The 72,089-nt window shown below is 36.4% G+C and overlaps 4 protein-coding genes across 6 annotated transcripts in view; 1 reads left to right on the top strand and 3 right to left on the bottom strand.

Moving 5' to 3' along the window:
• Positions 1-17,294: 17,294 nt before the first annotated feature.
• LOC110027384 lies at positions 17,295-21,693 on the bottom strand. Of its 2 annotated transcripts, XR_002294336.1 has the most exons (6): positions 20,987-21,693; positions 19,498-19,965; positions 19,001-19,378; positions 18,858-18,925; positions 17,515-17,872; positions 17,295-17,423 (listed from the first exon to the last, which is right to left on the bottom strand). XR_002294336.1 is itself a non-coding variant. In XM_020728781.1 (5 exons), exons 1-5 carry the CDS (start codon positions 21,533-21,535, stop codon positions 17,662-17,664), a joined length of 1,674 nt encoding a protein of 557 aa, XP_020584440.1. In that variant the 5' UTR covers positions 21,536-21,693; the 3' UTR covers positions 17,295-17,661. The 2 variants fall into 2 exon arrangements, 1 of the variants encoding a protein (XP_020584440.1); XM_020728781.1 differs by having other exon boundaries at positions 17,295-17,872.
• A 4,405-nt stretch (positions 21,694-26,098) lies between these two features.
• On the top strand, positions 26,099-42,481 carry LOC110027385 (uncharacterized zinc finger protein At4g06634). The gene is made up of 6 exons (XM_020728782.1): positions 26,099-26,469; positions 26,554-26,612; positions 28,413-28,612; positions 36,489-36,578; positions 41,517-41,660; positions 41,827-42,481. The coding sequence occupies exons 1-6, from the start codon at positions 26,396-26,398 to the stop codon at positions 42,322-42,324; spliced, it is 1,065 nt and encodes a 354-aa protein (XP_020584441.1). The 5' UTR covers positions 26,099-26,395; the 3' UTR covers positions 42,325-42,481.
• Positions 42,482-43,885: 1,404 nt separating this feature from the next.
• LOC110027427 (probable NAD kinase 2, chloroplastic) lies at positions 43,886-60,092 on the bottom strand. Its single transcript, XM_020728872.1, has 8 exons — positions 59,691-60,092; positions 53,414-55,348; positions 51,456-51,577; positions 51,224-51,365; positions 50,919-51,140; positions 46,841-46,915; positions 44,990-45,091; positions 43,886-44,641 (listed from the first exon to the last, which is right to left on the bottom strand). Exons 1-8 carry the CDS (start codon positions 59,925-59,927, stop codon positions 44,438-44,440), a joined length of 3,039 nt encoding a protein of 1,012 aa, XP_020584531.1. The 5' UTR covers positions 59,928-60,092; the 3' UTR covers positions 43,886-44,437.
• A 7,542-nt stretch (positions 60,093-67,634) lies between these two features.
• The window catches only part of LOC110027568 (protein phosphatase methylesterase 1), a 72,559-nt gene continuing 68,104 nt past the window's right edge, over positions 67,635-72,089 (bottom strand). The window contains exon 13 of one of the 2 annotated variants that reach the window (XM_020729058.1): positions 67,635-67,971. In XM_020729058.1, the coding sequence (XP_020584717.1) occupies positions 67,789-67,971 (183 nt within the window). In that variant the 3' untranslated portion in view covers positions 67,635-67,788. The remainder of the gene's footprint in view (positions 67,972-72,089) is intronic. The other variant, XM_020729059.1, reaches the window with a different exon arrangement.

Below are 72,089 nucleotides of genomic sequence, written 5' to 3'. Positions count from 1 at the left end.
ATATTAAAGGATAAGTTGAGCGTGAAGTCCCCAACCCACCTTATAGGCTCAACCCCTGCTAAGTTAGGGGGTAATATGGTGTGCAAATAATTTGAGTACCACCTGACTTGAAGCAACACTACGCCGCCAGGGAATTTGAAATCGGGACCTGAGGGCACTTATAACCTTCAGAAAGGCGCTCAACCAACAGACAATGGAACACAAATTATATATATAAAAGAATAACGGGAGGTTATGATAAGAGCTCTCAACCGCTCTCATATGTCTAACCATTCGATCTTACGCTACAGGGCAGATAAATATTATATTATCTTTATAAATTTTATTCACGTGCACAAATTGCACGTACAATCAAACTCGTATAAATATAATAACATGACATACATTCATCTTATCATAACTCTCTCTCTCTCTCTGTATAAATATAAATATATATATATATATATAGTTTTTGATATAATTATTTGTGTGCGGACAGAGAAAAAATAGATATAAAATAAAAAAAAAGAAAATAACCATTAATGTCTATGAGAAATATTTGACTCATTTGTTTTGCTTGTCTGATTGCAATTCTAAGAAATTTTACATCTCTAAGTCCTGATAGACCCATATAATTGATTATTGATGGTGATGTCTTCTCCCAAGTTGGTGCCTTATCTCAAGAAGAATATGATGTTAGTTGTGATTTGTTAATTACATCTTATGAAATTAGAAAATCGATTATTCTTCGCTCGCATCCGAATACTCTGAAGTTGGGCGTCCTAGGGGGCGTTTGTTTCGACTTTTTCGACCAAATTTTTGAATTGTATCCTATCTTTGCGTGTTCGGGAGGCAGGAGGTTAAAACCGCGGAACAAATTTGTGTAATATTGCGACCATATATTTATGACAAGAAACCAATGAATCTTTATATATATATATATGACGTGTCATCAGCAAATTTTCAATATTTGACATGAATTTCGATGCATGACATAGATCTCGAGACGATTTTTTGAGCAAAAAATATTCAAATCTAGATAAAAAGTCGTCTAAAACTATGATTTCAGCAAATTTATAGTCAAACTGACCGGTTCGACGAGATAAACTCAATGATATCAAAATTAGTCTAATCCTAATTAAATCAAGCTCAGATCTAGTCATTAAATCACTCTTAAAAATTAGTCCTCAAATCCTAACATAAACCAAGTAATAAGGAATCATCGGAAGGGTTATGCAAAATTTATGCAAATTATATGTAATTTTAAGATATTTTATGCAGTTTTAGACAGCTATGAGTGATTTGACATCATTATAGTGAAATCCTAGAGTTTATTACTTAAGAATAGTTTTTCTCTCTTGGGTTTTTTCTCTTTTGCTCGTATTACTCTTAATATTTGACTAGGGCTCTCAAAACAGCTTGTTTTTCGCGAACAGTTTATGTTCGACTCCTTAAGAAGCTGGTGTTCAGCTTGTTCACTAAGTTAATTAGCCGAATATAAACAAATTTTATTTTTTGTTCGTGTTGGGCTCGTTTTGACTTGAATACTACTCATCAATATATATATATATATATTGATGACTAGTATTTTTAAAAATTTTAATTAACTACAAGGCTACAATTAGGGTTGTCAAAACGATTTTTTGTTCGTGAACAACTCGTGTTTGGCTCGCTAAGCAAACGAGCTGAACACGAACAGACTTTTAGAGCTCGAAATATAAATGAGCCGAACACGAGTTAAGCTCGAGCTCGCTCGTGTTCGGCTCGTTTACACCCCTACCACTGACCATTTTGAATTAAATATTAGGTATGATGAGACTCTTTGAAGTAACGTTCTAAACAATAGATACCATTATGAGTGCACGATATTTGGATAAAACAAAAGATAATAATTCAATTAAATTTATCTGGATATTTTGATTCAATCATGAAAGTATTGATTTAATAATTAGTTGCGGTTGACTTTATTAATAAGTGATTTATTTTTTTATTTTAGAAAAATCGATTAAACCATCAATCAAATTGTACCTCAAATATTAAATTAATAAAACTATAAATTATAAATAAATAAGTGATATTAATGGTCTGTATGGGGCAGATGCAATTATTTGAAGAAACAGTTTTGAAGTTGTTGTAGGAGAAACTGTTGTTAAAAAGTTACAGTGATTATTACAATTTATTTTTTGGGTCAAAAAGTCAGAACGTAACTTTCTAGCGGTCATCACACTTAGGGTCTGTCTGGGGTAGCTACAACTATTTGAAGAAGCAACCGTGAAGGAGCTGCAGAAGAAACTGTTTTTCAAAAAACTGTGGTGACAATTACAAATTTATTTTACTTTAAAAAAATCAGATCTTAATTTTCTGACCTCCACCACACTTTAACAACTTGGCTTAAAAAAACAAATTTTTATAACACAAACTCTAAAAAAAAATAGCAAGCAAACAATTCTCCAAACAGAACTGTGGTGGCGGTCTCAAAAGCAAAGCATGCAAAAAACTGTCCCAAACGGACCCTTGGTCTGGTCTAATTGAAAAACTCAACATTCACCAATAACTTTTTAAAAATGCAGTCAAAACACAATTTTGTCAAACACAAAAAAAAAAAAAAATTGCGATGCCCCACCACACCGCTGCCTCAAATGAACCCATAGATTGATATAAGTTTTAGGGTCCGTTTGGGGCAGCTTATAAATGCGGGAGGCGTTTTCAAAATGTTGCCGTATCGTTTGGTTCGCACGTTTCGCTAGCTTATCCGAAACTGTGTTTGGGTTTTTACACTAAACGCTGGCCGCTGGTCGACCCCTCCGCGTTTCAGAATAAACAGCTTAGCCTGAAACGCACAAGCTGCCCCCAAACGGAGACTTAGTGTAAGAAGCTTTTGATATAGCCTTTTTAATCAGCTAATCCATCCAATCGTGATTACAGAAATTCAGCATAAGGATGAGTTTGTCAACCAACGCCCACCATAGTCGCTGTCCGCCGTAACCCTTCTGCTGCAAGCTTGCATTTTTGGGCCAACGACTTCGTTGAAGAAATGTGAACGTTTGAAATTCAAATATATTCCAAAACTTTATATACATTTAAATTATTAACACGTATTAAGGAAACAACATGCTTCCTATTTTGAATATGTAAAAATTACTTATAATATGTCTAGCTTTGCTTATTAAGAAAGGTCAATTTAGTTGTGGATGGTCTAATTTATGCCTTAATAGTCTAATATTATCTAAGGTAGGGTCATTTATAAATTTTTAATAGCTTTATGAATGCACTATATGATGCCTTCATGCAAGTTAACATGTAAATGTTAATAATGTCCCGTTCCATTGAGATTCATGTTACCTGATATAAAGTTATATGATGGTTCTTTTAACCTTAATGAGTGTGTTAATCACGATACGACCATCATGCACATGCAACATAGCTCTATTAGGGTCCTATATAAGGTATTTTAGGGTACTCTTAAGGGATAACTAGCATTTAATTCTACAACCTCCCATATGAAACTATCAACGCATTTATTGAACTTGCTAGGATTTTCATGAAGCTATATATTTCAAATGAAAGCATCATAAAATACTTCCACTTCTCTACAATTCATTGAAAAAAATGAGCCCAGCAACACGGGATTGAGGGAGGAGTTTAGAAACTTAAAGGCTTTTAATATTAGTCATTTCCTCCCTCACTTTTTGTAAGTTCCTGTGATATTAGCCTAACATAGATTTCTACAGAGAAACTTAAAGGGCTTTAAATGGTCAAAAAGTGAGGGAGGAGTTTAGAAGACCACCAACACGAGGTCGAGGCTATTCTCTATCTCACAGAGCTGCTTCGTGCATGGACAAAAGGATTTGAGGGCTAGTATTACCTCTCCTTTAAGCTTCTCACCAAAATTTTTTAGCGTAAAGTTTTTAAGAGAATGGGTAAAGAAGGAACAAGTTTCTCTCAAAAAGCTCTTACACTCCAAAAGAAAGAGGAATAAGTTCTTGTGAGGTAAGAGTGAGAATAGGAAGAAGAGATAGATAGGAGGGAAAAAAAATTATTCTCTAAGATTTTTTTCAAATTTCATTAGTTTTTTTACTCCAAAAGTTGTTCTCCTCCCCATCAAAGACAGCCCAAAATAAACTCACAAGTCTCTCCCATATTTCCTACAAAAATTCACAAATAGTTCTTTAAATTCACTTATGACCAATCCTATTACTTTGCTTGGAGGTGGGGGATCACTCACCATTTCTATTTGACCATTTTTTACTTATTTTTTTTTACTAAAAGTGGATTGAAATGATTACAAAATGTAAAAAAGTAGCTTAAACTAGAAAATAGCTCAAATTGGGTTTAGGTACACATGTATGTGCATGCATATATGCACATGTGTGCACAATCGCGAATGTGGGCGTACTTGGAAAGCACGTGCATGTTTGTGTGACTTTGTGGGAGTAAGCGCACGCTCAGGGTGTAAACTAGTCGAGTTGATGCACCCTTGGCTTGAGCTTGAGTTTGCCAGGCTCAAGAGCCTACTTGTTCCTTATGAAAGGAAGAAAATAGTATTAAATTAAGCTAAGTGTTACAACAAAATGATTATTAAAATGAGCAATTACGGGACAGATAATAAGAAATTATTTGATATAAAATATAAATTATTATTAATATTAATTTTTTTTAATAATTTAAATATAAAGTTTTGAATTTACTTTAAGTATACTTTATATTAAAATTTTCATAAACAAATCGAGTCGGGATTGGTTTGAGTTGGTTTTTTAGCTCATCGAGCTCAGCATACAAGCCACTTATCAAGCTGAGTCCGAGCCAACTCACAAGTCGGCTTGGTTTTCTTACCGTACGTTAGTGCACTCACGTGTCGTATGGGCGAGTGTTGGAAGCACCAACGAGCGTGCGAGAAGCAACCTATGTGCGTGAGTGCATATATGAGAAGTGTATAAGTGCAAGCGAGGCGAGTTCAATGCACATTGATACGAGGAGGGTGAGTGCATATATGTGTGCGTGGCCGAGTTTGTACGTGGGCGTACTAATAAACTATTTTGCACGTGTGTATGCATGTTCATGTGAGTACACGTGGAAATGTGCGGGTGAGTTCTTGCATGCATGTTTACGCGCGAGTAAGTTCGAGTGAATATGCTCCAGCACTTGTATACAAACGAGTTTACATGAGTGTACGCACCAACATGCTAGTGAGCACATGTGTGTGCCAGCATGGGTGTGATTGTGTGGGCCAACATACATGCTAGTAGCATGCTCCAGCGGCTCGTGAATCACATAAAAGTGGAATATGATCCAAAATATTTAAATAGACAGCAACTCATATAAGCAAAATGGTGCCAACAGTCCATGTGTACAATAGCCATGAATTGCTTTTCCAAATGCAGTCGCAAGCTCCCTTGGCCTAACTTCACTAATTCCTTCATATATGGGACAAATTCCTCCTTCCATAATTAAAACTGGCTTCACAATTTAGCGCCTAAAATTAGTAGCATGTGCGAAATCACTCTTCATGCCTGCTTTACTTTGAATTATATATATGCACTGTGTGTAGATGAGTTGATCGGGCATCTGCTTGTCAGTTGTAAGTCCCCTCTGGTCTGGGGTCGACTCCCCCCGAGCATAGGGCGTGGCACTCAAATTTGTAGGCGCATTAAGAATAGTCAGAGTTCATATAATAGCATTCGACCATTCATTTTTTAATATATATACAATAAAAGACGGGATTTATGGAGTCTTACATACCAAAAATAAAAACAAATGGCAAGAGGATGAGTTTTCTTTTTTAAAGGAATGCACAAACCATCTTCATTAATTCATTTTATCCTTCAACTTCAGTAAATGGCTAGCCTATAGTTTTTTCTTTAAAAAAAATTAAATTTTTAAATCAATAATTTCGATTTTCAAATTTAAACTTGATGCGTGCTAGAAAATTCGCGGCAGTAGAGTAATGGTTTATCGTCTTAGCGTTGCACGAGGATTCAACACACACTCAGATGAAAGTGAAACAACCAGTTATGACACCAGAAGTTTTTACGTGGAAAACCCGTAAAGGGAAAAAAAATCATGGGGTCTGACCTAGTTATAAAAATCCAGTATATGTTGATGATTACAGCGGCCCATTGTCACACAGACAAGAAAGTGTTACTAGATTTTCATATAAGGAAAGTGTTACTAGATTTTCATATTACAGCGTCGTCTGACGGTGTCCGGTCGACGATGGTCGGAGATGATCGACGGTGGACGACAGTCAGCGGTGATCTGCGGTGGTCGATGATGGTCAGCGGTGATCGACGACGATCGGTGGTGGTCGACGACAGTCAATGATGGTCGGCGGTGATCGGTAGTAATTGACGGTGGCTGGCAGTGGTCGACAGAAGTCGGCGGTGGTCACCGACGATCGGTGGTGGTCGACGAAGTGGTAGGGATGATGTTGGACTTGAACTCTTTCTCAAAGCCTCAAGAAGTTCTCTCTCAAGCATCCCTCTCAAGCATCCCCCCTCATGTGAGGGATGGGGCTCTATTTATAGTGTTTTGGGTGCAGTTAATGCATGAGTATGAACCATTTTGATCGGACGGTATGGAGAACTTCTCGATCAGATGACATTTGATGGACACTTTGGTGCCTTAACGATGTTGGAATTGGGCAATCTTGAGCTTGTTGGATTCGTCTTGTCGAGACGCTTGATTCGACTATGAACTCGCTGAATTAGACATTCGTTTGATTTTTCAAATGTGTCCGGAAATCTTCCAAGAATGATTTAATCACTTGATCTGAGCTTCATTCGTTTGATCTTTCAAATGTGTTCGGAAATCTTCCAAGAATGATTTAATCACTTGATCTGAGCTTGATTTGACTCGGATTTGACTAACTTTGATATCATTATGTTTGTCTCATCGACTCGGTCAGTTTGATTATAACTTTGCTGAAATCAGAGCTCTGAATGACCTTTTATCAAGATTTAAATATTTCTTGCTCAAAATATAGTCTCGAGATTCGTACCGGATGATGAAAATTTGTTGGTAGCGTATCAGTTGTACTCTATTTTAGGACGAGTTCAATTTCATCGTCCGAAAATATTAAAATGCATAACACTTTATATTTATCATGATATTATTAATGTAATACTAAAAAATTTGAATGTTATGCCCGTTAATATATGAATTTTGGTGATAAAAAATATGTGAGAATTACGTGGCTAGTAGGTTAAGCTGTCAACTTTATACATATTAAAATGGAAAACCTCTTTCTGCTGAAAACTAGAGGAAAAGTCAGAAACCAGAGGATGCAGTGTCAACTATGACGGAAAGTGAATTGATCTTTTTTCGAAAAAAAATATTTCTTTCCGAATGATATGGTAGTGAAATTACCGATTTCAACTGATCGAGCATGTTCCTCACCTTTTGGGTATGTTAATATTTATGAGGTTATCTTGAGAGTTGGCCTACGATTTCCTCCGGCACCTGAGTTTATTGAAATTATGAAGGCGTACGGGGTTTGCGTTGCTCAGTTATCTTGTCGAGTGGAGACAGTCATTATTGGGTTAACAGTTTTCTTCAGGAGTCGCATGTTAAAGTTAACACCGACAATTTTGGCACGACTGTGTGGGTTCTTTACTGATACGCATGATCGTGTGTTGTTTAAGCATAAGATGTTGGATTTTCGTTTAAAGGAACCGATAAGACAGTGGTCCATAAAATTCTTCTTAGCAAAAAATGATTGGGGGTCCGCGAGAGGCGAGGAAGGTTTAAACAATTGTCTTTCTCTCTTCAGACTACCGAAGAAGAAATATTACAGATAGTGAGATTTCCTGACATGAAGGAGTTGTTGTTTGAAACACAGTATATTTACGAATTTGTGAGTGAGAAATCATTGTTCAAGGTCAAGCTTTTTTTCCACCCTGAACGGTCAACAACTGTAGCGCTAAAGAAATCTAAGAAGATGTCTTCCAAGTTAGCTCTCGCAGAATCCCCAAAACGGCTCCCAATGAGCAGTGAATGTGAGGTACTGCCTCAGAAACAAAAGAAGGTTGAAACATCACGGGAGCCTTTGTCAAACCCTTCAACTATTCACGTTCCTGAAAATATACTGTCTCATGAATGTACTGGGCTCATAGAAGCTGAAGGTTTTGTAAGTTTCTTTCACTTTCTGCTACTATATAATTATTTCATCTCTCTAACCCATATTTCTTTTCTTCTAGGTAGATAATATGGTGGAAAATCAGCAGGAGCTAGAACTTGCATTGAGAAATTGGAATTTCGAGTTTGTTAAGATCAGATATTTTCAACGTGAGTACAAGCATCGGTATGAATCTGGGGTTGAAAAAAATTACATCTCTGGAATCACAGTTGACAGAGTGTAGGACAAAACTTTCAACAATGACAACCTCCCTCTCGTTGCAGCTTCAGGATCTGAAGAAAACTCCGGAGGAGTTGGTGGAAGCATGAGCCAGCCTTCGTGAAAGTAATAAGAGAAAGTAATAAGAGCGTGAAAGCCCTTAAGTCGACAGTGTTAGCCCAAGAAGAAGAGATCCGACTTTTGAGCTCTGCAAAAGATATTGGTGTTTCAGAAGTTAAGCGCAAAGCAGTCGAAAACTTCATGAAATCGCTTAAGTTCAAAACTATCATTCAAGACCATGTCCAAGAAGCTCGTGATCGTGTACTTGATGTTAAGGTAAAGGAGCAACAGAAGTAGTTCACTAAGAAGGATTCATGATTCATCCCATCCGGGGTTTCTTGAAGGGGAGTCGAGCGACACAACTTCGAACCAGGATTGTTGTTGAGGGGCTCACTCCAAGCCAGGCTTCAAAGGACCCTTCCTCAGATTCTGATGGTGATGCATCGAGAGTGAACTGAATAAGATGTTCTTCAATGACAACGAAGAGGCGGAGGAGAATGTTGATGTCAATTAGTGTTTTACTCTTCCTTTTAATGTTTGTAGCATATTTGTTTTTGTCATGTTGCTCTAACTACACAGATGTTGCTACTCTTTTCAAACTCTGTCAAAATGATGTTGTATTAGTGATGCATGCTGATCATCTTATTTTGTTAATTTTTTTGCCCCCCGAGTAACTTTTTGGTGATAAGCTTGAAACTTGTTTTATTTCATGTCACGGTGGATACAATATATCATTTAGAACATCTAGTATATGAGAAGGTTATCGTGTGGATAAATCACCAACAACATTTGACTTGGCTGAGGTTATCTATCAGAGTTTTACACGATGTTAACTTGCATAGGAGGAGCCAACGGAAGTCCACCAAAGACTTATTAACTCATCCGAGGTTGTTTGTTGGAGCATTGCTCGCTTACAAACTTGTGTGGAAGGGGTCAGGTGTAGCCCACCAAGGACTATTAACCAATCAAGGGTTATTTACCGGAGTAAAAACTCGGCGTTGTTAACCCATATGGAAGATGTTAGATCGAATGTTAGATCGTGTTAGATCGAATCCCCCTGGGATTGATCGTGCTTTGACTAAGATACAACTAGAGTTATGTATTTCTCGGGTCAAGAGCATAAAGTGACTCATGAATGAGTCATTACACTTTCTAAAGATATTTTTTATGTATAGGAAAGTAAATGAATAATATTTGAGATACATTGATTGTGTATGAGTTGCAATGTAATAGCATATGTGGACTACATGACTGGGGTGTTACTAATAATATTTGCGAAGATTCTTTGCATTCTAAGTCTCGGGCAAGATTTTCTCATTTGAATCTTTGAGCTTAAAGGTTTCAGGCTTGATCATGACACAGAATCCTTAGCCACAATATATGGGCCTTCCTAAAGAGATGATAGTTTATTGCGTTGGGGACCATGGTCGGCGGCTTCAATACTACGCAAGACCAATGTCACTGAAGAAAATAGGTCGAGGCTTGACTCTCTGGTTGAAGTGGCGAGCAACTCTTTGGAGGTAGGAAGCAGCTCTAAGATGGGCCAAATCGTGTGTTTCTGGGAGGAAATCCAAATGCTGACGGAGTTTATCCTCGTTATCTTAGTCGAAAGTCTTAATTTGTGTGTTTGGAACTCTGATATCAACTGGGATAACAGCCTCAGTGTCGAAACACAAGTTATATGGAGTTTCTCCGATTGGAGTTCACGCGGTTGTGCGATAGGGCCAAAGGACGTTGTACAGCTCTTCTACCCATTGCCCCCAAGCCTTTTCAAGTTGAGTTTTCAATCCTTTGAGCACCGTACGATTCGTCACCTTTGTTTGTTCATTTGTTTGGGGATGCAACACGGCAGTGTGCACCAACTGAATGTGAAGATCCTTGCAGAATGATGTAAAGACCCTTCTAGTGAATTGAGTCTCATTATCAGTGATAGTCTTCGTAGAAAGCCCAAAGAGACAGTTGATATTTCTTCAGACAAACTGTTTGGCATTTTCCTCAGTGATTTTGGCAAGAGGCTCTGCTTCTACCCATTTGGTGAAGTAGTCGACAGCTAAGATGATTAATTTTCGTTGTCCAGTAGTTATCGAAAATGGCCTTATGATATCTACCCCCATTGGGCGAAAGACCAAGGACTTAGAAAAGATCTGAGTTCTAGTGACAGTGCATGTGTAAGATTGGAGTGTAGTTGGCAATTCTTGCATGTTTTGCACAAACTCTAATGCATCTTGCTTGATCATGAGCTTTTGTCTCATTATTTTAAAAGCAAGTATCATGCCACAAGGATACTCCCCACATATTCCGGAATGAACTTCTCGTAGAGCGTAATCAGCTTCAGATGGAGGAAGACACTTGAGATATGGACCTACAAATGCCTTCTTGTACAGTTCATCCCCTGTAAGGATGAAGTTGACAGTCATGCGTCAGATGCGAATTGATGTAGTAACATCATCTGGTAGTGTTTCGTCTCGGAGGAAAGAGATGATGGGATCCATCCAAGATGGCTCCCTTAGGTCATCTATAGACAGTATCACCCATGGGTCATGGATGCTAGGAAAATGTATCTCCTCAACATACCTTCTTTTATAGAGATCTCCAGTTGTTGAAGTTGCAAGCTTGGAGAGGGCATCAACTCTGGTGTTATGCTCTCAAAGTATGTGAATGAGCTGACATGTTTCAATTTGGGCGAGAAGTGTTCTTACCAGACTGAGATATTGCATCAGTTGAGAGTTATGAGCGTCAAATTCTTCCTCTACTTGGGATGTGATGAGTTGAGAATCAGTGTAGATAATCAAGTTTCATACTTCACAATCAATGACAAGTTTTAATTCGGCACAAGCGCTTCATATTTGACAACATTATTAGTGGTTGGATATTTCAAGCAAAGTCTGTACTCCAAAATGTCTTTCTTTGGGGAGATGAGTAGTATTCCTGCACCAGCTCCTGAGTTTCTGGATGCTCCATCTACGTATAATGTCCACTGAGGTGACAGTGGAAGAGAAGATGGTGGTTCATCAGAGGTAGGCACTGTACATTCTACCACAAAGTTGGCCAACACCTATGATTTGATGTTTGGTTGTGGTAAATAATGGATGTCAAATTCTTCCAATTCTACTGACCATTTAACTAATCTTCCGATGCTTCTGGTTTTTGTAGGATAGTCTTCAAAGGGAGTTGTGTGTAAACGCAGATAGTGTGAGCCTAGAAGTACGGACGAAGTCTTCTTGCTGAGAATACCAAAGCTAGCACAGTCTTGTCCGACATTGGATAGTGACTTTTTGTATCAGAGAGAATCTTGCTAATGTAGTATATTGGTTTCTCGACTGAGTTTTCCATTCTGACGAGCACGGAGCTTATTGCCTATTGTATGAGGTGAAATAGCCAAATAGATATATAACATCTCTCCTTGAACGGGCTTTGAGAGGAGAAGGAGTGGTGAAGTCAGATATGTCTTAAGTTGCTCGAAGGCGATCTGACAGTCATATGTCCATTGAAAACCAGTGTTCCGAGCACCTCTAAGTATCTTGAAGAATGACAAATACTTATCTTCAGAAAGAGCTAAGAAACGAGATAGAGCGGTTGTACGACCATTCAAGCGTTGCACCTCCTTGATGTTCTTTGGGGGCACCATATTTCTAAGTGCCTTGATTTTTTCTAGGTTTGCCTCAATTCCACGATGGGTAACCATGAATCCTAAAAACTTTCCTGATGTGACTCCAAAAGCACATTTAGCCTGGTTAAGTCGTAGATCGTATTGACTAAGGAGTTGAAAACACTCCTCTAGATGAGAAATGTGTTGAGATGCTTACAAACTTTTTACTAACATACTAACATGTCATCAACATAAACCTCTATTGTACGCCCGAGAAGGTTTTTGAAGACCTTGTTCATGAGTCGTTGATAAGTTGCACCAGCATTTTTTAACATGAATGACATAACCTGATAACAGTATAAGCCCTTATATGTTTGAAAAGAGGTGGCATCCTCATCTATTGGGTTCATATTTATTTGATTGTACCCTGAGTATGCATCCATATAAGCTAAGCATCTGATGTCTGGAAGTGGCATCAACAAGTTGATCTATGTGTGGGAGGGGAAAGCTATCTTTCGGACATGTTTTATTGAGATCTGTTGTATAGTCGAGTCGACACACTTTCTCCATGAACCACTAGTTTTTTTCACCATGACGACATTGGCTAGCCATGTAGGGTGGTGCACTTCCCGGATGAACTTTGCTTCGAGAAGCTTGTTGACTTCTTATTCAATAGCTTGTAAGCGATCTAGGGTAAAATTGCGCTTCTTCTGGATGACTGATTTAAAGGTCGGGTCTACCTTTAAAGAGTGCATGATTATTTATGTGTCAACTTCAGACATGTCGCCTGGAGTCCATGCAAAAATGCATTGGTTCCTTTGGAGAAGATCTACATACTCCGAACCTTGCTCATCAGAGAGTAGGGAACCAAGCTGCACTGTTCTCGAGGGATGTTTGTCAGAGAGTGGGATTTGAACTAAGTCTTTCAAGAGAGAAGCCCGTTGAGATACATCTTCATCTCGAAGATCAAAGTTCTCAATGCTAAGTGTCATTGACGGGTGTGGATGAGCTTGTCTAAGGCAGCATGATTGTGTTGTTTGTTGATCACTTTGCACGACGACGATCTCTGTTGGGGTTAGAAACTTGATCTTCAAGTGTGTTACAGAAGTCACGATGCCAAAGATTGATTGCAGTGGTCTCCCGAAGATGACATTATATGCTGATTCTGATTGACAACGATGAACTGGACTTAGTGGGTTATCTGTCGAGAAAAATCTCTCAAGACAACAGGGAGATTTATTGTTCTCTTGACCCTCACTGTTTGATTATCAAAACCATATAATGGTCTAGATGCAGGTTGAAGTCTTTCTCTTGTCAATCCCAAACTGAGGAAAGTTGAATAGAACAAGACATCGACAGAGCTGCCATTGTCGATCAGGATCCTCTTTACGTTATAGCAGGACTCGCCAGGATCTTAGTGGGGGACTCGAACTCCTTCCAAATCGGAATCATCAAAAGTGATAGGCACGAGGCGCAATTTCTTCTGCATTGGTTCATCAGGTGTAGTGATAAGGACTTGATCAATCAGCAATGAGCCTCCAGCAATTTTTTGAATTTTGCTTACGACTGGGTGACCCCCATGTTGTTGCCTTGGTGTAGGTTGCCCCCCAGTAGGAGCATTATCGGTATCAGCTGGTTTGTTTTGTATGAATCTACCAAGATATCTCTGTTTAATTAACCTTTCAATCTCTTCCTTGAGCTACTTACACGCTTCAGTGGAGCGGCCACGACTTCGATGAAAATGACAGTGTTGTTCTTGATTCACTGAGTTAGGTTTTAGGGGGTGAGGACGTGAGGCCACTCAACGGCTTGCTCATCTTTGATAGTCATTAAGACGTTAGCACGTGATGTGTTGAGGAGTGTATACTCTTTCTTAGTTCGATGCTCACTTCGCTGACCTGCAGTTTGAGAAAGGAGGTCGTGATTCCTCTGTTGTTCGGACTTTCTCTGTTGTGAAAATTGATTATTATCTACAGTGTTATTCTTGTGCTTTCCTCCAAATTTCTCAAACTGATTTTTATGTGTATTGATGGCCTCATCCGCAGTGATTTGGGTCTCAACACGGTAGACAAGGTCAGCATAAGAACGAACTGTCTCTCGCATCAGTGATGAGTAAAAAGGTCATGGGCGGAGCCCCCCAAGGAAGACCCACCTCAGTAACTCTGGATCCGCCCCCAAAATCTGACGGGCTTCAGCAGAAAACCTGCGGAAGTAGTCCTTGAGCGACTCCCTTGAGCGACTCTCCCCTCTCCTTCATTTTGACGCATTCCCCAGAGATGGGATGAATCCTTTATGATCCTTTGATTTGCGATGAACTCCTCCGTGAATAGTTTGACAAGCTAGTTAAAAGTGTTTGCAGTATCCCCTATCAAAGAGTAGAACCACGTTCGAGCTTATCCTTTAAGAGTGGCCAGAAACACTTGACACAGAAGCGCATCAGAGGCACGTTGAATGTGCATGATAGTTCGATAATGATCAATATGCTCGTAAGGGTCGGTTGTCCCTTCATATGTATCGATGTTCGGAAGCTTAAAGCCAATTGAGATGGGGTGTTGGAAGACCACATCCGCTAAAGGAGAAGATTCATGAATGTTACGGCGAATGTAGAAGCGATCTTTTTCTCGAGGGGGAACTTTTCCCGGACGAGGCGTCGTAGTTCGTTACGAATGACATTATTTGGAATGGCGGGAAGATGTGGCGATGCCAGGTGAGTTGCACGAGATGGATGAGTGGAACTTGCGGTTTCTAGGAGTTCAGCATCACGACCTAACAGGAGATGTGTTCCTTCTTGAAGAGGCGGACCGGTACGAGTTCCTCTGAGCGGTATGTTTCTCATACGTCGCAGAGTTAATGGTTAACGAATGTCATCCAATGGTGTAGGCAGCGGCTATTGAGCCCAGCGTAGGAGATGTAGGATCTCTAGTTGAGACTCCTCCATTCTATGCATTTGATTTTCTATTGAAGGACCCGAAACACCTTCGTTGGCGGGATAGCGTCTTCTAGGGCGGGAAGATGAAGAAGCATGTCACCCTTGGCTTCGTGACTGCTCCCTGGAACGATGGGTATTGGAGCGGGATGCTCCGTTGTCACGAACATTGTGTCTGGTGGTCATGTAGTAAACCGTGTAAATACTTTAATTGTAGGATTGAAACCTTCCCACAGACGCGTCAAACTAATGTGTGCTTGAAAATTTGCAGCGGCACAGTAATGAATTATCGTCTTAGCATTGCACGAGGATTCAACACACACTTTGATGAAAGTAAAACAACCAGTGATGACACCAGAAGTTTTTATGTGGAAAACTAGTAAAAGAAAAAAACCACGAAGTCTGACCCAGTTATAAAAATTCACTATATGTTGATGATTACAACGACCACTTATCCACATACGGGAAATGATTACTAGATTTTCAGATTACAGCGTCGCCTGACGGTGTTCGGTCAACTGTGGTCGGCGATGATCGACGGTGGATGACGGTCAGCGGTGATCGACGGTGGTCGATGATGGTCGGCAGTGGTCGCCGACGTTCGGTGGTGGTCGACGGATGTCAGCGGTGGTCGACAACAGTCGATGACAGTCGGCGGTGGTCGACGGAGGTCGGCGGTGATCGGCGGTAATCGACGATGGCTGGCGGTGGTCGCCGACAATCGGTGGTGGTCGATGAAGGCCAACGATGACAGAGATGATGTAGGACTTGAGCTCTTTCTCAAAGTCTCAAGTTTTCTCTCAAGACTCTCCCTCATGTGAGGGATGAGGCTCTATTTATAGTGTTTTGGGTGCAATTAATGCAGAAATGTGAATCATTTTGATCGGACGGTCCGGAGAACTTCCCTGGATTGGATGGCGTTTGATGGACATTTGAGTGCCTTAATAATGTTGGAATTGGGCAATCTTGGGCTCGTTGGATTTGTCTTGTCGAAACACTCAGTTCGACTATGAACTCGCTGAATTCGACATTCGTTTGATCTTTCAAATTTGTCTTGAAATCTTCCAAAATGATTTAATAACTTGATCTAGACTTGATTTAACTCGAATTTGACTAACTTTGATATTGTTAGGTTTGTCCCATCGAGTCGGTCAGTTTGATTATAACTTTGTTGAAATCGGAGCTCTGAATGACTTTTTATCAAGATTTGAACATTTATTGCTCAAAATATAATCTCGAAATTCGTGCCGGATGATGAAAATTTATTGGTAGCGTATCAAAACTAAAAAATAATTTTCATAAATTTAAATACACTAATAGCACCTAATTCTTATGCATTTACCTATCTCACGCCCAAGCTCTCATTTTTACAAAATTAGCACACTCCCTGTGGATGAAAATGTAAATTTCACTATTGGGCAGTGGTGAAAAGGATAAGCTTTATTATTTTCTTTTTTTCATTGGGCTATTGAAATAGGCCTTAGTTAGGCTCTTGCATTAAGAATTTTCTTGGGCCTTTGTGATGAATCTTCTTATTTGTGATCTTACCTTAGCTCTTATAGTTTAAACTTTTATTTTGACCATATATTTTTACATGTTGGCAAAAATATAAAATTGTTGAAAGGCCACCATAACAAAATAAATTGAAAAATAATCACATAAAAAAATAAAAAGGCCATGTTATGAACATGTATACATATAACTATGCAAAAAAAATTACATCTTTCATTAAAAAAAAAAAAAAAAAAACTTGCCTTATTTGTAAGCCTCAATATTGTAAAGAGAAATTCACATACATACCCCACAATTCTTATGCATTTACATATTTAACAATTATACTTTTTGATGTTTATATTTATAACACTTTGGCCGATAAAATTATGCCTCCATAGTGCATTTCATTTTTAGATTTTTAATTTGTTAATAATTCAAAGGTTACACATGTAAATATAAATATTAAAGTGTTACATGTGAATCCATAAAAATTGTGGTATTTTACCTTTAAAATTTAATAATAATAAAATTTTTAATGCTACGTTAAAATATTTATAGGACGCAATGGAGAAAAAGAATTCATGTAGCTGACCACACGTAGTGAGATTAAGGCTCGGTTGTTGTTGTTGTTACGTTAAAATATTTGAATGTTATACATGCAAATATAAATATTAAAGTGTTAGATATGCAAATACCCCATAATTATGTATGAATGGTGAAAGTTAATAAACTTGATTCTTCATTCAAACAAGGGGGTATTTTGAAATAAAAAGAATCAAACTGATGCTCATGAGAAGAAGCAAATAGGTAGAAATATGTAAAAAATTAAATTTTTAATTGAATAAATGTAAAACCCCCTGAGAAAATTGAAAGCCAAATCAATTATACAAGATGAACTTAGAACAAGGCTTGGATTAAGCAAAACCATACCTTGGGTGTTACAATTCTCATAAGGCTGAAAGAATAGAACTGCAACCAGAAACTGATGAACAACACAAAACCAAGCTGACAATTACATTCTACAATACAATACAAGCCATTCCCTAAACCAGAAGCAAAAGTCACCATCAATGGTCTGTTAGCAGCTACTTCACATAACAACTAAAAGACAAAAAAGCTGTACAAAACGCATACATTGATGAACGATGAGATGCAGCCATGTTTTTAGTAAGCTGAGGTCAAGGGTACCTTCTGCAAAAGCTTGCTTTTGGGAGAAGAAAGGCTTTCATTTCAATGCCAAAGCAATCCAGTCAACAAAATTACAGAAAGGCATTTCACAGGCTAAGTAGGCATGAAGGAAGACATGGCTCTCCTGAAATCGAGAGATTTCAAGGCGGAATCAGGGAAGGGACTGCCATCTGGAACCCACAAACCACCCTTTCCGGGAAGAAGAATTTGCTGGTTTCTGGATCCTGCATTTGTGCCCTTCTCGGTAGTCTCTTCTTTCTTTCTTTTCACAAAAGAAAAGAATTCTGCAACTTGCCGAGCATACCTTCAGAGAAAGTTAAAAGTTGCATCAGAGGACAATGGCTGCAATGGAAGCTCTCATTAGGGAGCATTTGATGGAGGATTTATACGCAGAGTGCAGATACACTATGAGAAAACAGAAAAAAAGGAATTCAATGACAGGATAACTATAAAAGTTAATATTAGCCTTACAATTTAGCATCAGCAGCAGGTCAAAATTAACTTTTTGCTGCTGTCAGCTTGGTTCCTCATCCTCAGCTTGCTTTTCAGCACAGGTATCATATTTCTTATCAACAGCATGTGCAATGTTTAAGTCTCACATAACAAAATCTATTACAATTTATCATTTTTAGCAGATCTGATTACTGTATGTCATATTTATGAAGACTTGAGAAAATTTAAGACTGCACCTGTGATCTATCCTCATTTTGGTTATTTCAATGTTCTGTAATTTCGTCATTATTGTGTCATTACAAAGATTAAACTCTCTATATTGTTTTTCCGTGGTAAATATGATATAACTTGATAGTACTGATATTCAGAGTGATGGATTAGGAAACTTTCATGGTTATTACACAAGACTAGGAACTGCTGCTAAATTCAGTTTATTCAAATTTTAATATGACATGCTTTTATATCAGAGCAAGACTTTACTTGATAGCCATCAATCTTAAATATAAAAAAGCTAAATTCAATAGTTTGTATGGTATAACATTATAACTAAAATGTTTTATAAAACCAGACTAGACGTACGTGCCATACTTATCAAGATTTTGTTGCCATCCAATGTAATATTATTTCAAACAGCCATGTCACGCCACCACACTCTATCCGGAATACACTGAAATCTAAGCAAAATATATCCAAGAATAATGGCAAGTGATACAATTGGAAGGTGAAAAAACCTAATTAAACGGAGAAACTAAAACAAGTTGAAAGCAACCAGAAAAGAAGAAAACCAGTATTTATCAAAACTAAGTCAAAATTGAGAACGTTCAATAGGAACTCACTGTCTTTTAGCTTCAATATCTCGACTGAAATCTATAGTAGGCTCACAATCCAGTACAAGAGCAGGAACCTGATCATAAACAGAAAAGAAGATTCAAGCCCTACAGAAATATTACAGATTTCGAGAACATCGAGTGAACAATACCTTCTGAATACTAGAGTGCATATGATCTCCCTCTAAGTAGAATACACGATCTTTAATATCTGGATGCAATGAGTTGTCAAAGTGTGAAGGCAATTGACTAACAGACAATACCCCAAGGTTTCCACTTTGGAAGGGGAAGAGCCAGCTTTCATGTTTTTCATGCAGGTCCCTTAAATAGTCCAATGTCACACCACCCTCCTCTTCCCTCTTTCGCAGCATCATTCTTTTGTGGCAAGTATCAGGGCTAGCTCTCAAATAAATGAAACCATCAGGGATAAGTCCTGGCAGGCATGACACAACAGGATCAAACCATGAATCATAGATGCTTATCTCCATCTCATTCATCCAGTTAGCTTCATGAACAGAACGAACAAATACCTGCCAATACAGAGCAAGCTCGAAAGCTCAAAAGGCATTTTAACTATGTAAGCATACTGACACTAATGATGCAGGAAAGAAAAAAATGAGGAAAAAATAAATCAGGCCAAAGAATACACCATTCTATCACTGAAAACACTTCTTTCCATTAGCCTTAATGGCTTGATACCGCCAGAAGATTCTCGTTCTTGCATGACCCTAGTTACAAACACATAATTCTGAAAAGTATATGCATATCTCTTTGGCTCAGAATAAAAAGCATCAAGAATATTGAAGTGATCAGGACCAACATCCTGCCATTTAGAGATGGGTTCTGGCACTATCTCAACAAGATCCCGTAGTTCAATTGTTTCATTAGCAATTCTTTGAAGAAAAGTTGTCTTTCCAACACTGATGTTTCCCTCAACACAAAATGTTAGTCTTTTCTTCTGTGAAAGTTTCACCTCTGTGTTTACATCCACTTGTTGTAACTCTTCATCAACACTCTCTTTTATAAAAGATGTTATACTTTCTGCATGATTTTTGTGAATGATTCCAACAGAGTTCCGCAGGAATTCAACCATTTCATGGCTGGCTTTGCCATAATACTGCAGGCATCAAAGAAGAAAATCAAGGTTCTAAAGTCATGCATTTGTAATCAACTATGTCATAAATTTAGAGCAAAAAAGACCAGAAATTGATTTCATCACCATGAACACATTCTTATAAATACTTATTAACTTAGTGGCATCATCCAAAAAGCATTCCTTTATGGAATCATGAAAAATATATCCTTTAGGCCAAACAAATTGCGCTATATAGGCATACATGAGCCGAAGCAAAGTTGGCTATTCATAGTTGGTTATGATATTTAAGTTTCTAAAGAGAATATATTGTCTTAGAAAAATGCTAATGCGTCACTTATAAAATAGCAATACAGAATACAACAAACTACAAGATTCTCTCATCCTGCTCTTGTTTATTTCCTCGCTTTATTATTTTTTCCTTCAACATTCTAATTCTGGTATCAAAACATAAAAACTGTAGCTTCGAGAAAAGAAATTTATAGAATACTTAAATAAAAAAAACACTTGGCTGCCACCTTAAACCAGTAATATTCAATAGGACACCTCAAAAAGAAGCAAAATCCAAATTTTCATTCTTAAGATATCTAGTTCCAGACATCCAGCATCATGCAAATACATAATTATGAACTCCACTGTCTACATTCTAAAGCATTTAACCAAAGCAAATACATTACTGTGAAGTCCACTGTCTCCACTCTTAAGCATTTAACTAAAGAAAAAAAAGTCTTATGAAGCCTACTGTCTCCACACTTACACGTTAAACTAATAACTCATAACAGATTGCAATTCTACATAGGACTCGTTACACCTTATTTCTTGTAAAAACCAATGGTACATCAAAGACAAGCTTGTCATAATACCAGCTGTATAGCTAGGATGGTGGATCCATTAGCAAATAAAGCAAGCACATTGACTAACTTAGCAGTCAATTAAGCATCACTATAATGTCAGCTAAAATGCAAAATCAAGCGGCCAAACCAACTCTGCTCATCAAAAAATAAAACAAATATTTAAAACAAAGGAAGAGACAAAAAGTTCACACCTTGTCTTTATAAAACTGTTTCAGTTCATCAATAGCACGAAACCCCTTATCCACTAGCTTCCTCAAGTTTCTTGGACCAACCCCCGGGATGCTTAGGAGGTCAAAGCTAGCACCCGGTATGTCTCCGGAGCTCTCACTCCTCTGCCTCCTCTGCTGCTGTGCAGTTCTGCTACTCCTTTCATCTGACTGTTCACTAGTTTCCTCTGCACACTTCCAATCCTTCTCAGCTTCTTCCGTGCTCCCTCTCTTCTCCCGACCCCTGAAACCCTCAGAATACCTAAATCTCCTCCCCGCACTTCCAGCAAAAATCCATGAGGAGGACGGCTCACGAGCCTGCCTGAGGAGTGGTGACCATAACCGCCGGAGGAGGCGTTCGCTGCCAACGTCGAGGAAGCAGCGGCGGTTGAAGGAAGGCCGCAGCGAGAGACTGCGGTAATGGCCGTAGCAGGCAGTGGAAGAAGAGGAGTTGGGGAGGAGAGCGGCGATCATGGGGAGCTCAGGAGGACAAATGGAGGCAAGGCGGTTGCTTTCTCGCAAGAGCTTTTGCATAGCTGTTTCCGATGCCCGGGTTGGAGGTGGTCATGAAGGACGAGGAGGGAGGATAATGGAGGTTTCGGTGTGGCGGGGTTTAAGGGTTTAACATTAGGGTTTCGGTGCGGGAGGGTTTCTAGGGATTTGAGAAATGGTGAAGCCGGAGCGTTAGGGTTTTTAATATATGAGGGCCGGAATGTAATTTATGTTGTTTGGAGGGGTAGATTTCATAAATCCACTATATTGGAATTTATCAAATTCATTACTTTGATATATAGAAAAATTTGCAAGCCTAATTCTTTAAATATGTCTCTTTCAGCAAATTTGAATTTAATTTGAAATTTAGAAGAAACCAACAAATATTTAATTTAACAGGACGTACGATTTAAATTTCACATTTTTAATGTTAGGTTCGATTTATAATCTAATCATAATATTAATAACTTAAGGTTTTGGCTTCTTGTTATCTGAGATTTTTCATAACACAATCTCGGTAAGATATAATTTTTTTATTATGAGGTGCATATTTTTTTGTAGAAGCAAGACCCTATAGTTAATTACATCTGAAGAGAAGTTATTTTTATTAAAGTAATGGTTTTCATTTCCAATAGATTTTACAGCTTTAGTTTTTAATGATCTTCATTTTGAGATTTAGATAGAATATGTTGAAATTTACAACTAACATTTCCAAAGGTTAATATAGGAAATCTAGGATGCATTGGATAATAATATGCTTAATAGTGCTTTAAACATACTTCAAATGAACTTTTAAATAAAAATATTGAAATTAATTTTATTCTAATTTTTTCATTTTTTTTAAAAACTGTATTTTATTATCCTAAACACAATATCAAAGAGAAGCCCAAGATGTGAGAATTTATATTTTGGCGAGATGAAATGATTGACCACATATCCTTAAATTATGTGAAAATCTAACTAGTGACTATAACCCAATTCTAATGATATGTAATGAGACTTTCAAATTTTAGACTCACTGTGGAATGAAATAGGCTCAACCATGTTGTACTTAAATCATGCTTGAAAGGGCACATTAGTCTTAACTAAATGTCTCAAGTCTATACCATATAATTACGTGCATATAAAAGATATGTGGGGATGTTCTTCGATTAGGAGGATTATAGATTGAATTTATAAGTTAAAATAACATGTCATGAAGAATAAGAATACACCTAACTAATACAATAATTCTTGTTCTCAATTGGTTGATTTATATATAATCATAATATAAAATGCATAAAATTGAATTTTATGGTGTGATTATGGCCAAATTCTTAATAGATGTCCCTTAAGAAGTGATGCTCTTCGTTATAGGTTAGATAAACCTTACATGTGCGTGGGAGAAATGTATGAAGGCAAGAAGATGAATCAAATATGGGTGCATGTAGTATAGGATATCATGAACTAAAAATTTTAGCATATAAGTATATTATTTGATGAAAAAAATTTAAACCATAGTGAATTTAAATTAGTTACATACATTAATTGAATTATATTATGGATGCACCCTCAAAAAATAAAAAAATAATACCACTTTACCTTATGCACGGTTCTAGCCTCTCTTAATAGTTTCTATTTTTTTTATTTGAGTTGTTTTATTTCGAGCAAATATCTACGTGTTGGCGAGTTTGAAAGTTTGAAGTTATATTTTTAACTGACTTCAACTCACTATATTTAATCCTATGCACATGTAAGTTAATGAATTCAAATTTGCACCTTATAAATGAGCAATAAGCTTAAGTAAAAGTTTAAGAAAATGCAAAATCAAGCTTTAAAGCCATTTGAGTTAATTTTGGCACAACTAGTATGATTTGGAGCATGGTGGAGTATAAGCGACAGACCCAATGCCTAAACACCCAAGCTAAGGCCCATGCGCCTAGTTCAAGCACCTAAGTGCTAGACTTAGCCTAGCAAAAAGATGAGTTGTTACCTAGGGTCCATATCTAGGTGTTTATGAGCCCAAATAGCACATATAACTTGAGAGCTTTGCCTAGGTGCCTAATTTTAGCACCAAAGCACTCGACTATAGTAGAATAGAACCTAAGATGTAAGGCTAGACAATATCCCAAATTTGACCTAATTTTAATATAATGTCTTACCACACTTAGAGTCATTATTGCAACTACATTTATGAAATTTGTAAGGTCAAAATAAGAGAACTTGAAAGGGTTAAAAGGCAGAGTGTTGAATTTAGCTTCATTGGATTTTTGAGAGCTATTCAAGGGACCTCTAAAGTAGTATTGAAACCAACAATTAGTAGACTTGAAAAGGATATTGAAGATCGTATGAGTAAATTGAGAGCTTGCTCTTGAGTTTTCTAATTCTCTCTTTAAGTATTTATTTGAATCTTGTGAATGTTTATATATTGTCTTATTTTCTCATATTTAATAAAGAACTAAATCACCTTCTACGGGTTATATGTAATCATGCTGATTTATATTAGTTAGATTTTTATTGCTAGCTTTGAAGCTTTTAATATGATTAGCCATTATTTATTTTATTCTAAACCTTAATGCGTATTGATTAACTCGCAATCAATTATTACTTTTGGAGGATCATTCAAAATTAAGAGGCGGAAAATTAACTCATTTTGACACAAAAATATCATGGCAGATAGACATAAGTTAAAAATAAATACTAAAAATTACTGGTACTTGTTAAAATCTATAGGGCATTTACATTTTTTGTTTGCATAGCATCCACTACTGAGAGATATGTAAATTCCGTTAAAAAAATAAAAAACTCTAGCCTTTCCAAAAAAAGATGGAGGCCACCACTATTTTTAGTTTAACAGAACATGGTAAACTTCTTACTTAATTTAAAGTTCAGCAAACTAAATTATCACAGATGAAATACAATTAGGATGTCTTTACCATATCAATTTTTTCTCACTGATCTTAGCATTTATTAGTTCGTTTTATCGTCTTCCAGGTAAATTTTGGTTTAGCTTTACTTTAATCATTATGTTGTGAACATCAAAATAATAACTAATCAACCCAATTTCAGGAGCACGAAGTATTCATCGAATCTTCTGTGTAGAAATGACATCAAAATTCAGCCCATTCTCTACATCATCATCCAAGCTTTGGTCTTCTTCTCGTTCAATGCTTAGGTATGTTGTTCATGAGGGGGATAATGCTCTATTTATAGAGTATGGGAGAGACCTCCATGTAAATAAATAAATAATTCAGACAACTCCATTAGATGACCCAAATAGATCTCATCAATTGAACTGTGATTTTTTTGGACATTCGGGTACTTTAAAGATGTATGAAATCCATTTGACCCAATTTGATTATGAGTTTGTCAAATTTGAAATCTATTTGACCTTCTAATTGAGCACAAAAGACTTAAAAAATAGTTAAATGACTTAATCTGAACTTGATTTGACATAGATTGAACTAATTTGGTTTCATTGCGTCTGACTTGTCGAGCAGGTCAGTATGACAATAAGTTCGTTGAAATTCGAGTTCCAAATGATTTTTAATTGAAGTTTGAACATTTTTTTTCGAAAAAATTATATAGAGATTTATGTAAAATGTCTTAAAATTCGTGGCAAATGATGAGATTTTATTGATGGCGTATCATTAATCTTAAAAGTAATATTCATTGAAATATTTTTTTCAAAAAAAAAAAAATCTTATAATTTGAATGTAAATTATATAGTTGTGATTAGAGATGTCAAAAAAATCATTGTTCATAAACAACTCATGTTCGTCTTGTTAAGTAGGTTGTGCTCAATTCGTTTATTAAACAAACGAGCAAACATGAACAATCTTTCTGACATGGATTTACCAACGAGCAGAACACAAACAACTACTTATTTGTTTGTGTTAGACTAAATTTGACTGAAATTAATTAAATAGTACATAAATATTATTAGCAAATATTTATATATTAAAAATTTTTCTTGTATTTAAAAATTATTAAATTTTATTAGTTTTTAAATAATTTTAGCTAAGATCATAAAAAAAAATAAAATTTTTGTACTGGATATGTAAATGTAGTAAAAAAAGAAAAACTATAAAACCAGCTTGCAAATTTATTTTAATTTTATTATCTTTTAAGAGAGCTTTAAAATACAATATTAATTTATAATTTAATTATATTATTCAATTTATTAAATTTTAAGAAATTATTATTTTGAACCAAACACGAATTTAATTCAAACAAATTAGAGTCTGTTCGGGACAGCATATGCGTTTAAGAATAAGTGGCTTATCCTGAAACGCGGCCCGCAGGTCGACCGCGACTGTAGACCCGCAGTCTACGTTTAGTGTAAAAAATTGAAATGCGACAGACAATGTTTTCAAAAACGTGCAAACCAAACGGTTAGACCACATTTTCAAAAACGCCGCAGCACTTATAAGTTGCCCAAACGGGCCCTAAGTTTACTTCATTGAATATTAACAAACCTTTAACGAATTATTTCAAACACGAGCAGAACACGAACCAAATGAAATTGGTTGAGCCTAATGAGCCTATGGCTGGTTCTAATGACACAATTATGATGCAGGTATAAATCGGGTCATCTGACTCGTTTAGTCTACGGTATGAGCAAAATCGCTGCATAAACCTATCCGTAACCGATAGCAACTGGCATGGCGAGAGGCAAAGGCCATGGGATTGGACAATGGGGGTGTGGAAGGAAGGATCGATTCATGGCGATTTTTCCCTTCTCTTAATGGATCCGCATCTCGTGGGCTCCTATTTGAGCTCGACGGTTCTCCTTTTTTTCCTCAACCTAGTTCCCCATGACCAACCCATCGTCTTCCGGCGCCCCTTCTTCGAAACCCTAGCCACAATTTTCGACGATAGAAGGCGGAACGAGCTGGGGGAGAGGTTATCGCGGCGGCAGCGATGGAGTCTTACGAGGATCGGTCGAGGTTGGATCCTAAGGGGAGGAGACCCGCCGTTCGGTGGGTAAGGGAGTGGTGCGCGCTCTTCTCGGCTATTTTTTTTTTTTTAATTTTATTTTGTCGGAGTTTCTGTGTTTATCTTTGCGTGTATGTGTTTAGGGTTCCGCAGGATGTGGTTGCTACCGGCGGGAGGTGCTTCTTGCTCAAATGGGTTACAGGTGTGTCGAGTAGTTTCTGATACCCTTCTGAATGATTTTTTTTATTTTTTTTTTTTTTTTTTAACCTTTTATAATTTGGTTCTGAGAAGGAATTCATGGGTTTTTGGGCAACATTCTCCATGTTTTTCTTCTTGTTTCTTTAAGGTTATTAGTTTAACATGCTGTTATTTTTATTAATGTATTTAATGGGATTAATGCTGGAATAGAAAGTTGCCCTGAGACTGAGTATTTCCTTTATCCTTCTTTTTGATTGCTTTTTTTGAATGAAAGTGATTGCAGCAGCCCAAGTTATTCTGTGAACTTTTAAAAGGACTATCTTTGCACCTGATACTGGGCTTTAGTTGTTGTTGCGAGTGGAAGTTATGTTAATTCTGAAGCTGCAAGCCCAAATCTTTATTGAGCAGTACTGCTACTTTGCTGTGTATGATATTGAAGTCATTGCTTGTATGATGCTTGCGTTAACAGCATTATGCTGGGAGTGCTATTTGATTTGATTTGAATTTCAGAGTTAGCCAAAAATACCTTCTTTAATTCCCTGACTAGAATTTTGAATTCTAATTGGCTAGTCGGACATTTTAGGATTACTCTTGGAGGTATTGTGACATAGTGCCTTTCTTTTTCAGTCGATTCAGACAATCTATTCATGTGGACTGGTGAGGATGAAACATGTTGATTTGTCCGCATATAACAATAGAACTTAGGATCAATGATCTTTACTTGAGTTGGTCTTTGTGATCTATTTTTTAAATCTATTACTCATTTAAAGCAAAATGCAATATCCATCGACAAGGAATAAACATCAATGCTAGAAAGAATCATGTATTTGCTTACTTTCTATGAGGCAGGTAATAACTATTTATAAGGCGGCATCAAAGAAAAGGTAGCCATAGTAGTAAAAGGGGCAAGGTTGCTTACTGTCTATGAGGTAGGCAATAACTATTTTTAAGGGGATAGAGAGTAAGCCTAGTAATGAAAATTTTATTTTGTTTCCTTAGATTTGGGCTTAGGTTGTTTCATTTGTAATCTATAAAAATAAGAATTGGTGCCAAATTAGTCCTTTATAGCCGTAATAGAATAAAAATTAATATACAACAAGTCTATTGTAAATACTTATTCCAAAAATAAGACAAAAAATGGTACAAAGTTCATCAAGGATGCCAGATTTGGTCAAATATAATAAATAGTAAGAAATTATTATTATATTATAAAATGGAAAATTATTCACTATGTTACATGCAACACATCAAGTGGTTAGCAACAAACATGTGGGAAAAATGGATAAGATGGGGTTTATAAGAAGATAATGTAATGTTAAGGGTGGTTGATGCCCTTTATGATGAATGCGGAAGAGAAGAAAGATGAAAATAGCTCATTGAAGAAGTAATGAGCATGATTGAAAATATATAATATTGTGCTTGAATGCACATCCTATGGCACCAAGAAAACAATATTCTAACATAAACAAGGCTGAATGAAAATTGGCAATAAAATCACTCATATGAGAGCCTGTGGCTTAAGCAAAGTTGCTACTAAGCTACTTAAACTCATTTTCCTACCTAAAATGAATTTGGTAAGAAGTTACTTAGGCCTTCTTGCTTGCTGAATGACCTGAGGCATGCTGTTGCACCAGCACCTCAATTAATATGCTTCTTGTTCTAATCATGACCTTCCTTTTCTATTTTTGCTATTTTTTTTTGAACTTTATTCTACCCAATGCCTTTTTTTTTTAACAAAGTCTTTACTTGATTGTTTTAATTTTGAAAATTTTAACTTGATAAATGTATTTTTATATTCATGCAGAGGACCAGTTGAATGCTTTAAGGGAGAAGACAAAGGAGGTTGAGCTTGAAGAACAAAAGCCTAAACCAGCTACTGAGATGTTTTTCCTCTGCACATATGATGGCTGTGGAAAAACATTCACAGATGCTGGGGCTTTAAGGAAACATACTCATATCCATGGAGAGAGACAATTTGTTTGCCCTGTTGAAGGCTGCGGGAAGGTAATGCTGTATTATGGTTTCTTAGGAATTGTAAATTAGGGGCTTACAAAACAAGGCGATGGTTGGACTGTCTTGGGACTGATTAAGTCTATAATGCTTTAAAGCTTGGTATGACCAAGTCATAACTTTGTTTGTTTTTCTTTGAATTGGTTTTGGCTTGGTAGAAATATTTTTAGAAGGACTTGACTGAAAAGTTGCCAAGGGTAATTAGGTTGGCTTTGAAGTCTGGTTCTGCATGGATTATTTGACATGATGATCCATGCTTGGGCAGTTCTTGGTTTGTCTTAGGTGGCAATCAGCTCATAATTAAACAACCTGTCCGCACTATCCAGGATTATCTGGTTTTTTTTTTTTTTTGGTCTATGGCCCTAAACCAAGCTATTCTATCGATTCTTTTATTCTAAACCTAGTCAACTAAGTCGTGCTTTGTCTTTTTGCTGTTCAAATCATTGAAGTGACTAGTCAGACACAAGCATGAAATATTCACCTTTTACGATAGTGCAAAAATTTGAATTACAATGTCGTGGACATCAAACAATTTGATTTTGAAATGACAACAGGGAAACAAAAGTATGGTAAAATAAATGCCTTATCAGGGTGGAGCTACAGTCGAAGCACCACTCGGCCGGAGCACCAGTCTGCCGTAGCACCACTCGGATCCTTGGAAACGATCACTACCTCGGATGAGGGACAACCAGAGCACTGCCTCAATGTTGGATACAACACTTGAAGGGAAAATACCAAGGTTAAAATCTGAATTTAGATATCAAAACCAAGACCCCTAACTCTAAGCACATTATTTTCTATTTATAATGAGGCTAAGACTTTATTTTAGTCAATACTTAAAATAAGAATGAATTAAATCAGATTTCATATTTTTCGGAAAGGCTTTTTAAAATAAGAAAAAAAAAAGATTTTAGATTTTAGGAAATGTTTTTAAAATAAGAATGAAGAATAAAATTAGATCTTAGAATTTAGGAAAGACAAATAAAATATTTAGAAATTTTGATTTGGAAAGACTTATTTTAGAAATGTTCTGAGAAGGAAAGAGGAGAAGGGGAGAGAAGGGGAAGGGAGGAGCGGCAACCCCCCCTCCCTTTGAGGACTGGCCGATCCTCCATAGCCTCAACTTTAGTCTAACGGGGTTGTGGGAACTTTGTCGTTATGGGTCAAAGCTTCCATGTCAACGCCAACAACCCCTGGATGCCACTGACGACCATAAGTAGCCCAGCGTCGGCGAACTATGTTTTCTACAGTCACTAGCTTTCCCCCATTGAGATTGTCATTGTTCTTGTAGGCAAGAATAGAAGGCCATTCTAAGACTGCCCAGATCTCATCCTTCTCACGAAAATGATCTGAACTTGTCCCAAACTTTCTTCACCCTATACTGAACAAAGTCTAGCATCCATCAAGTTGCCAATGAACTTCCATCCAATTAGATTCTCAAAAAAGTTCAGATTTAGATTATTTGCTACAACATCAAGCACTGCAAAGTGGCATGCTCTTGGCAACCCTTTATCCCATAAGAAAAGTAAGGAATGGAATGAACAACATTAACAATGATGATGGTAACAAAATCAAATGGAGTCACAAAGAACATTTTATCAAGTATCATGTTATGATCAACATCACAATCAGCAGCTGCACCAAACTCAGGGGGTTCATCTCGTGGTTCTGATTTGCTCCATCCCGTCCGTACAACTAATTCCTTGGCATTAGTCAGGTTAGGGTCTAGATGGAGCTGAAGTCTTCCTTAGTAGTGCAATTTAACAAAGAGCTTTCTTTTGCACCATGTTTTTCAACAAAAAATGCGTTTGGCATAAGCTCCAACAATACTGTGAAGTGCTTCATAGTAGAAACTGAAATTTGGAGAAGCGAGAAGCTTTTGGATTGATGAAAAATAAAAAATTGATCTCCCTATCGATTCATTCTAATTTGGCCTAATCTGAGTTCCCGAGCCAAATTCTGAACAAGTAAATATCTCATATGCTTCTCATCTATGATAATTTCAGCATCAGCGAGGTTGAGGATGCAAGAGTTTTGTTGATGTGTGATTCTTATTATCTTCTGGGTCTTCCCTCTGACTCTTGAAGTTTTGGAGAACTGACATATTCTGTCGTGTTCCAATAACAAGAACTTCACACTGTCATTTCTTCTCTTCATATGGAACACTAGGGGTAAGGGTTGGAAGTGTAGCTGCCTGTGCTGCTATCAATTAGTTGTTACTATGACCATCAACTGAAATTTTAAATTCTGATATCTTCTGATCTGCATGATTTTTATATGTCTCAACAAAAAGTTCTCTATCTTCTAGGAGAGCAGGAACCACGATCTCATCAAAAGCTGCATGTGTCTTTTGTTCACATGGAGGAAATACATTAGATTTATCTACGAACAAGGGGGTTCCATGGGAGAAGACGTCATCAGATGAAAATTCTCATTCAAACTGCTTTTCAGTGTGCGGTGTCTTTACCCAACATTTCGATGACGCCCTGCTCGGTGATGTAGAACACTTTCCTGATTGTTCATATTTTGCTTCAACGTGTCTAAATTCGTGACACTTGCAATTTCTTCTGGCTGTGACAGACTTGCAGATTGGTTTTGCTGGATAATAACAAGGGAGGTCGCTTGGTGATACGATCTCTCCACTTCGGAAGCTTGAGTCTGCCACTTTTGGTGGTAATAACTGACGTTTTTCTCTTCATATTCATATTTTATCGTTCTTCTCTTCGACCTTCCAGATCACTGTCGAGGGTATCCTCCTACTAGATTTCCTCTTCATTATCCATAAGCCTCTGCTAAAGACGGTGGAGCTCTCGCCATATCTCGTCCCGGGTGGGCTAGGGCATGGATCTCCTTGGTGGCATGGTTAGACTTTGGAATCTGTGAGAGGAAAGAAAGAAGGAACAAAGAAAGAAAGTAATACGAAAAAAAGAAAAGGAAAAAAAAAGTTGTTGTGGTGGATTGGGTAAGGGTGAATGCTAGAAACCCTATGATAGAACTAGGGTTGGGTTAGTTCTGATACCAAATGATATCGGAGTTAACATAAACCATGATGCAATGCACAATTTTACTACTGACTCGAAACAAGGTTACAATGAAAACTCGAAATAGTGAAAGTCAACACATAAAACAAAAGCACAAAACAAATGATGACTCAACAAAGAAGATACAACATGCTTTATGAGGAGGGAGTCCAGCGAGGAGAGGCTAGATTGGTGGCTGCGGTGAAGGCTGGAGAGATGGGGCCTGCTGTGGAAGAAGTAGGACAATAGGTTGGCGATAGTAACAACGTTGAATCGCAGCTGGAGAGAAGCATGAACATTGGAGGCTAGATTGGCCGCTGCGGTGAAGGTCGGCGGGGTGGGGGGCGCTGTGGAAGTAGGAAAGTAGTTAGGAATGTTTGCCAACAGTGTGGACAACAAGCAGGGAATCTCTAACAGCGATGGGAAAAACCAGGACAGTAAGGTAGTTGCTGCAGGGGCTGCCAGGAAGGGTTTGAAAGAGCTAGACAACAAGTTGGAGGGGCTGCTAGGAAGGGCCTGAAAGAGCTGGACAACAAGTTTGAGGGGCTGCGGTGGCTGGACGGAAGCAGGAAGGTGGTTGGCAGTAGTGGAAGACGGGGCTGTTGTGGCTGGATTCTGAAATGACAACAAAGAAATTGAAGTGTGGTAAGATAAATGCCTCGTCGGGGTCGAGCTGCAGCCGGAGCACCACTTAAACCCTTAGAGACGATTTCCACCTCGGACGAGGGACAGTCGGAGCACTACTTCGACATTGGATACAACATCGAAGGGAAAATACCAAGGTTAAAACATGAATTTATATATAAAAAACAGAACACCTAGCTCTAAGCACATCATTTTTTATTTATAATGAGGCTAGGATTTTATTTTGGACAATACTTAAAATAAGAAAAAAAATAAAATCATATTTCAAATTTTTAGGAAGGCTTTTTAAAGTAAGAAAGGAGAATAAAATCGGATTTTAGTTTTTAGAAAATGTTTTTAAAATAAGGAAGAATTAAATTCGATCCCAGAATTTAGGAATGAGGAATAAAGTTATTTAGAAATTCTGATTTGGAAAGACTTATATTTTAGTTAACATGAGGAATGAGCTAAGATTGAAAGAGGGGAAGGGGAGAGAAGGAAAAAGGAAGAGCAACAACCCTCCTTCCTTTCAAGACCGATTGGTCCTCCATAGCTCCCACGCCAATAAATAATTGAGTTCTTTGAATATTTATTTAAAGGATGAATCATTTTAGTTAACTTTAAATCTGATACTCTCTTAATCAATTTTTGAGTTTAAGACAAATAAAATAAGTTTAAATATTTTATATAGTGTTATATATGTTTAAATACTTTCAAAATAAAATTAAACATGATAGAATTATTTACAATTTTATATGATTTATAGATCATATTGATATATAATTAAATTCATATTATAAAATTAATTATTCGTTGCCTCAAATTTTAAAAAACACACAATGATTCACACACACACACACAGACACACAGACACACATACCCATATATATTCAATTAATATAATTCAATTATTACATCTGTGGGGTAAAAGTATTTATTTTAATCGAAAAATAATTTGAAAATTAAAAAAATGCAAGCAAAATTTACTTTATTTTATGAGAAATAGAGTGGCTAAATAAAATTGAAATAGAAAAAATGGTATCTGAATGAGTTTTCATACTCAACTAGCGTGGATTTTTGTTCCAAAAGTTCCAAAATGTTCTCATGGGTTTGTATAGGCTCTATGGAATTCCTAGATATAATATAATTCTAAATGAGTAATGATAGATTTATTCAAGGGTCACAATTTAAACTTCACAATTTTTAGTGTTCTCATAATTATTTGCGTACCTCATATATGCATGATTTTTATGCTTTGATTTTTAACTGTTAGAACTCTATGCAACCCCTTAGAATTTAAATATAATGATTTAATGTTAGTGTAAGTCAATGAATGGTTAAGATTAGTTTTTAAAAACTGAGGCTTTGTTTGGTTCAACTGCATCTTCTCAACATTTCAGCTGCAGCTTCTCAGCATTTCAGCTGCAGCTGCGCTGCCTCAGAAAGCTGTTTCGGGGAAGCTGGATACCTGACTGTTGCCGCTGTCTGTGAACAACCGTGGGGCAGTTGTTTTTAGAAAAATGACCATTCTGCCCTTGTATAATGAAGTTATTTAAAATAGAAGTATGAAAGCGACATATTTGATAATTCAAAATCAGAAATTCATTTCAAAACATAACAAAAGTACAAATACACTACTCGCTTAGCAGTGAGTACCAAAAATGCTAAGAAACAAACAAAAAATCAAATCAAGCGTTCGAAAAAGAAAACTCAAAACTTCCTAATCACCTAATCAAATTTTAGATAAAGGATTAGAAGCATCTAAATTGTTCATATGCATCTATATATATATATATATATATATATATATATCCAACATTATTTAGTATTGCAATAGTCCATTCAGGGGAATAATGTTGTTGAAGAATGGGTTTTAGAAAGCACATATTTGGTAATAGTTCATAACAATACTAAATAGCCATATGATATGGATAAATATGGATTAGATCAAAATATAAAAACAAAGAAATCATTACTCTACCCATTCAAACTTACCCTTCATGTTCTTGATTTATTTGTTAGTTCATCATACTCAATTTTTTTCGTCACACCTTTAACCTAAAAAGTACTTAAGGAGAATCCATATAATTAAAAAATTTGCAAATAATCTTTCTGCTTCTCAAAGTTGTTCCTTCTTGACCTCCTCTTGTTCCTTAAAGGAAAGAACAACTACTTCTCCACTATTCATTGTCATATTTTTTTTAAAAAAGTGTTTCCTCCTCTACTTTTCTTATTTTGATTAGAAACAATAATCAACTAACATGTCCACTCAATAAAAAGAATGAAGCAAAAAAAGTTCCATAGACATCAATATGATTCCCCTCACATGTTTGTCTTCTTCATTTTTTCCAACTTTTGAAACCTTCTCCCTTACTTCTTTCCAATAAAGAACAATAGAAAAATAAAACAATCAACTTGCCAATTGTCACTGCTCCAACAACATATTAGCATAAGAACAACATCAGAGTCAAAGCAATAGTATCCCCTATTACTAAACAAGAAGGATTAGGAGATAGTTCTATATAAGTATGGTTTGGAAATATACATTCTTTACTGAACTCATATTCTTCCTTTTCACAGAGCAAAACAACCATCTTTTTATCTTTTTAGAACAAAACACCAAATAGATCGGAGAGAAACGAAACAATGCCAGTAGTTTCTCACCTTATTCGGTGCCTGCGACTTCTTGCAAGGGATTCAGATCGAAATTGGTTGAAGATTACGTCTAGGCTGAAGAGAAGTAGAAGGGGAGAGTGTTGCGTCTGCGATCTTGCCACGCGATGGAACCGGTCGGAGGAGGAAAGGGGAGATATCACGGGTTAGGAAGGGTGCGAAAAGTTTCTCGGGTGTGTAACGGGGTAAAAAGCCGCGTGAGGAAGCTGGGAAGTGGGTTACTATACGTCGGCGTTTGATTCAAATCGCGGGGCGCCGCTCTTCCAACGTCGTGCCAAACGACTGGATTTCACGTCTGGACGCCGCGCCGCAGGGACCCTGTTCCTCCAAACAGACCCTGAAAGGTCATATGATTTATTAGTATCAAATGCCAATTTTTAAGAAAATATTCTAGGTATTTGTAAAAAAATTATTCATGTTATAATTGTTGTCACTTATACTGCATATAAATGTAATAATGACTGTATACTAAAAGCATCTTGGACTTCCTTTTGGGAGGCACAAGACAATTTATAAAGCTTCCAAAGGAGGCATTAAACTTTTTGGGTTTGCTCCTTCTCGGTGAAGATTCAATGTCAGACGTGCGTTTAGCACCTAGTCGGTGAGCCATTAGCCTTAGGATATTAATCAAATTATAGAATTAATAAATTTTTACATATTATAACTAGCTTTACTATATTTGAATGAAAAAAAAAAATATTTTCATTTTAATCTCTTAAGAGTTAAGTTATCAAAATGGAGCATTGAATCCCTGAGTTGAACTTTTTTCATTTACTTAGGGTGTATTTCATGATTGTCTTTGGCTTTTCACTTAAATTGCCTAGGCTCACTCGCCGCTCTTCATATTCATTGTTGAGTCATTGCTCGTCTTTGCCACAGCTTTAACTCTTATGCCACTTTTGTTGCTGAAGCCATAAGCATGGCCAGTGCTGGCTGTCTTCATGTCATAATCACTCGTTGGTGCTGCTTTTCATTATATGAAGAGAATGGTGCATCAAAGAAGCTGCATGTTTCCATCTGTCATAGGGGCCTTTTTACGACTGTTGGTGGTTGAATCATATGGTTATTGAGTTTGGATTGTGGGATTTATTTTTGTTTTTTTAATATTTAATTTTTAATCATATATTTCTATTTATAAAATTTTTAAATATAAAGTTTACGGGGCTTTCAATCGGTAAACTGGGCCTTACACTAGTCTCGTGATAGGCAATAACATCATCTTATGTCTCCGCCTTTTAAAACTTTGTTTGAGCCATTTTGAAGCAGCTGAACCTGTCGTGAAGTTCCTTTTGTGGAAATTCTGTTTGCACAAAGCCCAAGTTACCACCGCAGCTGTTGAAATGTAATGTTGTTTTGTAAATCAAAAGGAGAAATCAACCAAAAAAAATGATTTGTTTCAATCGTGCTTTATGTTTTCATTCCATTACTAAGGTTACCTGTTGATATTTGGGAAAATATGAGGTGCAAACTGCATGGCCTTCCTAACTGATCAACATTTTGTTTAGCTTTTTTTTTTGGCTTTTGAATGGAATTTCTTTTCTTCTTTGTCACAGAAATTCTTGGACAGCTCCAAGTTGAAGAGGCATAACCTTATTCATACTGGAGAGAAGAGTCATTATTGTCCATATGAAGGCTGTGGTAAGGTGATTGTCTTTTCCACTCTTAATTAGCTATAGCACTAAGTTTTATGTGCTGACGGTTAATTTCTTTTTTCTTCCTAATTTGTCGACTGATTGCAGGGTAGGCTTGTCAAATTATAAGTTATATTTCAATATTCTATTCTAAATACTTTTAAGTGCTAGCGCTGCACCAAATTTCCCATTTTTGCAACTCAATTGCTCTATTGTTTGTACGGCTGCCAAATATGGTAAAAACAATGGTGAACGTAAGCTAGTGTTAAGCTAATAAGTTGCATGGTATAGATAACTTAGTAGATTAAGGAAAATATAAATTAGGAAAATTGTTTATGAGTGGCTTAGTAGTTTAGGGTGCTTTGAGGAAAAGCATATGGAGGGAAAGGCAATATCGGTAGATTCATTTGGATAATTTTATTAAGGAACACACATTTACTTGAGGGATTCTAGAGCATAAGGATGTAGCGAAAACTACTAGTTGCTACGCTGATTTTGTTCAATTTAGCATGGAGCAAAGTTCAATTATCTAATGTACTTTTTTAACGCCATATTTTACTCTTTTTGCTTTTGAAGTGTCGAACCAATTTCATGATCTTTCAAATTGTCATGATTAGTGCTCCTTTTCTAATTATTTTCTGTCTTCTTCATCAGTCATTCTTCTTCATTCATTTTTTTGTTGATTACTTCATTAAGTGTTATATCAATTATGTTTTTTTTCATAATTTTGAGCTACCTTACCTTTAGTTTGTGCCTTTGTGGAGTTCTCAGAGCTAGGGATAAATTGTGTTAAGCTGTACTACGTTGTTTAAGATCATCCATTTATTTAACTCGACCTGAGTTTCCGAATCATTCAAGCTTGTTTATTAATTTTTTAATCAAGTGGGAGCCATGATTGAGCCTAAGTATCTATATTTAGGATACTAATACTGCAAAAATTGTTTTATTATTTAAAGTAAATTTATTTCTTTTTGGTCTATTTGATAAGATTCAATAAATTTTATTTCCATGTTTTATGAATAATAAATTTATCATTTAAGTATCCAACTAACTAATCATTTATTATTTTCAGTATGCAATGTCAATTAAAAAAATAAAATTTGATTGTTTTAATCTGTCCACCCAGCATTTCTGTAATAATTTATTATCAAATTGTAATAAAAATTAAAATTATTTATATTTTTTTGTCCATATGGTTATTTTTTTCAATGTTTTCATTCTACTTGAGCTTCTAGCAAAATAAATAATTTTTAAGTTGCATAGAATACATAAAATTAATATAATAATATAGAATATGATATTAAAAAACACATAAATCTTCACTAGTTGTACATTTTTTGAACTTCTTGTGAGCTAGTTTTTAAACAACAGACAATAAATGAATAAGCGGTTTGGGGTAGTCTTTTGTTTAGCATTTGACTAATTATGCTTTTTTAAGAAAATATTTCATCAATAAGGTCCTTTATTAATATGATTGGCGAAATCATCATAAATACTTATAACATTTAGCTTAAAGAAAATATTTCATCAATAAGGTCCTTTATTAATATGATTGGCGAAATCATCATAAATCCTTATAACATTTAGCTTAGGCGGCTGTTTAAAAAACTGAATGCCATCTCATCTTGGGTCCAGACTCCACATTTCTGGTCATTTGTTCATGCAAATGGAAACATCTTTTTTTTTGGGTCTTTTTTCTTTTTCTTTATTTTTGGGTCTTTTTCATTCTTGTTTTAGCGAAGAGCTTCTCAATAGAGTGGGGTTCATTCTTCTTAATTTGATGCATATCAACAACTAGATGATGCTTCTTGTACTTTTTAAAAGAAAGGGAGTTCTTGACCATCGGTTAGGATCCTCTATTTTATGTTACCTTCAATCTTCTCTGAAGGTGAAATGATTTTGTACTTTATTCCATTTACAAGCACACATTTTTACTAGTTTCTGAAGAAGATTAGATCTTCATATCTTAAATAAGAACTATACAGCTATAAGACCAACCCAATGAAATAAGTACCGTCATTAGGTTTTGGATGATGGTAGTTGCTAGATTCAAAATTTCTACCAAAGCTATAAGATCTTTTTTCTTTAACCTGATCCAAAAGACCATCAGTGAGAGTAGATTTTACCTAAAGCTTCCCACTGACGCGTGAATACAACATCTGGGCCAATGTAGGATCTATTTTTAGTAATCCTATTTTATTTTCTTCTTATGAAGTTGTAATGAGGGTCATCTCGTGGCCTCTTCTTTGGATGCAAGTTCCTACCATCACTAGGTTTATACCTTGGCTTTTGCAGCTACGACATGGTAGTCTAGTATATTTCTCATATGTGCTGGAGACTTTAGTTTATTCTTCTTTGCAGTTAGAAGACGTGATTTTTGTTCATAATGATATTTCTTTACCCTTTTGCCATAGTTTTTTTGCTAGTTTTAAGGATATCAACAAATGGAAAGAGGCTCAATTCTATATTCCATGTGAAGGTTTTTATGAAACCTTGCCATTTATTTCAAAAATACAAAATCTTTTTGGTAAATTCCTAGATCAGTTGGTCTCCTTCTATATTTTATTCAATAATCTGCTTGTTTCTTTAACTTTATCATTGCATCTATCTTTTTTTGTTAGCTGGAATTCAGTTTTGTGACAGCCGTTTAAACTAAGATCGTGCCAATAATGATTGAATTCTAGCACACTAAAGCATGTGTGGGCAATTTCAAATGAACAGATGTAATTTTCTTTCATTCTTGATGATCATAAGTCGTAAAATATTTTTCTAGAAGCTCGAGCCAATTGCCTATTAACTCAGATTTGACAATTTTGTCAAAGGAAACTCCAAGTTTACCTCTGGAAGATCTTCCTATTCTCTTCTATTTTTTCTTCATCTATGGTTGACTTTTTGTCAGTGGCTGACTAGTCAATGGCCTCTCTTTAATAGTGTTTTTGTTTGTTAGAGGTCTCATTTTTGTTCAAATGGTGTCGTGGATTATTTCTGTGTTATCTGACCACCAATGGTTGGCAACAAGAGTTTCAATGGAAACCATTGTTGCGGCGATTTATTCTTTTCCATTGAAAAGATGTTCAACTGTATGTAATCTCTTCTCATAATTATAGACCATAGTTTCCATATAATTATATTTGAGTGTATACTTTATTCTTAATTTAACCTTAAACTTTCATTTTGATTTGAAGCACTACCTAATACAAATATATATTCAAAAATTTGGGTACAAAAATTTTATATGATATAATAAAAGTATTATGGTCGAGAAATTAGAAATTTAAGGGATAATTTGAAGTATAATGAACCATTCTTAGCTTCTTTGCCTAAAGCAATGTATGAATTCTTTGCTTTGGGTCACAAAGACGACAACAACCTGCAAAAACAATCCAACAATTAGGACTGGTTTTTTTTAAAGGTTGAAGTTTTTCAAAAAATTGGATAATTTTTTTTGGTTGGATCGAGATCAATTGGCCAAATCGGAATGAATCAAACCAAAGTTTAGCCCTACTTGAATTGGATCAAGCTAAGCTCAAGATTGGATGAAACGTATTTATGTACATGTTTAAGCTTGAATGAATGTTTTTATGCATTTATGCTTTTGTTTATGTGAATCTATATATGTATGGGTGATTTTTTTTTATAGTCTAACCTGAATCTTCATCGGATTGAGCCACTCTAAACCAGACTTGTCCTACTTAAGATTGCATCGAATGACTTTGAGCCGATTTTGAGCCAAAGCTTGGATTGGCTTGAGGTTGAACTGCTGATAGCCCTGCTATTGGTTGGATAGAGTGATCCATATTTGGAGGAGCAGCTGGATGATTTGTGGCTGCAATTGAAGAAAAGTTTGACTGCTGATGAGGGGATTCGATGGCTGAAGGTGTAGAAGTTGGTGAAACAAAGAACAGGGGCAAGAGGAAGTTTAAGAGATTAAAGGAACATGCAGTTATCTTCCGGTCTAGATTCGTTGCTTGAAATTGTGATTGGCAATGTAGGATTAGAAGTAAAAATATTTTCGAGGAAATTTATAAAAGTTTCCAGTGTTCTCTCCATATAATTCTCTCTCCTTTCCTTGCCATGCATTATTTTGAAATTCTAAGTTTCCATTTAATTGATATTTACAGGTTTGTTTTTTCTAAGATTAATTTAAAAATATTTTTGAGAGCTTTCGAGATAACGCAGATTCCTTGAAGATGTATGCTGGGAGGGAGGCATGTAGGTAAAAGGGCTGCTACATGCCGTGACTGGAATGATTCCATGTAGTGTCTATTGTTTCTACTCTAGGGATGTGTGAGTTGAGCTTTGTTCAATATCTCTGCTGGGGTGATATATGCTGAAAACAGAACCAGTCCATGGCTGGGGGATGTATTTATTCTCCTTTTTAGTATATCTTTTGTGCCGTTTCAACTAATATTAGATTAAGCCAAATTGTGAGATGTATTGGTTCAATCACGCGTCATTAATAGATTTGGCCAAATTATGTTTGCATGGAGTTTAGATTTTTGCATGGCAGATGAACACACAGTGCTCTGGAGATGGCGCTGTTGTTCAGGACACATAAGGGGGGGAGGTGGTGATGCGAGTTTATGCAAGTGAGATGTGGCTAAGATAGCAACGTTGGAAAGTGGAAACTTGTAATTTAATGATGAAGCTGGCTGTTTTTTAATAGTTCAGTTCTCCACCTTCCATTTATAACCACTTGTACATGCACATTGATGCTATTAAAAACACCAACATGGAGGCACTAACCCTCACACTAAACTCATGGTTAGACGCAAGAATCCCTCATCCTCTGAATTTTATGTATTAAAATTTTGATCAACTGCCATGAGCAGATTCCCACCTACCTTATGTGATTGGGCATCATCTTCATACTCATGTTACAAAACAAATTGAAACGACAATTTCATTTCTATTTCTATTTGATTTTTTATGTTTAGGTTTTTAATGCAGGCCTTTTCTTTGGACTTCAACTTGAGGGCGCATATGAAAACACATTCAGCTGAAAACTATCATGTTTGTCCGTATCCAGAATGTGGTAAAAGATACACTCATGAATGCAAACTGAATACTCATATCAAGACTCAGCATGAGAAGGTATTGTCTTTTAGCCTATTTTCTTATTCAATATAAAGTAAAATTCAGCCTTGTCTTAAATAACATTTGTTGCTGGATACCTATTCTTCCTTCAAACTCAGGGTGTCAGCTGCGTCCATATTCTATTGTCTTATAATGGGGTCCATTTCTAATTGACATCATGCAGGATGCAATGGTGGACATGAGAACACAAGAAAAACTCAACAGTGCCGCAAAGGTTCCTGTCTTGAGTTCCACACCATCGGACCGACCTTATGTTTGTCCATTTGCAGGCTGTGAAAAAGCTTATATTCATGAATATAAGCTGAATCTCCATTTGAGAAAAGAACATCCTGGGCATAATCCAGAGGAATGTTACAAGATTGGTTCTACCAATATTGACCCGTGGTTTGATGATCTAAACGAGCAAGATGCTTTGCTTAACAACAAGCACTCCAAAAGGGGCAAGACCGGTCTGTCCAGGAAACTTCCACCTGCTAAAGTTGCAAAACATAGAGGCTCAAGTCCTGCTCTAGTTGTTTCTAATGACGCACAGAAACGGCAGCCAAGCAAAGAGCTAGATGAAGACAGTGAGGAAACAGAAGAAGATCAAGAAGAAGATGACAATGGCTGGAGATACCTCGAAGCAAACAGGGATGATGAAGAGACTGAGGACGAAGATTGAAGAATTCGGAATAGATGGCTTGATACCAAAATGATGAAGAGATTATTATAGAGGACCGAAGCTCTATGGAGAATTTCATTTATTTTTAATAGATTTCATGCTTTTTACAAAATGTGGCAATGTGTTTATTGATGAACTGTCATATCCTATTTTTTGTTTCTTTGAAATCTTTTTCCACAACTGTTGTGCTAGTTTTTCCAAGGACCAAGCCTTGGATTATTGGTGCCAATTTATGAGGTTTTGGAAAGATTGCTTCTGAATCTTCAGGATGATTAGCAGAAGCAAATGATCTTCTTTGTCCCAAATTAAATTGTCCTAGTAATGGCACCAAGTTTTTGATAATATGAATCATGTACAGCTAGAACATAACTTTTCATTAGCTTTTACATATTTAGAACCGGATGATGAATCTGGTGATTCTCATATTTCATTTGGTGGACATTTTCCTTCTGTGATATTTCTTTTGGGCTATATCTAACATGCCTCATCTTCTATCTTTGAGTATTGTCGAATGCCACTATTGCTGCCTGTTTCCGTCCCACCGAGTTTGTACCATGATCTCTGATCAATAGATTTTATGTCAATCGCTTTCTTAATTTGTTGCATAGATGGTTATAACCAATTTAACGTTGTTAAGGTCTGCATTTATGGGAGACATGGAAGGCCAACAATGTTATTAGTTTATGTATGGAGAAGACACTGCTAATATTGTGAAGTCTTTCCTAAAGTTTTTCAGTTCTGGATGCTTCAATTGATGCATGTTCGCAAAGTAAATCAATAATTTTTGTAGTTCACGGGGAGCAAATGTTATATCGGGACTCTGGACATAATTTGCGTCCAGAGTCTAATGGTGGGACGTCACGTATCAAGTGGGTCCATCACAGTACATTGAGATTAGTCAATATTAAAATTTATGGGTTCACTTGACACGCGACGCCCAACTTTAGACTTCAGATGCATCTTGAATCCTGACCTAATATTTTTTCGTTCAAGGAGGAGGCTTCGAGTAGGCTATAAAACATACTACCTGCATTAGTTTATCTGGAGATTTGGTTGCCGCTGTCCACCTTGGGCTTATATTTAAAGCTACCAACCTCTTCTATTTTTTAAGCTTATCTATATTTACATATATAAGTATTCTTTTAATCTTTTCTATATGAAGTTTTTGAGTAGATCATACCAAGCGCTTACAGGTTCTCACAAAAGAATTGAAACTGACTGACAAAGTCCTCAATTTAATTGAACGGAATAAAAGCGTTCGTAGCCTCTTGAGATCTGGCAGGTAACATGAACAACAATTTGTTCAACTGCATCAGCCAGAATGATTTGAACGCATCATTGCCCACAAATAAGTAATTTAAAGAAGCTCAAACACACCCGAGACATCATCGAAAAACAATTGTCGCTGCTTCGCTCGGCTTAAAGAGTTCAATCCGCCACCAATAAAAGAGTGTGGCAGGCAACAACTGCACAAATTGAAGTCTGCTCCTAAGTCAAAGCAATACATATCCAGTAAAATATGGCATAACACAACATTAATTCTGTGCTACAAAATCAAGATCAAGGGATGTCCAGTATGTTTGATCATGTCCGATAAATAATACCAAATCACTGATTTAAAAATAGGCACAAGCCTATAATTGCCTAAGATGATGTAAACTTTGGGGCTGTTTGAATATGTTGCTGTTTATCCCACATCCAAGAGACACCAAAGTCTCCTTAAAAGAAAAAAAAAATTATTGCTCGTATCATCCTCCTCTTCACCGTTCAGAGCAAATCCTACTTTCGCTCGATATTCAATTCAACAAAGCAAATTTGGCATGCACATGTATTATACAAGTTTGAACCTACTCACAAGTTGCTTTACAAGCGGTTTCTGTACATTGGATAAAATGCAGCACTGAGTTATTAAAAGTTCTTCGGCTTATTTACAGATTTGTATACTAACTAATATAGTAAACGCTTATTTTTAAAATTTTAAACAAATGATGACTAATCCTATTTAAATTTCAGCTGAGAAGCTGAAGAGGGAGATTAGCTTACCCTTTACCCGTAACTTGTAGGATTTTGTACAAATAAATAAACAGCTCCTTGACATGTTGAGCCGCTACAATCACAACGCCTTCTGATCTAACCTTTCGTTCCAATTCAGGCATCGAACTAAACTGTGGAACCAATCACCGGTCTGATCACATTTATTAACAGTTGGAAGTGGGTGTTGGCTCATGCATATGCGAACCGAATCTCCTCTCGAGAGCTGCTGCCTTCTTTTCCCATCAAATGATACCCAAGCATTACTCCGTGCATCCTTTGGAATCTGGTGATTTTTAAAGTTGAATTAAAATGTGAAGCAATTAAGAAAGATGCAGTGTTCTGATACTGGAAAAGATTTGAGTGTTCAAAAAAAGAGTCTGACATAAGTAGCAAGGATCACGCAGATAATTGATATTATCAAAAACCTAGTAGAAAGATGTCTTGCAGAATGCTAATTCGTTGCTATTAAAGCAAGAAAACAAACATTCAAGACAGCATAAAAGCAAGCTTGACTTCAATGAGAAAGTTCTAAATAAAATCATCTAATTATTGTTTTTACATGCAGTCATTCCAGCAAAACGAGAAGAAACAAAAACAAAATTGAATAAATTAATGGAAATATTAGACTAACCTTCAACTCAAGTTGTGCAGAATCAGGAAGTATAACAGGTCTAAATGACAGTGAATGCGGGCATATTGGCGTAAAGAGCATGCAAGGAACATTGGGGTGGACCTGCATTTTATTGTATATATGTTAGAAAGCATTTTCTGCAAAGAGGAAAACACACTAAAAACTAATTTTAGATACTCCTCAGATAGTTTAAGGACAGCAAACAAGCTCGACTGCAAGCATTCCCTGAAACATTGCTTTATATACACGCAGAATCAAAACCAAAAAGTGGAGTGGATTTAATATAAATTAATAAAATGTACATTGTGCAGCATGGAATTTAAAGACTGCTACAAAAGCTGGATCATCAATTCATGGAAAACACAGTCACGTGCCTTTTTCAAAGCCAAAGCAGACCCGATATAAACAGTTTCTTAATCTATCTGATAGTAAGCAAAATTTCATCTTTGGGGAGATTCTGCTTAGCTCCGGCGAACAAATCATTATCATCATAACCTAGCTTATCCCCAACTATTTGGAACCGACTTTATGGCTCAGCCAATTATAAATAAGCTAATCGATAATTTCAGACAATATCATAGTAGTATGCTTATGGTATGCCTATTTTTCCCTTTTAATTGCAAGATCAAGATAATGATGCTGCTTCTATAGGCATGTTACAGTTTGCCAACAAGATACTCACCTCACCTAGCAAGGTCTACATAGAAGCTGGAATTATGAATTCATTCTTTAACTTTCTTTCCACTTAAGTTCAGTCTTTTGTGCCAGACTTAATCAGGAAAACAATTCCAGCAAGCTTCCAACAAGTTGGGTTAAACATGTCTCTATTCCATTTTGGTGCTTCATTAGGTGAACAACCTTGCCTTACCTTGTTATTTTATGTATTATAAAGTAAAAGCTATTTTCCTGGTCCAAAGGAACACCCTATAAATAAGCCACAATAATGGTAGTCTTATCAGAGTGCATTCATCATATTAGTAAGTGCGAAACAACAAATTTTCAGCCAGAATCTGAATTGAAACATTTAATTTAACTACAGGAAAAAAATAGCAGAAGTTCCTATTTTACACAGCATAGATTCTCCTTCAAGAAATAAAAGGGCATAAAGTCATTAGCAGTTGTTGCACTTCACAAAGATGGTCCACTGACAACCGTACAAAATGTAAAAGCTATAAATGGATTGTGAAACATAAACCACAATAATGATGGAGACATTTTAGTAGAGAGATAACATATCTGAAGCTGAACAAACTAACAGCCGGTGTTATCAAAGCGCAAAGTGCAATGCTATGCACAAGACATTATTTTTACTTCGAAGCACAAAACACAGAGCGAAGTGACGCTTTTATTAACCAAAATGTTAATAGGTCATACAAAATTATTAATGTATAAATACATTCATTAGCATTTATAAAATATAAAGCATAGCTTCAAAGTTAATATAAAATAAAAAAATAATGATATAATACATAACTAAAGTAAATATTGAAAGCAAAACCTGTAAATTAAAATTTCACACAATTTCTAATGGTTTGCGATAATAATTAAAAACTTAGAAATTATAAGAATAACCTGCAAATTAACTTTAGCACCTAGAAGGTTGCCTCAACAAAAAGAAGCAAGCGCTTCTCTTTGCTTTGTTCGTGAAGCGTACTTTTAAAAGCATTGCTAAAAGCATGTTACAATCAACAGTTAAGAAGGATGGCAGTTGTAGGTGTCTCCAATATAGGGCTACAACTCCAATATGTATAAGCTAAGCAGCAAAAACAATTACAGAATAATAACAATGAATTGTAATCTCTGAAGCAGTAATATAAACATAGTCAAAATTTAACAAAACTATTAACTGACCATTGAGCCACCTGCAGCTGTTGAGTAGGCTGTACTTCCAGTTGGAGTGGCTATTATAACACCATCACCTTGCACCTAGAGGAAGTGAATGGACCACATACAAAATATTACTGACATCATTACAGAATTAGCAGAGAAACACAGCAAGCACCACAGGGATGAAGAAAAGATAAACAATTGAAGAACTAGGCAATTGTAGCATATCTTGGCCAGGAGCTTTATCCATGCAAGTATCTCACAAAATGAATGTTTGAAACAAATTTAAGCTGTACTTCAAGTAAATAGAAACCATAACAGTACAGTACAAAATAAACAGCAGCATAAACCAAAAGTAGGCCACTCTCATAGGCTTATGTTGATATCTTGCAACTTTGAAGCATGGTTCAAAACCTGACCTGTACTAGTAGATCAGTTAAACTGCTGTCTCCATCAAGTAACTTCTGATCAAATTGATGTGCATGAAGAAATGGGACTCTTCTTGGTTTGTAATGGCTTGATAAAAATTGATTGATCATGGCGTTTGAGATGTAAGATGCTTATATTAGATGTCCTCTAAAGTTTGGAAAGAGAAAACAATGTCAGCCTCAAGGAAGAGAGGTGAAGTGATGAGAGAGTGAGAGTGAGAAAAACAGATGAAAATTATCGAAGGGAGAGAGGAGAGGAGGGAAGAGCTGGTCAATCCTAGGAGAGAAGGATTGAACACACTTAACAAATATGTTGTATTCAATAACATTAAGGGTCAGTTTGAGGCAGCTTTATGCCTGCGTTGTGTTTTTGACTGCCAAAAATTTCTATGATATAAAACTAATTTTTGAAACAAGGACTATTAAAATGTAGTAGTTGTAAAAAAGCTATTGTATGATTTTTTGGGAAAGGAATATTTATAATTCTCATAGCACCTTTCTAATAAAGTGTTTCCTTCCCAATAATTTATGAACCTCCTTTACAAAAGGCCAGTCTTTTGAAATAATTCCTTTACATAAAATACACTTGATTGCTAATATATAATATAAAGAATTCTAATATTATAGATTCTAACATGTTCAAATATAAAAGGGCCAAATAAGGTAGGTGATGAAATGTCCAATAATTATGTCCCATATCAACTCCGACGGAGAGCGAAGTACTCTCCCATGGAGTTGTCTGACTTGATTAGCAATAAGAAGCTAGGGGCTTCAAAGCAAGATGGGGACATACAACATTTGTCAGATAAGCAATATGAGTAGGGATCCTATGACATTATGGCGATGATATGAGGGTGGTGTGGTATGAACTCTACAAAGTGAAAAGAACAAAAGTTTAGGAAACTATGTAATAACTTGTTTAACAAGAAGATGTGGAGAGTTTAGACATCTCAACAGATTATGCCACTAGGTACGATCTCCTATATAGTAATGTATTGGTAATTTGAACAGACAAGTAAAGTCAACTACGATGAACTGAACAAAAATACAAGCTAAAGAGTGCGATAATGGACTAAATGCACCTTAGAATAGCAAAATCACATGTTAAATATCAATCTCAAACAAAACAAGACACAACCACGCCAACACACTCGGATTTAGGTACACGAAGAGGAGGTAATAGAACTGGTTTTGAAACCAAGAAATTTTTTTTGTCTTTTTTAACGTTTTCAATAAAACCTTCTCGTCGAAGTCTTTTCACAATGCAATGTTTTGAGGCCGTAAAAAGGCACCGGCGCCCACTTCCCCCCCCACTTGGATTTTGCTTTCCTTATCTACGCACACTACAAAACACAACCAGCTTCAAAACGCTTTGGCAGAGTTTTAAGATTGAAGTGGCTAGATAGAACAATGAATTAGTCCATTCAAGTTCCTTGAGGCACTAATCTAATATAATCATCATTATATTATAGCTTTCATCAAGATTTTTTGGTTACGGTATGTGTTAAATACAAAACGCCATGAAATTTTAGTGAAGACCAATAACTTCGGCTAATATTATAACATGTTTAATGATAGGTAAAATATGAATAATATGATAATATGAAGGATGAGAGCCATTATCAAAATGGGACTAGAGGAAGCTTAATTTTTGGCACCTATTATTTATAATGTTGATCATAATAAGGATCATCATAGAAGCCATGATAGTCATGAGAATAAGATGATTTTTTTTATCATCGGTGTCATCAATATTAAATTTATTATAATAATCATATTTAGATATATCATACTATGAGCCCAAAATAAGAAAATTAAATTAAGGATGTATCCAAAGAAAATGTGGGGATTAAGATGAGATTTTTGAGGGTTTGAAATAAGCAAGCTAAGCATCCAAGGAGGAGTCCAATCAAGCGTTCAACAGTTTTTATTTTTATTTAATTTTTTCTTTTTATAGCTCTCTTGTGGCAAGAAATCTCCTTGAATTGGTTGGGTATTAAAGTAAAATTTTATGAAATTTATTTCAAGCCAAAAAATAGAAAGAGAATCAGAGATCGATATGAAAGAAATTTTTATAACTAGTTCAATTATTGTATTTGTTAAAGGGATTCAAAGAAAATATTTAAAGGGTTTGCGAGGATTTTAAGCCCAATTATAATAAAATAATAATTTTTTGTTTAGAAAGAAATCATAACATCAAAACAAGACTAATTTAGGTTTAACCAAGGAGGGGACTAGTGGGATTGTTTGGGAGAGAGATGTCCATGGTTCTGAATGGTTTTCTAGTCGTTTGAAGAGGGTGGATGGGGATGGTGATGGTGATGTAATGGTAATGGCGGTGAACATTGTTGGGTGGAGATGAGCAAAATTTTTTTTAGGGTTTTTAAAGGGGAAATAGAATAGAGGGACAAATAGATAATCATTTTGCTTAGGATTGGAAAGGAAGATGAGTAAAAATGGGGAAGGAGTGTTGAGTTAATTCTTGAATGAACTCAAAGATCATTCAACTCTAATACCAAATTGTGCAGAAGCAAAGAAAATTTTCATGTTGTCATGGGCTTAAGAAGGTCGTGTGAGATGTTGTTGATACTGAAGGCTATACGAACTATTCAGGGCATACAGTTGAGACTCGTGATCATGTCACATATCATGGAAGAGACATGATACAGAGTTGACAAAGATTACAGGGATCGATAAACTACTGGATGAGTTGTTTGGGGCGGCAATATTCTCCTGAATTGACTGGAAGTTAGGGTGCTATCAAATTTAGATGAGACTGAAGGATGTCCACAAGATGACATTTCGAGGCGGTGAGGGTCACTGCAAGTTTCTGATTAAATGGAATAATTTTCAGATGATGACGTCATGTGGGAGTCATACGACCTAATCCAATAACATTTTATTATCTTGAGGACAATATGTCTTTTGGGAGGAGAGTATTGCTACGTCGGTGTCTTGCCTAAGGGCAATTTTCTTTTGTGCACCTAAGGGCAATTTTGTCTTTTGTCATTTATTATTATTTAGTATCAATAGGGCTACTATGTTTAGGTTTAGGGGGACATATGAGATTGGGCTTGAGCCATAGGGTGAGAGATTTCCTACCTGTCGAAATGTATGAATTGGGAGAGAACGCCTGCCTCTCGAATTGTAGGTGCTTATATTTGTATTCAACCCAAGTGTTTGAAGTTCTTGCAATAAGTTATTATTTGTCCTAAATCCTGTGTAGAAATCGGTGATGATTCTTAGGAGCAAAAACTCTAGTCATATTATTTGATAATAGATGGAGTGATTTAGCAAAATCAATAATTGGATCATTTGGAATAAATATGAACGATAATGGAGCTATCATTTATTTTATTCCAAATTTTATAATGGACATCAAAGAGTGTGTACAACATTTAAAAATAGGAATTAAAACTAAAGGCTATGATATGGTAACTAGGTCATTAAATCTGAGAATAAAAACTGAATTTATAGAAAAGATGCAAGAACATTCTAAAGTAAAATTTAAATTAAATGATGAACAGTAGAACTTATGCTAGCAAGCCAAGGTCTTAAAGCCTATCACAAACACAATTCATTTGCACAAATATTGATGAAGATGCCAACACCAAAATAATGAAAATAAAATGAAGAAGCTAAAATAGTCACAGAAAAAGAGCCAACTGTAGTACTTTTGTTATCAGGCGTTTATGCTCGTAACACTCAATTTTAGATAGGTATGGATTAGAACCACGATCCACAACGACTTCATTTAGAACATCAATTGCTTTTCCAGGCATAGTCTTCCCATTTTGTAATATTTCACATTGTAAGCGCATTCTGAGAGTTATATAAACTCCAAGTGAGTTGTTTCCATGTATTACTGCCTTCAGATCCTGTCTAAAATCTTCAAACTGTACGACAGTAGAGAATTGGAGTTTAGAGAAGTATTGCATCAGTGAAACTTTAATATGGACAATTGAAAGAAAGAACTTACATAATGTGATGTGAGAAATCCTAGAGATCCAAGATTAAAGGAAACAACAGGAGGAACAGCGCCTCTAAATAGGTTTGATGCATGTAGAATTACACCATCACCTCCTAAGCATGCCACAAAATCAACTCGCTCATGAAGGTTACTGCATTGCAACAATTGCAACTGTAAGCAATAGATTGAAAATTTAACAAGCTATAAATCCCTCTCTAAGTTCTTCTACTGATTTTGGTACCTAGTGTCCTGGATATAGAAAGTCTGGACAAAGCCAAAACCTGGTATCCTTGCAAATACATCATGCACATCAGGTTCAACAAGAACATTCATTTTCTCTTGGTGATAGAGGTATGAAGCCACCTGCAAATGACAATAGAGGACAAATAACAAAGCATTCCAAAAAAGAAAAAAAAAAAGAAAAAAAAAAGGTAAATCACGATAAACAAGAAGAACTTTATTGCGTGAGCAAAATTTTATATTATAAATTAAGTATTTCTATTCGTCCCCTAGAAAAGTAGACCCATTTCTTTCCTAAGATTATCAACTGAGTACAAGATGTCAGCAGGATGCCTTCTATTTTTCATAGGCCTTTAACTGGATCTAATAAATTCCCACTATTTCGGATAGAATTCTTAAGATCATGTGTTCATACATCAGATCTATCATGAATTTCAAATCAATAGCTTTGATTGGATTAGAAGAAAATTGCAATTTCAAGGTACAGAGAATTCAAATGGCTTGGAATCAAACAATGCATCGTTGGTGGTATCTTAGTTGTATTGAACAGTTTTGCCATTGTGTAAATAAATGCATATAACTAGATTTTAAAAAGGATTCTATATATTGTTCAATTATCCTTGAATCATTCGTATGCTTCATGAATGGCTAAACCACCATTAAAATCAATGAAACTTGATCCCTAAACAGCTACATTGTCAAGAAAATCAAGTTCGTATAGGCTCATGAGACAATCTTAGGCTGAAACTTCACAATATTGATCCCTTGGAATGGATGTAAATGCAAAAGATGTGACCTGATGGAACTAGGGCTGTAAACGAGAAAAGCTTGGGCGAGCTCGGGCTTGGCTCATGTTTGGCTCGTTCAAAATTGCTCATATTCAAAATCGGCTTGTGTTCAAAATTGGCTCGTTAACAACATGTCTGTGTTTGGCTCGATTTAAATATTTTTGTTCATGTTCGACTCGAAATTGAGTCGTTAAAATTAATTGAAAAAAAATAGATGTAGAGTATTGGATTCGAATCTGCCAACTCTGTGCAATAGAAGATGCAAAACCACATGACCACACGAGTTGTTATGACTTAAACTTACATAAAAATATATATAATATATTATAATATAAATAATATAATATATTATTATATAAATAATATTTATAGTTTCTTTATTTCGAGCTAAAATGAGCCGGACAAAATCGAACAAAGCGTTGTCTTGTTCGGCTCATTAATAATTCGAGCTTATAAAATTTGTTTGTGTTCGACTTGTTTACTTAACAAACGAGTCAAACTCGAGCTACTTAACGAGTCGAACACGAGTTGATCATGAACAACAAGCTTGTTTGACACCCTAGATGGACCTCAAAAGGAAAACAATACCAAAAGATGGCTCCTCTTGTAATGGCCCACCAGTTATGTTGATATAAACACAAAAATATGATGCGAGTGACTCAACTAAAATCTTAAAAAGAGAAGCAAATATACAAATTAAAGATAATTAAAAATGTAAACCTACATGTAATGACTAACCAATCTTATTCAACTGCAAGTAATTTACCACAACAAGCATCCAAGATGATATACATCGTTCCTACATTGAACTAGCACAGAGATTTAGCTCATTATTGCGTCTGATCCTTTTGGATGGGTTCAAATTATGCATCCTAAAATATTTATCATCAATCATCATAAGTTCTGTAGCACTTCCTATGCTCATATTTGGGCATAGACAAAGAACTACTAGAATACTAGCTATGAGAAGAAGCCTACTACAAGCATGCTACATGGTCGCCAATTGAAGTAATTTGAGGGCACCATGGTTCGAGCAGTAATTATAAATTTTCACTTCAATCAATCAAGCATATAATACAGGATTATAAGATCGCCTAAATTACATTTTGCTCTTGCACAATAACAATTAACGAAAAGCTAATATAATAAGTGCCTCATAAAAACAAACAACCTCTTTAGCTTCCTCTATAAGCTCTTGCCCTAATTTTTTCAATAGCAGTACGGTCTTTGGAAGAGATTTCCACATAAGCATCTGTTGCTGGGTGCTTGGATGTGTGAAAGCCAATGAAGATTCTGTTACTTTCTCTCTAGTGCAAGTGAATCCATCAGTTCGGACTAAAAACATCTCTGCTTTTTTTCTTGATTGGACCCTTACAACACCAGTTGTAGAAGCACACATATTGCCCTCCATCAGATCCAAACCATCACCGGTTAACCCACTAGAAACCTTACCATTCTCCAAAATTTGTCTGTCTGTGAGAGTAGATAAAGTTTGATCACTGAAGCTACTTGGATAAAAAGAAACCATGGGTTCATCAACTGCAACTGCATAACTTTTTTTGTCATGATGACCATTAGCAGCCAATTTCAATGACAAAGAACTCCTATACTTGAGATTTTCTTCTTTGCCCAAAACAGTATGGCTAGCTCCATATTCATGACCTTTATTTTCAGGTTGTCCATCAGAACTTCTTGGCTTCATCCACCAAGATATATAAGCATTTGTAGGAGTGTATGTCTTTCTTGAAATACATGCATCCTCGAACTTTTTCCTAAAAGAATTAAAATAGGTTTTGGGAGAGGTTTTTCTGCTTTGGAAAAATTGAGTCACTTCCTTTCTAGAAAAAAAATCACACTTGGGAAGTTGTTCTTTGAAAGGATCATTCTTAAGAGAATAATGTGAAGTTGCTCCATTGACATCACTACTTCGCACTGAGTTATGCATGAAGGTCAGATTAGGATTCAGTTTTTCATTCACGTTGTCCTTTTGACTAATTGATATATCTTGTTCCTTGAATTTTCCAGCAGTATGTTCAACTGCAGCAAGCCCATAATCATTTTCAGCATCTAGAATTGTGCCTCCCTGTGCTTTCATAGGTATTATATCAAACAATTTCTGACCTTCCAAGCCTTTCACAGCTTTTAATGGTTTAAAATCACATGCTAGAGAGTTCCTTTTAGCAGAATTCATTTCAGCAAGTGCAATATATTGCCTCCATCTCGAAATCATAGCAGAAGTTCTATTAACTCCTTCTTGACTATGCAGGTAAAGTGGATTCCTTCTGGGATCTGATATCAACAGAGCAAATTGCTCAACTTGCTCCATAGATGGAGCAGTTCCAGGTTGAACAGGCAAATTTATTAGCTCTATCTTCCCAGATGAAACAGTCTGCTTTATAGCAGAGTCGTAGAATTCATCCATGGATCCCTCTGCTCTCAAATCAACAATAGTTTTAAACTCCTTGTCTAGTAACCAAGCGAGGCCTTCCTCGGTTACCTGGCCTCCTCTCCAAAAAGCTACTACATGATCGTCCCACACAATGGCTTCCTTCATGGTGGAGAAGAGAACAGCGGCCCAGTTTGCAAAAATCTTTGGACTGGGACAATCTTCTCTGCGTGAAAATCCAGCATCATAGCAGACATTCTTTAGCCTCTGTAATCGCCTCCAGATGTTACATCTAGGATTTTCAAAAGGTTTTAAATAGTTTAAAAGTGCAACTTCTAAACTCTCACAGCAACTTTTCATTTCATCTCTGAATAGAGCAAGTGGTGGAAGCCTACCATCTGCAGTATTAATAGCTGCAGCTTGAAATGAATTAACCAAAGAAGACCTTCCAGATAACACTTCTTCTCTGCTTCTACTAAGTAATGCCAACATACAGGCAAGCACTGCAACCACCGTTTCTTCCAAGAAAAGCATATCCTCAGACGGAATCTCATAAGAAACAGGACATTCTCCAGTCTCTGGATTGCAAATGATTTCCATTAATGAAGCATGAAGATGCTCTGCTGCTCTAAAGATCCTACAGTATGCCTCAACTTCAGCAATATCACCAGGAAGAGGACCAACCCATAATAGTTGTGACCGATCATTAATCTGCACAGTCTAACAACACAAAGAAAACAGCTTTACTTCTCAGAAATTCAAAACTTATATTTAGCAATAGATAAATATGATTAGAAGTAATTATAATATCTCAAAAAAAGGATGCAACAATTGCTTATACAGAAGATTACCACTCAAACATGAATAAATCAGGACTTGATATATAGATGAAGTTCGGTGGGAAAGAAGAACCATTAGATGCCACAAAAAAGGTTGCCAGGCTCGAATAGCCAAATGTGGAAGAAATAGGGAAGCAACCATGCATTTATTCCAAGATTTTCTCAAAAAAAATTGATAAGCAAGTCACAAACAAAGAAAACAACCTAGAGCTCCACAAAACAAGCTGATAGGTAGCTAGCTGTACATCAATAAAAAACTTTGGAATTAAACAAGATTAGAAAGAGCTTAAACAGACATTTGGTAGGAGCATATTGTTTACCCTTAAAACGGGATTAACTAATTCAACATGAATAGCCATCCAATGGATTAATTTACACTACTTTTGTGAAGTTAAGCACAATCAGGTCGACTTGATTAATATGCGCTCTAATTAACTGAAAAAAACTCAACTTTAAATTTATGCTTGATCAATCTTATTTAATTAAGTTTAAACTTAAATAAAAAATAATCATCCCAATTAAATTGAACATTTTGTTTTGAAAAGAAGTGATAAAGGCTTGCAGATTGGATCCACATACATACATCCCATAAATCCATTAACTCGTTCAAACCACAACGCAACAGAGCCCTAGTCGCTGCAATTATTGCACAAACTAGCCACATCATACTCTCCATGATCACGTGGCCCTCCTCTCTTCTTCCAGAAGAAGCCTACAAAACCTTATGTCCCACTTTCTCTCATTAGAATTCCCAACCTCAACATTCTCTTTTGATTTATTTACCCATACTTGATTAGCACTTCAACGGTCACCAGTTACTCTTTACCTTCCCAGAATTAACCTCACTCCCCATAACCCTCGCTGCTCACCTTCAACCTCCATGCATCTCTCCCTCATGCATCACTGCTGGCAGCCCTCTCTCTTCCAAAATCCCTCAGTCTCTAGTATCTTCTATCTTAGCCAACCACAACCACTCTTCCACAACTTTAATCATAAACATAGCACAGCCTCTCCCCTGTGCACAGCAACAATTGTGTCGACAACAACAAGTACAACCTCCCCAAAGCTCAAATCCTATCTAGAATCTTAACAAAGTAAATCACATCACACCCACCATCGTAGCTATCAAGTTGCATCTCATTACACTTCTTATAGCATAAATCATGTCATCCTCCACTATACCATTTGATAAACAATCTCTTAGTCCTCTTAACACGGTAAACCCCACAAAAATCATGAGAAATTGTCCATTTCTAATGTCATTTCTTAATATCTATTAGATGCCTCTATAATTATTGTTGTCCAGCAGCATGCACTAAAACTCCCACTAGCCTAATATAAAGTTATAATAGTGGGAGTTCCCTATTAAATGGTGAATTCATAACTAGCAAAATTAAGCTAATTTCATAAATATCATGGACCAACAACAGACAATAGTTCTATGATAAATCCCAATCAAACACATAGTAAAATCTTTTAAAGGGATCCAACAGATTGACGTCATTTTCCTACTGCTTAAATGACAATTATGGTGAGCCTAATGCCACTGATGTAGCTCAATCCCTCGTAGCCATATGGCTCCCTTAAGATTACTATTACCTAGCAAGACTAGTAGTCACCTGACATATAGTAAGTGAATGGAAAATTGAGTTTTACCACTCTACTGCCTCACTAGCTAAGTCAAAATGTTTGAATATACAAACTAACTTTAAGGAAAAAAAATTACAAAATATTTGACAACTTCAAAGGGCATAAGGCACTAACAAAAATTCTTATTGGCTGAACGTTCTTGGATCAAAATCTCTAAATTCAATTAAGGCACCTAAAATTTTTTATAGAATAACTAAGTGGTTCCAAAATAGCCTAAATATTTCAATAGAATATTGAGTAAGCAAGGCAATCATTATGTTTAACAAATTACCGAAGAGCCCATAGTACTCTTAAGGCTCTAAATCAAATGCATTATAACTAGGTCTCATAGTTAGGGCCATGGCAAGGAAATAAAAATCTCGTATCCTAAAGACAATAGGGCTCAGTGTTTATAATGTAGAAGGTGCTACTTCATCATTAAGGCCTAAAAATAAACATCATTCACATATAGCAAAGAGGATTAATCCTTGAACCAAATTTCATAGAGCAAACTGCAAGCTAGAAACCTTTTTTAGTATATCTATTTTGAATCTTTCCCTTAATAATTAGCCCAAGTAGATCCTAACTCACTAGGCCGCACTCTCTTCTCGTCGTCACTTGTCATCTTTATTTCACTTGTCTATATCGTCTCCATTTTTCTTTTTCCTATACACTCTTATTGCTACTAAAGTAGCTTAATCACCTGTAGCCATATGGTTGCCTTGAGCTTACCGCTACCTAATAATGCTAGTTGTTGTCTGACACAAGTGGGTAGATGACCAATTGAATTTTACCATTATATTGTCTCATTATTTGAGTCAAAAGGCTTGACTATACAAAATAACTACAACAACAACAACAACAACAACAACAGTAACAAAGCCTTAATCCCACTATGTGGGGTCGGCTACATGAATCATTTTTCTCCATTGCGTTCTATTTAGTGTCTTATTTTCATTTAGGTCTAGAAAATATGACACTAAATAGAACGCAATGGAGAAAAAGGATTCAAGTAGCCGACGTAGTGGGATTAAGGCTTTGTTGTTGTTGTTGTTATTTTGTATGGTCAAACCTTTTGACTCAAATAACGAGGCAGTATAATGGTAAAATTCAATTGGCCATCTAACCACTTGTGTCAGACAACAACTAACATTATTAGGTAGCAGTAAACTCAAGGCAACCATATGGCTATAGGCAATCGAGCTAATTTAGTAGCAATAAGAGTGTATAGGAGAAAGAAAAAAGGAGCGATATAGACAAGTAAAATAAAGATGACAAGTGACGAGGAGAAGAGAGTGCGGCCTAGTGAGTTAGGTTCTACTTGGGCTAATTATTAAGGGAACGATTCAAAATAGGTATACTGAAAAAAGGTTTCTAGCTTGCAGTTTGCTCTATGAAATTTGACTATAAAAAATAACTAAGGGAAAAAAATATAGAAGTTTCAAAACTATAGAAATTCAAATATTTGACACTTCTAAGGGCATAAGACAGTAACACAAACTCTTATTTATTGATCTGTCTTAGGTCAAAAACTCTAAATTCAATTAAAATACTTAAGAACATTTTAGTGAATAACTAAATGGTTCCAAAAAAATAGCCTAAGAAATTCAACAGAATATATAGTAATTAAGGTGATCATAATGTTCAATAAATTATCAAAGTGCATATAGCATTCTTTAAGGATCTAACACAAACACATAAATTATGTTCAGGGAGGATAAATTTTGGTACTCGACAAGTGATACAACATGTTGAATGATGAAAAATATGGTGTACTCCTGCTATTTATAATTGAGTCTTGTAGGTAAAGACATGGCAAGATAACATGGCTCTCCTATGCCAAAGTGTAAGACACAATGTTTAAAATGAAGGAGAAGGTAGTAATGCATCATCAAAGCCTAAAATAAAGAGGATAATCCTTGAACCAAATTTCATAAAGCCAATTGCAAACTAGAAACCTTTTTGAGTATATACCTATCCTGAATCGACCCCTTATAATTAGCCCAAGCAGAACTTAGTCCACTGGGCCAAACACTCTTCTCCTCCTCGCTCGCATTCACTATTTCATTTGTCTATATCATCTCCTTTTTCTCTTTTATACACTCTTATTGTTGTAAATCATAATCCGATTTTGCCATGAGTAATCGTGTGGTCATGATGATTCTATTAACATGAATTGGTTACAACTTATTGCAACAAAAAAAAAAATCTAAAATTTATTAGATTTATCCTCGTTAATATTGATGACCAGAAGTTGCTATGATGATGCCGGCACTACCCATTTATTATTTGATACCATATAAAAGAAATTTTGCATATAATGGTAGAAATTTTACATGAAAATAAATCATACGCAGTTATGCCAATTAGTGCCCTACGTGAAGTTGAAGAAAAGAAAACTGAAGTTTCAAGCATAATCCACCAATATAAAGGATGTAATGTATCAATCGACCCAAACGATACCATCCATCTATTAAAAAAATCCCCGATTCTCCTATCTTCGGCTCCCAACTCAGTCACATCGGGTGAAAATGTACACAACCACTAAAAAAATAATAAAAATAAAAACCAACGGAAATTCAAGAGGCATAAACCTGCAAGTCCAGATCGATCGAAGGGGGCAACGAGCTCGTAAGCCGAGCTCGCGCCACACCGGACTTCAGCGTCTCTCCCTCACCGCCTCCACACCCCACCGCTCTCCTCCACCACTTATCCTTACGCGTAAAATACGCGGTGAACCCATTGCACCCATCGAACACACGAAGGTCTGAACACTTGCCGGGGAGCAGCGAGGTATTCAGGGGGCCGTGGCCCCAGAAAGCCGCCAGCATCTAGCCGAATCCAGTGAATTACAAATACAAAGAGGATTTCCTTTACGGTGGATTAGACGGGAAGGAGAAGGTTTCTTGTTCTGATTTGCCTCGCCAAGTTCCCATTTCTTGCCCAGACAGGTGCTGGAGCAGTCGCTGTGTTCGGGTTGGATTACAAATTTTTGGTTCGAATTAGCAGCACCAATAAATTTCTAGCTTCAAATAAACAAATTATATATATTATTTATATAATAATATATTATATTTTTTAGTATGAAATTATCCTTTTTTTTTTTTCAAAATACACTTTTCAGGAGTTAGAACCAAAAGAAAGAGTGGAGAGAAAGAAGGGAGGTGTTAGAAAATTCTCAAAAGACACGGAGAAAAGATAAAAAGATATAGGGAGCAAAGTCGAGCCCTTTTATTCATTGTTGAGACTCATATTTGTAGAAGGTCTTTTTGTAAGATTACAGAAATAAAAGAGCAATTATGGAAATAGCGCCAAATTACCGGAGAAGAGAGCGATTATGGAAAGTGTTATTAATGCAATTAATTATGGAAACTGTTATTAATGCAATCAATGTGCTGGTTTAATACTAAATTTATAATTTGAATATGAATATGACAATAATTGACCGGTCGACATGTTTTGGTTAGGTCGACCAAAGCGACGGGCCTAGTAGATGTCGTTTCTGCCAAGGTACATGTGGTTGGTCCGTCAGTTGTGTTCGTCCGACTTTTAGGAAGCTTCGACGGTTGGGACGTAGATAGGCCCACTGACCAAATTTGCTTAGGGTGGACTTGATTGGTTAGTTCATCTTCCAGATAACCGATTCAGATCATGTCTCTCGAATTTAATGCCTCGATCGTTTTGTCATCATTTCAGTAGTTTGATTGTTTTGAGATTTGTACCGACAATATTGGTGTATACATATTAGTTCCTTGAATTTTCTTGCTAATTGATAGTGACAGCTAGATAAGGATAGAGAAATTACTAAACAATCAGTGACATCAAAACCAAGAATCGATTGAACAATTTATTCCCTTTGGGTTCCGTGTCTAGTGTGTTCTATAAATAAAGTCATAGAATTGATGTTGCATCCTTAGCTGCCAGTTTTTTTCTAGATAGTTGAGGTACATCATGACTGATGGTATGAGTCGGTCGATATGGATCCCAAAATTTTGGCCAAGGTAAGCTTCCAGGCCCCGACCCCTCTAATGAAGAGAACAAGTGTGAAGAAAGGAAATGGTCGAGGCCCGAATCTGATCCGGCCGACGTAGTTAGCTTGTCTGATGGCATTGAGGAACAATCGCCGAAAAAGCTTTGCCAGGAAACTCTGGGATTCGGGTCCGATGTGAACACGATTGTCAAGGGCTAGCAAGTCTTGCTTGTGGTAGATGTTGAAGAGGGCGGAAGGGAGTGGCTATCGCCGCCTCTCCTCCGCCGCCCTTACCAAGAGGCGAGGTATTTTGTTTCGAGAGAGAGAGAAAGCTTCTGGAGGCCCTTTCTTCGATAGATAGATTTATGGGCACATAAAGATTTCTTTGGTCGTTGGTGGTTTTTAACAATTTTTTAGCTTTTTTCCAATGCAGATAAATCAGTCAAGTTAGAGAGAAGCGAAGATGGTGGGCCTTCGAAGGACATTGCAGAGTCCACTCCCACTGCAGTGGCTAGTCTGCAGGCCGAGTTCGCGGGACCTCTGCCATCAATCCTTTCGGAGGGGCACCAATCACTTGACCCTTTGCACGCTATCAGCTTTAAAAAGGAGCAAACAGAGCGACAACTGCCTTCTCCTGGATCCATGGAGCAGCAGGTGGACATGACCGAACCTTTGTTAGTGTTGGTTGGTTCTTCAGAGGGAGCGACCAGAGGCTCGACCATGGATCCTGCGAGGGAGTTATTAGTCCACCTCGCAACCACGAACTCAAAGGTAGCGACTTTCCTAGAGGAGGTTACCACCTTGTAAAGCGGGCTGACTGAGGCACTTCGCGAGCTAGGAGTGCTTCGCGAGTTGGCCAATATGAGCAAGTTTCATCACGAGGCCAACCGGGTGGACTAGGTTAGGTGGAGCAGTGGGATGGTCCTATAAAGAATGGCTCAGAGGGCATATGTCTCTACCGAGGCCTTCGAGGACATGTTCATAAAGCACTTTATTCGAGACTTTTAATAATATTATTTGGATTAGAAAGGGCTTCAAATAAATTTAAAATGATATTTTGTGTGACACTTATCATTATGTGATGTTGCATTTTACGTGTCTGCCCTATAAATAGGGCAAGGATCATTCCTTTTACATATACATTCTCGTTTCTTTCAGTGCATTTGTTCTTTCTTCTCCTTTCGTCTTCTGGCCGCCTTTGACTCTCTGAGAAGGTTCCCAAATACCCTTCCACCTTTTTTTTTCTCTGTCAAGAGTGTCGACCCTTTGTTCTTGATGGATGCCAACGTGAGAGAGTTGCAGAGGAAGTATGTTCTTTATTACGGCACCGGCACGTCGAAGGATGCCTGAGTAGGTGCGAGCGACTGATGACTTGGGTACAAGGTCATTCCGACGCAAGTGTTGTTGAACTCCATAGATGTAATAATGACCTTCATCCTCTATTATTGTCGAGAGCATATTTCATGGTCGATCAAATTGTTTAAGCACTGTTTCTCATTCAAGGATGATAAGGAGGGCTTCTCCATGTTCTTAGCGGGCAAGGAACTTCACATGCTGGGAGTGGAGAATAAGATAGAGGATTGGAAGAAGAAGTTTCTGGCCGGTTCTTGCTTTGGTGACTGGGGGATCTGAACTAAACCATTGGAGCAAGTTATGGACAGACCAAAGTTTCTTCCATTGAGTAGGGATGTCAATAAGGAAATGTTGACTGGTCGTCATCTCTCAGTCCCACAGTACATCGTCAAGGCGACGGTTCCCCGCCTGCTAAGGGGCAATATGACTGAGGAACAAAGGTGCCTCTCAGATATTTATGAGGTGATTAGGGCCAAGGAGGCGAAGGAGAAGTGAGCTGCTAAGCACCAAAACCAGCAGTGTCTTGCAGGGCCAGGTAATTCTGTAGAAAATGAGGCCCTTCTTCCTTATAGTCTGGCCTCAAGATATCTTACCTCCTTGGCTGAAACCACCATTGTTATTCAAGATACAGTGACCAACAAGGTTACCACAATTCCTAAAAAATATGCTTCTCATTTGTTGATGCGGGGTAAGGTGACAGGAGAACAACTTTTCCGAAGGTGTTCTAGATGAAACCGAGACCACAACTCCCTCTTCCTCAAAAACCGACATGTTGTTGATTGTGGCTATTCTATCGAATTTGCGGGTTGGGGATCCTTCCTTTGTTGCCTTGTCCAAAAGACCTAAAGCTAGGCAGGGCTCTCCTGTTGCCTCACCCAGTTCTTCATTGAGAGAGTATACTTCATCTTCAAACGATGAGGCCTCGCCTTCCCATGAAGAAAAAAAGGTCCATCGGTGAGGGAAGGAGCTGCTGAGGGATATAAACATCCCATCTCTCCCTTGTTTAAAGAGGAAGGAGGAGGCCTTTGAGTGGGACCTCATGCACAGGGGTGCCAACAGGACTTGGCTTATGTCCGACAAGCGGTTTGGTTTACTGGATCAGTCTTTAGACTGGTACTTGTAGATGAATGAGAACATAAGTATGCCTCTGCTTTGCTGAACGTGTTGTGGTCCGAGAAGCTTGTTCATACTATGGGAGGCTTATGCTGGCGGGAACTCCTCCAAAGTGTGGATATGTGGCAGTTGGTGGTGGCGCAGAGTGTCCATTTTATAGAGCTAGTCGTGATTGAGTTGGAAGAAGCGCTACATGAGACTCAAAAAAAGGATGCTTCAATAAGATGGATGTCAAAAGAGTTAACGATGATCGAGACCTTATGAAGCTCAAATTTGACAATTCCAAGTAGGTTAATCAAGAATCCATCGACACTGTAGCGGCCTTGGAGAAGGAGAATGCTGAGCTAAAGGAGAAGATTGCCTTTTTGGTTTCCAAGGAGGAGTATGAGAATGACCTGGCAGACGAACTTAGGCTTGAGGTGGATTATGTCATCCAACGATTCGTCAACCACAGTCTAGTTGACCCCAAATTCTCTGACCCAGAAGAGTTCTCCACTCTACTTGCAAACAAGTCGGAAGAAGTCGCAGAAGAGTAGGACGACTCAAGCAGTGAAAAAGGATTGGCCAGCCTCTAGGGTCCTGCTATATGAAGAATTTTTTCTATTTTTTATTATCTATTATTATTTTTTTAAGAATCAAAGGAAAGACATTTGTAATTTTTTTTGGATACATGAGAAATTTTTACCAGTTCTTGGCTTGTTCGGATTGGTTGTGATTCGATTGATCATGTGCTTATCTTGTGAGTCAATCTACCTTATAAATCGACCGCCCAAGATGTTTCGTAAATCCCTTTTGGTTAGGTTTTCACCTCCGGAAAGACTCGTATTTTAGGCGACCTTTATGACCTATCACATATCTTGTCGCTAGTATGTGTCTTGATCACCTTCAAAGCTAAACCCCGAACTTCAGATATCATGCCCTCACCAGTCGTTCTTTAATATTTTAAGGATTTATTCAATTTAGTCGTTGATTGGGGCCCAAATCATACTCACAATCATTTCACATAAAAATCAGTTAAAATATGCAGAATAATTGGCTTGTAATAGGCCTAAGTTATCATGAACCCTCACCCCGTTGAGTGGATTGGGCCTTCACTTCGGCTGGGTTTGTTCCTTTTGCTAAGTGCGGATCTTGTTGTTACATGCCATGGCCACCCTTGGGGGCTTATTCCAGGGATGATTTTCTTGACACACCTTCGTGGATTTTGTTGCCAGTGAGCAGATAACCATCTTCGGAGAACTGAGCTTTTCGACTTTCAAGGTATGAGATTGCGATTCAGAGGTGGAGCAAGTACCCAACCGACCCACCGTAACTGACCTCTAGGATGCACTTGTGTACATATTATTATTTTATCATCATTTTATTCTTATCTTATTTTATTTTTTTATTATTTATTTTTATTCAATGTACATGTGTCCTACATATTCTTCGGCAGCCTTCCATGATGCCCTTGGTTGGGTCGAGTTCCCCGAGTGTTGAAAAACGACGACCGACAATTTTAGTGCCGCTCCTCATCACATGACCATGGCGAGTCGGTATTAAAGGCATCATTAATTATGGTGCGGAATCCTTTTATCCTTCCTATTCGGGAACCTAGCATAGAACCAATAAATTGGGACAAATGCAAGAATTTTGGCATAGAACCAATAAACCTGAAAAAAATCACCCTGAGTCAGCTCAAGAGGCAAGAGTGCACACTCGTGCATGCTTGAGCACACATGCATACGTGCGTTCAGACACACACACTGTTCTGTTACCTAGTTCAGCGGATCCTCTAAAACCGACCCACTCCGTGGCCCACGATTCTCGATAGTGTCCACTCCCACACCACACATCGCCCGAGTTAGCTCCCACACCACATGACACCGATCTGCTCCCACATTGCCATGATCGGCTTGAACCGACCAGATCTGATCGGCAACCCACTCAACTACCTTTCACCACATTCTAGCCCTACCCTACCAGGCTACTGGCCCACTCCCACAGCGTTTACCGCACAACCCAACTCAAGACCAACCAAGACTATCACGCGACACAATCGCATGTCCGCATGTACATAAGCCTGATCGCCCCAGCCTGCACGTCGACTCATTTTTCACGCTCACCATTGCACCCTTGATTGCATCCACTTGTTTTTGGACCTTCATGCATTCTTGATATGTAACTGTTCTCTTTTTCTTGCAGGAACACACATATAGGCTCATGTATACATTATTATTTTTTCCAAACACTTACTATTTTACAATGATCGCTATTACTGTGGAAGTTGACTGTCCAACCACCACAACGTCTTCAGACAATAGCTTCTCTGCCGCCAATACTTGTGACAACAACAACCTATTCTAAACTCAACGAAGTACGCGAAACACCACAAAGTATGAATTTCTGAACATTACATCTCAAAAGAGATCGACAACATCACCCACAAATAAGGGGCAACTGACACATTTTCACCTAAATTTATCATGACACAAATCACGAAGCATTTGACACTTACATTGATGCATTTTTTGAGAAAGAAATATTTTGATTTAAATTAAAATTCATCCAACACACACACCGATTTCAACAAACTTATAGTCAAACTGACCAAGTAGATGAGAAGAATTCAACGATACTAAGTTTCTTTCAATTCAAGTCAAATTAAGCCTAAATCAAACTATTAAACTACTTTTGAAGGCTTTGATTTGTTATTTGAGGGAGTCAAATGAAAGCAATCAAATTTGGTTGGTTATTTGGAGAGTCAAATCAATATGAGTCCAAATTTGATGTGTCTATAATCAAATCAAGCATCTTGACGAGAGAAATCCAACTGGTCCAAAATCATCTGTCTTGAGATCATTAAGGCCCTTAGATTACCAAAAAGCTCCTATAATCAAGAAGAATCGTGGATCGTTCGATAAGATGATTGTAGTTGTTCTTCACCAAAAGACTTAAATGCTCATCGTCGAGAGCCTATAAATAGACCCATTTCTTCACTTGGGGAGGAGGATGAAGGTGAAGAATGAGCCAAATTTTAGTGCTCTTATGAACTGAAGACACGATGATAACTCCAAACCTTCGTAATCGCTGATCGCCGTTCGTCGACCAGTTGTCGCTCCCCCTTCGCCAGCCGACTGTTGTCGACCTCCGTCAGTGGCTCCCTGCTCACTGCCGCTAGCAAACTTTACAGAGTAACGAAATACCATGTAAAGGAACAATATACATTACTGAATAATGAAGTATCTTGTAGAATAACAACATACATTGCAGAGTAATGAAATATTCTACAAAATAACGACACACATTGCAGAGAAATAGAATACTCTATTAAGTACATACAAGTGTCACAATATTCTAAATACTTTGAAATAACGTACCACAAATACTATATATCAAACACAAAGTGATAACTTCCAATAACTGCATGTGGGTGCTGCACAACAAATTCATGCATATTGACATTGTACTTGAAAAACCCATACAACCCTTCCTCGATTGTGGCATAAAAAAATTATTATTATACTTGCAAATTTATAGTGAATTATTTTAACGAAATTAAATCCTTTGATTTTTTTCTCAGTTCGGATTTTTCCAGCTTCTTCTCCCATTTTTCTTTATCATCTTTGTTAGATTTCAATCAATGCTCAAATTTTAAATTAGCGCTTCACCGCCGTGAATTTTTCAGCACGCAACACAAATATTAATTAATTTCAATTAAATGATTAATATAAGTTCGATTAATTTAATTATTTGTTTTTATAAAACCCAATGTATTCATAATTCCTATACAATTTTACACATCAATTTCATCAGAAAAATATGATCAAATTAATAAAAATAATTTGAATGAATTTTAGAGTGAGAAACAAGATATTTTAACATTAAATCAAATTTACCTATATAAACTTTTAGCAACATTATAAGCATAATTCATTGAGTATATTTTAATATCCATATCCATATCTATAAACCTTTTAGAAATACGAAGAAACCCAGCCTAACTCCCTAAATACAGAAGTATAGCTATTTTAGTATCAAACTCACATTTCTAGGAAATATTATTTACAACCCTCACTTTAACATGTCAAAAACAAATTTCATTAAAAAAATACACTTAAAATTTCAATGAAATAATTTATATTATTACATCAAATTAAAAATATATAGATATAACAGACATCCTTATCCATTCCTTATTCACTAATGTGGAAGCACTCCAGAACAAATGAACAAAAGCTCACAATATCAGCAAGACAACAAGAGTTTGAAGACTGTCAAGCTCGTAGCACTTGCCAGAATAAGTGCAGTTGGTTGGCAAAGAAACAAAAAGCTTGCAAAATGGATTTACCAAACTTCTGAAACTCCTCCTTTGTTTGGATGTCTCTAATACATATTAGAAATTGTAAGCTGGTTCTTCTAAGTTTGAGACGGCCGAAGCAAGCCTGGAATCTGCAAAACTACAATCACCATCATTTCGCTGTTACATTAAAGCACAATATAGCCAGATAGCTTATTAGTTCAGCACAGGAACATATGTTGTCAATCAAAGTATCAATGAAAGAAGTCAAGTAAGAAATAATACCTGATTGGAAACCAAACAATGAAATGAGGGAGTCTAAAGAGGTGTGTTTTTGAGTGAGAGGAGAGATTGCACACCGAAAACATGCGAAAGGGACAAGTCGTGACATTTTGCAAACTTTAAAAGTTCATTATCCTTATATAACAAGAACATGCAACAACTGAAGCTACATTGAATAATAGAATTTATGGGTAATGTAATGTCTGTGTATGCTAGATGTTGCTTGTTGCAGTCGCTGGAAGTTCGATTTGCTATCTGGAGTCAAATTGTTATTTGTTGCAGACAAATTGTGGCTATCCCTTCATTTCCCTCATTCAAACTCACACACTCAGCAAGCAAGAGAGACGGAGCGCAAGAGAACGAGAGAATGAGGTAGAGGAAGTTCGATTGGCTATCTGGAGGGCTCGAACGACTCACCCGACTCACCCGAGCTTCCCTTTTGTGACATTGACATTTCTGCGGTCCTACGAGCGTAGGAGGAAAGAGGGACGAAGTTCCAAACCGCTCATACGCATCAGTTGAGGCATTCGTGCCCTAACTGAGCCGCAGAAAAGGAAGGAGAGCCCGTGCGACTTGTAGGAAGCTCGATTGAGAGTTGCGAGAGGAAGGAAAGGAAAGAAAAGGAGACCAACGACTCACCTATTATGATCATTTCCTTCCATTTTCACCATCGAATGGAAGAGAAGATAACTCGAGCGGCTCTACCGAGTGCCACAAGCATCAAAGGAAAGAAGGGAGAAGAAGGGGAAGCACGTTTGAGTACCTAGAAGGCTTGAGCAGCCTACTCAAGCGAAGAAGAAGAGGGGAAAGCTTCTGTGCCTCACCCGAGAGCTAGAAGTGACAGAAGGCGGCGGGTTCGCTTTGTCGTGCGATCTGCAGAAGAGGACCGAGAGCTTGGAGAGGAAGAAAGGGCTCACGGGAGCTCTGCGCGCGAGAGAGTTTAATTGAGCGAGGCTTGTTTCAAAACAATAGGGCAAGACAAAGGAATAAAAAGGTAAATATTAAGTTAATTAGTGTTAATTTAATTTAAATTATTAATTATAATTGATTACGATTATATGTCTGAAAGTTTACATTACAAATAAATTAAAATCTTGTTCATATTTGTTTAGGGCAAGTTTGGAGAAGGTTAGATTCGTAAGAAAACCCATCAGAAAGAAAATTTAGGTATAAAGTTGTGTTTCAAAAATTTATTATTTCCTTCGTAATTAATGAATGTTAAAATGAATAAAGAACCCTAAATTTAAAACTTATTTATAATTAAGCTACTATTAATGTCAGGTGCCCAAATGAAAATTTTTAAAACTTTAACATAAAAATTAAATTGGATATTCCTACACATATATGTATATATGTATGGTTAGCTCATAGATATACACATAGATATGTAATACTTTTTTTATTAAATAAAGAACTTATGAACCTAATGATAGAGATTCTAGAAGCAATAGAAGAGAAGATTTGCACTGAACAAGAAGTTAATTACATTTAAATTCTTATTATAGGTGCACCTAAGAACTAGATTGACCTGAGGAAAAACATCGATGACGACAGTGTTGAGGTGGGTAATATGTTTTTATTTTACAATAGTTCTATTTATTTATGCATTTTTTTACTGTTTCCCAGTTTTCATTTTTAAAATGTTAAAATTCATGTTTTCTTTTAAATGTTAAATGCAAGATAAAAATGGTTAAAATATGATATATGCATGTATATGAGAGACACCCCTGGATGATACTAGCAGAGGAATCCACTGTACTCGTGCACGAAATAGAAATGAAAATGAAAAAGGTTGCACACCTTTATGGTGGGTTGGAAAAGATAAAACATATATTTTTATAAAGTATAAGTTTAAACAGTGACTCTTAATTATAAAAAGTGTAACCTAAATAAAACAAATGAAATGAAATTTAGTTTCTTGAATACATAAGATATTTAACACTGCCATTGCTAGTTCCAAGTCCGGATGTGAAAAGTGGAGAGTTACATCAAGTAGTCGGCAACCAACGTAAAACATGTCGAAAAAATCATGACATGAATCCTTTTGATCATTGTGTAAGTGCTAGGGCGTCCCCTGTAAGCGATGCGCTGTATGGTTTGAATACAGTGAAAAGTGTGCAAGGGCCGCTACACCAGCGCCCATATGTAATGTCAAATAAGCAAGGGTTCTCACATTACGGACGTATGCAGGTAAAACAATTAGTCCATGAAACTAATATTAGGATAAGATCTTGGAACTGGTAAATTAATAGAATTAGTTGATATTATGATTAATAGAAAGATAGATATCTTATGTGTTCAATAAATTAAATGGGTTAAAAAAAAACTAAAGAGATTGATAACTTAGGTTTTAAACTTTGGTATTTAGGTAAGAGTCACACTAGAAATAGTGTAGGTGTATTTATATATAAGAGTTTGAAAGATAATGTTGTAAAATTAATATAATTGGAGCTAGAATTATAACCCTTAAGATTATTGTTGATACTAAGATTTTTAATATTATAAGTGTTTATGCTTCTCAAGTAGGTTTAGAAATAGGTTCTAAAGATAAATTCTGGAATGACTTAGAAGACTTGATAAAAATGATACCTCTTGAAGAAATAATTTTTATTGGAGGAGATTTAAATGAATGTGTCGGTAGAGTGATAGAAGATTTTAGATATATTCATGGTGGCTACGATTTTGGATATTAGATTTTTCTTTAGGGTATGATTTTGTTATTGCTAATACTTTATTCAAGAGAAGAGATGAACATAAGAGATGAACATATACTCATAAGAATGGATCTAATAAAACACAAATTGATCATTTTCTTATGAGAAGAGATCGTCGAGAATGTAAAGATTGTAAGATCATTCCAAGTGAGGAATTAAATACTCAACATCGATTATTAGTTCTAAATTTTAAGATGAAAAGTTGTAAAATAAAGAATACTAGGCATCATCGTTGTAGAATTAGACGAGGTACCTAAAATACAAATAAATTATTTTTATGAGTAAAATTTAGTATTTTAAAATTTCAAAATTTGGGATATCCATGATGAAGATAATTCTATGTGGGATAAAGGAACAAACAATATTAAACAAGTGGTAAAGTTATACTTGGAGAATCAAAAAAAAAAGTTTCTATAAATAAAAATAGTTTGTGAAATAATAATATGCAAGAAAAGATAAAATATAAGAAATTATGTCATAAAAATTGGTTTAAATGTGAAAGCTTAGAGTACTGAGAAAATATCAAACGGTCCGTAGGGAGTCTAAGAAAATAATCTGTGACGCTAAAAATTATGTTTTTATTGATCTTTATAATATATTGGATACTAAAGAGATGAAAAACATATGTATAAACTAGCCCAACAAAAAGAAAAGAAAAGTAAAGATTTAATTTAAGTGTATTAAAGATGAAAATTAAGAAGTGTTTTTCTTAGAAAAAAGATATTCAAAATAGGTGGGTGAGTTATTTTGATATACATTTTAAAGAAGCTTCGAAAAAATCTTAGTGATCTTAATATCATTAATAATAATAATATGTTTTATTTTTACCGTCGCCTTAGTAAAAAAAAGTTGAGGTTTAAAGAAAATCAATGGTGAAAAGTCTGTAGGACATAATGAAATCCCAATTGAAGTGTGGAAATTAGGAGATTTGGGAGTTTCTTGGCTTATTAAACTCTTTAGTATTATTTTAAATACTAAAAAGATGTATGAGGAGTGGAGGAAGAGTGTTTTGGTACCAATTTGTAAGAATAAAGGGGATGCATAAGAATGTGCAAATTATAGAGAAATTAAGTTGATGTTTCATACTTTAAAATTATGGGAGAGGAGAGGGTAACGGAGAGGGTAACTGAACATAGGTTAAGACATATTATAAAAATTTCTCATAATCAATTATGTTAGTCAGTCTATTATGAAAGTTATACATTTATTGAGAGGTTTGATGGACAAGTTCAGAGATAATAAGGAGGATCTACAAATGATTTTTCTTGATTTAGAAAAAGAT

Source organism: Phalaenopsis equestris, unplaced genomic scaffold, assembly GCF_001263595.1.
Source record: "Phalaenopsis equestris unplaced genomic scaffold, ASM126359v1 Scaffold000428, whole genome shotgun sequence".
NCBI lineage: Eukaryota > Viridiplantae > Streptophyta > Magnoliopsida > Asparagales > Orchidaceae > Phalaenopsis > Phalaenopsis equestris.
Note: the sequence above shows the minus strand (reverse complement) of the source record. Positions and strands in the feature narration are given on the sequence as shown.

Excerpts from the sequence above, each read along its gene's own strand:
- LOC110027384 (XM_020728781.1), bottom strand. The coding sequence starts at position 21,535 with ATGCAAAAGCTCTTGCGAGAAAGCAACCGCCTTGCCTCCATTTGTCCT. Across the intron at positions 18,926-19,000 it reads TGCACTCTAGTATTCAGAAG|GTTCCTGCTCTTGTACTGGA; the intron begins GTATTGTTCACT and ends GTTTATGATCAG. Across the intron at positions 17,873-18,857 it reads GATATTGAAGCTAAAAGACA|GTATGCTCGGCAAGTTGCAG; the intron begins GTGAGTTCCTAT and ends CTTTCTCTGAAG.
- LOC110027385 (XM_020728782.1), top strand. The coding sequence starts at position 26,396 with ATGGAGTCTTACGAGGATCGGTCGAGGTTGGATCCTAAGGGGAGGAGA. Across the intron at positions 26,613-28,412 it reads CTTGCTCAAATGGGTTACAG|AGGACCAGTTGAATGCTTTA; the intron begins GTGTGTCGAGTA and ends ATATTCATGCAG. Across the intron at positions 28,613-36,488 it reads CTGTTGAAGGCTGCGGGAAG|AAATTCTTGGACAGCTCCAA; the intron begins GTAATGCTGTAT and ends TCTTTGTCACAG.
- LOC110027427 (XM_020728872.1), bottom strand. The coding sequence starts at position 59,927 with ATGCTGGCGGCTTTCTGGGGCCACGGCCCCCTGAATACCTCGCTGCTC. Across the intron at positions 51,578-53,413 it reads TTATAGAGGAAGCTAAAGAG|GTGGCTTCATACCTCTATCA; the intron begins GTTGTTTGTTTT and ends TGTCATTTGCAG. Across the intron at positions 51,366-51,455 it reads TTCTATATCCAGGACACTAG|TAACCTTCATGAGCGAGTTG; the intron begins GTACCAAAATCA and ends GTTGCAATGCAG.